This window comes from Anolis sagrei, chromosome 1 (assembly GCF_037176765.1).
Source record: "Anolis sagrei isolate rAnoSag1 chromosome 1, rAnoSag1.mat, whole genome shotgun sequence".
NCBI classification, from domain to species: Eukaryota; Metazoa; Chordata; class Lepidosauria; order Squamata; family Dactyloidae; genus Anolis; species Anolis sagrei.
The window spans coordinates 190,679,607-190,751,695 of record NC_090021.1 but is presented as its reverse complement, the minus strand read 5'-3'; the positions used below and the strand labels follow the sequence as shown (position 1 = coordinate 190,751,695).

General features: G+C 39.6%; 1 long non-coding RNA gene across 1 annotated transcript; it reads right to left on the bottom strand.

Moving 5' to 3' along the window:
* Positions 1-41,915: 41,915 nt before the first annotated feature.
* LOC137097612 (uncharacterized) lies at positions 41,916-69,708 on the bottom strand. Its single transcript, XR_010910305.1, has 3 exons — positions 69,649-69,708; positions 63,215-63,319; positions 41,916-42,536 (listed from the first exon to the last, which is right to left on the bottom strand). It is a non-coding gene; the product is annotated as an uncharacterized lncRNA (long non-coding RNA).
* Between the last annotated feature and the right edge of the window lie 2,381 nt (positions 69,709-72,089).

Below are 72,089 nucleotides of genomic sequence, written 5' to 3'. Positions count from 1 at the left end.
ATACATTTTCTTTGTTACCCACCTCTCCAACAGAGTGGAAACATATAAACATAAAATACAATAGATAAGAGCACATCATTATAAAAAACCAAACACAGAGTACAAAATCAACATATAGCAGTAACAGAATGCAAATGCAAAACTCATGATTTAGAATTGACTAGATAGGCCAGCCAGAAGACATAGGTCTTTAATTCTGCTTTAAATTCTAACAGCTCATTTAGCTGTCAGATCTCTTCCAGCAGGTCCTTCCACACTCATGGGTTGGCCAATGAAAAGGACACCAGTTGGGATCTGGCTGGCTGCAGTGAGCATCCCCCATATAGATGCACTACTCCAAATCACTACACAAAGTTTATGGGAACTGGTTCACAACAATGCAGGTGTTGTTGTGTTGTGACAGCTGTTAGAAAACACAGACAGTGACCATTCCCTATACCGCTGGCCACTGGTCATCTTAGGTTGGTAGGAAATATATAAACTTGGATGGGATGGGAGGAGTGGTCATCAAGAGTATTTGAGGACAGAAAAAAATCAAGGTGGTTTCTCCTTGTTGTGGTTTTTGGATACTAGACAAGACACATTCTTATTTTTCTCTCAAGTTTTCTTAATATGTTTTCTATCCCAACAAAGAGCATGGCATAAACTGGAATGTCTATTACTCTCAGAGTTGACAGTAATTCACATTCACTACTCCACTTCCCTTCCTCTCTTGATTGATAGAGCAGCTTCATAGGGTGCATCCATAGTGCAGAATCAATGCAGGTTGACACCATTTTACTGCCATGATTCACTGCTATGGAATCATGGGAGTTGTAGTTTTACAAAGTCTTTAGGTTTGTCTGCTAAATGATGTTATGCCTCACCAAACAACAACTCCCATGATTCCATGGCATTGAGCCATGGTGGTTAAGAGTGGTTAACTGCATTAATTCAACAGGGTCAATGCACCCTCGAGTAGCTATTACTTAGAATTAGGAATCCTTTTCTTCTGAAAGTCCATTGACCCCAAGGAAAAGTCAATTGTGAGATATACCACACAGAGAGCCACAAACAGTGATGGATTGGGTTTGTAACTTTGTGATTCTCAAACTTGCATCCTGCAAATGTTTTGGGACATCAACTTTGAGAAGCCTCAACTGCCTTGGCCAATGATCAGGGATTCTGGAAACTGAAATCCAAAAACATGGCAGGGCCTACAAACCCCATTATCTTTAGCTTTAGAACGATCTGTGACAACTTTTCTTAGTTTTATCAAAGGGGAAATCCTAAATGAACAAAGGTGACAGAATTTAGTATTTCCTCATATTTTGCCACTGCCTTGTTCAAAACTTTGTTCTTTGCATAATTTAATATATACTGAAATTAAGAAAGAATTTCCATGTTGAACCAATCTGTGGATGCACTGCAGGGAACCTTCTTTGTGCAATGAGACTGAAAACAATAATGGGATAGGTGAGGGAACACAAAGAAAAGTGAATGTTTTCTCAATAATAGACTGGCTGTTTTATGTATTCACGTTCACAGAAAAATAAATTGATTTTTTATTTTTGTTTTTTACACCCCTTGGCAAAGCCAAATGAGGAAAAAATGCTAAGGTCGTTAAAACGAAAGCAATAGCAAATATTGCAAAAAGTGCCACTAATTGACAGCATTATAAAATTATTTTATCAACCCACAAAAAGGCTTTATAAGAGGAATATTTTTGGGATCATAAAAGTCAAATCTGTATATAGGAACCTTGTGATTTTCAAACATGATTAGTTTTGCTTGTACCGCATGGGTAAATTGTATTACGGTGCTTGGAAACATTTTTTTAAACTGTCCAGAAAAGAGTTTTCTTAAAACAATACAAAATATTAGCAGAGGGCCCTTCCACACAGCCATATAATCCAGAATATTAAGGCAGAAAATCCCACAATATCTGCTTTGAATTGGGTTATCTGAGTCCACACTGCCATATATTCCAATTCAAAGCAGAAAATGTGGGATTTTATTCAGCTGTGTCCCGTAGCCAGGCCTAAATCTGACTGAAATTGCTCTAGATCAGTGGTTCTCAACCTGTGGGTCCCCAGATGTTTTGGCTTTCAGCTCCCAGAAATCCTAACAGCTGGTAAACTGGCTGGGATTTCTGGGAGTTGTAGGCCAAAACACCTGAGGACCCATAGGTTGAGATCCACTGATGTAGATGCCTCATTGGCTGGTTTGTTATCATCTGCACTGATCACCAATTGCATCTGAAGGGTCTCTTTCCCTTGGTGTGGAAAATAAATGGAGGAAATGTATAAATGCCACAGATTGTTCCTTCTCTTGGCATTGAGACTGTGACGCATTAGTCAAAGATTCACTGTCATTTTACTGCTTTTATTATGTGGAAGACTTGGCAGCACAACTCACCTTAGGGATTTGCTTATTTCCTCTCTGTGTTATTGTACTGTTCTGGCATCCAGTAAATTCAGTACGCCTATTTCTTTGATGTCCCTTCCAGCCCCCAAATGTGGAAACAATGACTGAAATTCTACATCCAAGCGTCCTATGCACAGCAATGCTTTATAGAAGCAAAAAGGCAAATCCTCAGAGAAAAAGCACTGGCCAAGAATCCTTCGTAAGCAGGACTTACATCTTCAGATTCATAACCCTGCAGGGAACTTTTAAAAATCATACGAGGGCTAAGAGAAAAGAAGATAGCAGTTACCATAGAAGACTGTCCAGCCATTTCTAAATATAGAGAAGAACAAATCACTCCTTTGCTATTTCAATCCCATTTCTGGGCAGCTGTTCTGAGCTCTTTCCCTCTCAATTTTTCAAGGTGCATAAAAAGAACGGGGGTCGGTTTCAGCAAAGCAACAGCCCATATCTTTGTTCTCGGGTTCCATGGAAATCTTCCAAAATAATTCCAACCTGCTTGCCTTTCTTTGCAGAATTAATTATATGGTAGATTGCACCGAAAGGAAATTGCTACTGCTGTTTGCTAAAACAATGGATTTTAGGAAACATCTTCCTCAGTTATTAGTAGTTAAGTGAGATTTACTAGATTCTTATAGATCTAGAGCAGTGGTTCTCAACCTTCCTAATGCCGCGACCCCTTAATACAGTGCCTCATGTTGTGGTGACCCCCAACCATAAAATTATTTTTGTTGCTACTTCAAAACTGTAATTTTGCTACTGATATGAATCGTAATGTAAATATCTGATATGCAGGGTGTATTTTCATTCACTGGATGAAATTTGGCACAAATACCTCACACATCCGAATTTGAATACTGGTGGGCTTGGGAGGGGGATTGATTTTGTTATTTGTGAATTGTAGTTTGAGGGATTTATAGTTCACCTAGAGTCAAAGAGCATTCTGAACTCCACCAACAATGGAATTGAACCAAACTTGGCATAGAGAACTCCCATGAACAGAAAATACTGGAAGGGTTTGATGAGCATTGACCTTTAATTTTGGGATTGTAGTTCACCTACATCCAGAGAGTGCTATGGACTCAAACAATGATGGATCTGGACCAAACTTGGCACAAATACTTAATATGCCGAAATATGAACACTGGTGGAATTTGGGGGGAAATAGACTTTGACATCTGGGAGTTGTAGTTGCTGGGATTTATAGTTCAACCACAAAGAGCATTCTGAATCCCACCAACAATAGAATTGGGCCAAACCTCCTACACAGAACCCCCATGAGCAACAGAAAATACTGTGTTTTCTGATTATCTTGAAAACCCCAGGTTGAGAAACACTGATCTAGAGACTGGATCCCCAAGAAGATCTGGAGAGGATCTATTTTCAACCATATGAGACTTTTATGTATTTTTATGTAGTTACATTTGCTTGCATGATGTATAGTGAAGTGTTTTTTCAGAGACACAGTATTGTGTCTCTCTGAAAATCCACTTCATTATACATCATGCAAGCAAATGTAACTACATGAAAATACATAAAAGTCCCATATGATTGAAAAAAGACCCTCTCCAGATCTTCTTGGACAATCCGTTACCCATGTCAGTGGCTACAAGTTGTGATGGCAGCATACTAGCTCTGTATTCAGGGTATTTGCGGTCATAAATACTATACCAGACTCCATAAGGTTTTGGTCAGATCCAACTTGAGTCTTTGTATGATTTACTAGAGTATATACCCAGCGTTGCCTGGGTTAGGCAGTTTTTAATGGAACCCCAAGTACCTTTCCAGTGCTGTATCCCTGCAACCACTATTTTACATGAAAGGCATACTGCCCCTGAATACATAGCTGGTATTCCACCATTGTTTACACACACACACACACACACAGGTATATATATATTTGTATATATATGAATGGTCACATTAGACAATGCATACCCATATAAAGGCATCTTTTATAAAAACCGTACAGTTGATTAACTGCAACTCTTATCAGCTCCAGATCTGGCTGGGGTTCAACTGGTCCAGATCCATCAAGGCACGTAGAAGCCTTTGTGGATCACACAAACAAATAATCATACATACTTTGACTTTTATATAGATGCATAGATGTGTGGGGAAACCTCATAATTTTGTATCTAAGGGCTTTTTTAAAAGCTGAGTTGGTTTGTCCTATTTAATAAAAAGGATAAAGACACTGGTTTGTGCAATTAATATGTCTATTCATATTTATATAGATTCACTTTGAGAAATAACACATTTTGGTGCCTCGGGCCCCTTCCACACAACTGAATATTATTTCCTTCATTTCTACCCCGCCCTTCTCCCACAAGGGGACTCAAGACACCCAGAAAAAAAAGATATTTTTTGTGATAGAAGCATTATGAACTTTGAACCATCATGAACTGGAATGTATCCTGTTTTCCTTCTCAGTGAATTCTCCAGGTGCACAATGGGAATGGACAATTTTAAGGCTCTCTTTTCCAATTGTCCTTTGCTTTTAAAGGCACCTCAATCTAGAAAGCCCTTTAAATAATGGCTGTTACTTGCTGTCAAAGTAGTTCCTAGATCCTCAGCCATCAATTTCCTTATTCAGGTCCTGTAAACTCAGAGCTGTGGCTTCCTTGATTGGATCAATCCACTAGTAATGTGATTTCAATCTTTTCCTGTTTTACCAAGCATTAGGCTTGTTGTCTTGTGACATGTTCAAATTGAATAATGGACTATTGTCTAAGGCCCCTTCTATACTGCCATATAATCCAGATTATCAAATCAGATACCTTATATTATCTTCTTTGAACTGTATCATATGAGTCCACACTGCTGTATAATCCAGTTCAAAGCAGATACTGTGGGATTTTATATGGCAGCACAGAAGGGGCCTTAGAAGAAAGTCATTCTGCTGGATATTACCCATTGAAATATAGGTGACTTGCCATTGGAGTTCATTTCCAAGGAAGTGGCGAGAATGAAATAGGTTCTGTCTCTCAGTCTTATTTTCCCTTCAAGTAAGGTTACGACAATACTAATGGATTTATCTCATCAATGTTGTGAATGACTTTATTGGAAGGGTCTAAACTGTACAAGGTTTCTTTCAAATTAGGAATGCTCCTGGCATCGCTGCTGTGGTTTTAGCAGCTGAGGAATGTTCTTCTCACCACTTTTTGGTGGGAATGGTTTGTGGAGGACGTTCTCATTCTTTTCAAGACCAATGTGAGGAAGAAGGGGAACAAACATGGGCAACACTAATTCCAACCGAAGCACTTTGCAATGAGGATCTTCCAAGACAGGTATTAGCAAATCAGCTTTGTGAACATCTGGGTTTGCCATTCCCAAAACCATCCTTTTAGCAAACCTGGTACCAGCATTTGGATGCAGCAGTGCCACCCAGTGGCTGTCTAGATAATTTAGTACATTCTGCATATTATCTAAACCTAGAATAGTGCCAGGAAAGGAATGTTTCAGAATAATTTAATGTTTTGAAACTGTAATCCCATGCACACTTATTAGGAACTAAGCCATGGTAAAATCACATATATGTCATTGCATAGAACTGAGGGCCTTTCTACACAGTCCTAAATTCCAGAATACCAAGGCAGAAAATCCCACTATATCTGCTTTTATCTGGATTATCTGTGTCCACACTGCCATATATTCCAGTTCAAAGTGGAAAATGTGGGATTGTGTTCAGCTGTGTGGAAGGGGCCTGTGTTGCTTAAATGTCAAATTTTCATTTACACACCTATATGTTTATTCATCGCAAGTCTGTAATATTCTTCATTCACTGCTCCTTGGCCTTCCTTGAGAACAATGCTTGGATTGCCTCTGGGTGAATGTTATTAGGCATGCAACCTTCAGATATGATCAGAATCACCATGCCTTTTGTTAAAAATGAGAAAAGTCAACAATGCAGCTGGGTGTATGTCTCTCCAGTAGTAACTAAAGACCACTGATGTCAGAGGGAATTATTCCCAGATAAATAGAGGGATAGATGTGTGGGGGATAATCCTTATGATTGGTCACTACACACAATGAAACCGCGCTTGTTGGAAGGTGACAACTACCTGTATGGATCATTAATCTATCCCTTGTAAGCCGCCCCGAGTCCCCTCAGGGAGATGGTTGGCGGGTTATAAAAATAAAGTTATCATTATATTATTATCATGCTCCTGTTCTGCTCTTTGTTGCTTTTGCTGAAAATTTAGATTTTTCACTCAGCAGAAAGAAGAACCACTGAAAATGAACTGCATTTGCGCTGGGCAGGGGGAACATTTACCTTGCGTTACGGTAATAATGCATCATCTTAGGCCCCTTTTACACTGCCATATAATCCAGATTATCAAAGTAGATAATCCACATTAACTGCTTTGAACTGGAATATACGAGTCTACACTGCCATATAATCCAGTTCTAATCAGATTATCTGGATTTTATATGGCAGTGTAGAAGGGGCCATACTAAATGGCTCTGGCTCACTTTACCTGTCCGAACGTGTCTCTCCCTATGAACCATCAAGGACTTTAAGATCATCTGGGGAGACCCTGCTCTCGGTCCCGCCACAATTTCAATCGCGTTTGGTGGGGACAAGAGACATGGCCTTCTCCGTGGTGGCCCCTTGTCTGTGGAACTTCCCCCCTAAAGAGGTTAGATCTGCCCCCTCTCTCCTGACTTTTTACAAGACTTGGCTATGGCAGCAAGCATTTGCAGAATAGACTATTTTTATTGGCGTAGATGAGATTTTATGGATCGCATTTTTTGACTGATTTGGAGGACGTTTTAAACCTGGTGAACTGATTTTAAATGTATATTTATTATCATTTTATGTAATTGTATATTTTATTGATGTTTTTATATTGTTGGAAGCTGCCCTGAATTCCTCCTTGGTGGTCAAGAATAGGACAAGATACAAATGTTCTAAATAAATAATAAATAAATATGGAGCAATTAAAATCCATAACTCTAAGCAATGAATCCATATGTGCAAGACAAAATATCAGCCATTAATTATATTAGTTTAAAAATCTAATCCCTCAAAAATGGGCCACTCTGCCAGTTTTGCTTTCACTGGCATTCAGTGGTTCCAAGTTCTTTTCATGCCAATTATCTAGGAATTCACAAATTTGGAGGAAGCTGCGACCCAAAAGGGAATCCAAGATGGTTCTTACTCTTCCCTAGGAAGAGAGCTCTGTTCCAGCTTGTAATTGCCCCCCGTTGCTCTAACAGCTACAGCCAAAACATGAAGAGCAGAGAAGGGAAGGCTGCAGGACAGCAGTGCCATGCCATTAATTTTGTATTACTAGACATTACTGGCAAAGGGGAAAAGGAAACTCTGGTTGCCTTTTTTGGCAGAAGTTTCTTCCCAGAAGATCTAGATCCAACCTTGTGGTTTAGAGGAAAGATTCCTGGCAGGACCAGTTGAAACATGGCTGCGTAAGACAATCGAGTACTCAACGTGCCATCAACAGACATTACTTGATTTATAACGACTTTTCTTTGTTGTGCCTCTATGAAAGATATTAAAGCTTTCTTAACAAAATTAGGAATGAATTCTTGAATTATACATTCATCAAAGGCCCCATTTACATTGCCATATAATGCGGTATGGGGATGGAGGGAATGGGTGTGGTAGGATGTTGTGACTCTATAGTTTTTGTTAGTTAGTGTATTATTTGTTATTTGCTTTTTTATTTGTTACTTGTATACAATAAAAAAATAATGCAATTTGAACTGCATTATATGGGTAGTGTAGACTCATATAATGCAGATTTTCTTTTTGTCATGTCAGGAGTGACTTGAGAAACTGCAAGTCGCTTCTGGTGTGAGAGAATTGGCCGTCTGCAAGGACATTGCCCAGGGGATGCCCGGATGTTTTGATGTTTTACCATCCTTGTGGGAGGCTTCTCTCATGTCCCCGCATGAGGAGCTGGAGCTGATAGAGGGAGCTTATCCGCACTCTCCGTGGATTCGAACCTGCGACCTGTCGGTCTTCAGTCCTGCCAGCACAGGGGTTTAACCTGCTTTGCCACTGGGGGCTCCACCTCTGTAATAATAACAGCTACATCATATATAATAATAATAATAACAACAACAACAACAAGAACAACAACTAGATGCCTATAATATCTGTAGGTCTGTAATAATAATATCCATACATCTGTAATAATAATACCTGTATGTCAATAATATCTATACATCTATAATTATAATAATACCTATATGCCATTAATAATAACATCTGTGTCTATAATAATAATATCTATACATCTATAATAATAATAATACCACCTATATAATATCTTTGAACTACACTGAACATGAGTCTACACTGCCATATAATCCAGTTTAATCTGCATTATGATAGCAGTGCAGATGAATCCTGAGAGATCTTAAAGTGTACTGCAAACTGTTTTAAGGAGACATATATGGCATACATTGTTATTGGCTCATAACTATGACCTCTCTAGTGAAGCTTCCTACTAGTTACAGCTGTTTCCAGGGTAAGGTGAAATGATTCTTCTGGATTACAATAATTTTCCTGCAAGGTCGAACATGATGTTAATTTAACAGCTCCGGAAACTTTGGCAAAATATGGATGATTCTTACTTAACCCAGTAAAGTTGTACTGGGATCCCATTTGGTTGCATCTTTATTAGAATTGTTTTGCTATTTCAGGCTACTGTTTGTCGCTCAATGATTGTTTTAAATTCTTTTACGCTGATGTTTATTTCTTTATGTTGGTGAATTGTAATGTTTCATATTTTGGTACCTATGTAAGCTGCCCTGAGTCCCTTTGGGGAGATGGAGGCGGGGTACAAAAATAAAGTTGTTGTTATTATTATTATTATTATTATTATTATTATTACCTTTTAAATACATTTTAAATAGAGTTGAATGATGGATGAAATTCACTGTTAATGCTGAGTAGGAATTCATAGGTTATGTTGGCAGGACCCTAAGATCTTCTGGAGAGTCCCTGCTCTCTATCCCGCCGGCTTCACAAGTGCGGCTGGCGGGAACGAGAGACAGGGCCTTCTCTGTGGTGGCCCCTCGGCTTTGGAACACCCTCCCTATAGAGGTACGATCAGCCTCCTCGCTGATGGTGTTTCGGAAGAGACTGAAGACATGGATGTTTAAACAAGCATTCGGTTAATCCGTTGCAACGAATTTTGATGACTAAAGGACTGGTAATCATGGACGACGAATTTTGGATTGTGATTTTAGTTACGAGATGCATGGGATTATTATTGGTGGCCCAATAATTTGTATTGTATATGTGTTTCATGTTTTAAATTGAATACTGTTTTTAATTGTTTTTAACTTTTTAGTTGTTGTAAACCGCAATGAGTCGCCGACTTAGGCTGAAATATTAGCGGTATACAAGCGCATAAATAAATAATAAATAAATAAATAAATAAATATATCATAAAATATTTCCTATCAAGGGAATTGCGGTGCTGTCCTAGGCTCTGGCAGTCCTTTTGCTCGAACAGCTTCTTTATCAATTCCCATGGACAAAGCCAATCTGTAGCTGCATTCTTTTCTGTGCACGGATCTAGTCTACCCTTTGATTAAATGAACATCTGGGGAATAATTCCACATATACAAAGGTTTCCGGAACAAGGTAATAATAAACTGGGTTGCAAGAATGTTCCCCTTTTATATATTTTTAACTGTATCTTTAAAAAATGTGAACTGTCTTAAGTTTCAACTTTGGGAGAAAATGGAATAAAATTTATAACAACAACAACAACGATAACCTACTGATCATAGAATCATAAAGTTGGAAGAGACTTCATGGGCCATACAATCCAACTCCCTGCCAAGAAGCAGGAAAATTGTATTCAAAGCACTCCTGACAGATGGCCTTCCAGCCTCTGTTTAAAAGCCTCCAAAGAAGGAGCCTCCACCACACAAGAAGGAGCCTACACCACACAAAGATCAAAGATGTGTTTTCTAAAATGCATGTTTCTAAGGCCCATCCTATACTGCCATATAAAATCCAGGTGATCTGCTTTGAACTGGATTATATGGCAGTGTGGACTCATATAATCCAGTTCAAAGCAGATAATGTGGATTATCTGCTTTGATAATCTGAATTATATGACAGTGCAGAAGGGGCCTCAGACCTACCTTTGTCAACAGTGAGTTGCTTTGCCATCAGTAGACTCTAGCCCCTTCCACACTGCCCCTATGTCCCAGATTATCTACTTATCCCAAATTGTCTGGCAGTATAGACTCATATAATCTAGTTTAAAGAAGATAATCTGGGATCAGATCCTGGGATATATGGTAGTGTAGAGTGGGGCTCAATTGCTCTCTGCAGGACTGAGGCCCTGTCTCTGCAGGGAATGAAGGCTACCCAGCAGAGCTGCCTTGCACCCTGAAGTAATGTATTGCTCCTCCTGGTGAGATGAGCGTACATTCAGGGAATTGTAATCCTCAGGCATTTCTAGGGAGTTGTCCTCCTTAATCTGACTCCTGGATTTGCTCTGGGGTTTAGTCCTAATTTTAAGCATACTCAACCTATTTTGGGGATTGCGTTCAGCACCATAGATAGCTACTTTATATAGATAGCAAAGACCTGATTGTTCTGCTGTACTTTTGACTAGACAATCCCCCAGATAGCTTGGCCCCAACTAGGACCCAAAATCTTGTCCTCGCACTTTACTATTGTTCTATGCTTAAAGTTAAAATGCTCTATCTCATACTGCCCTTGATATCTACTACTGCTTTATGACCTATGCACTTTATCCATCAGTCCTATCCTCACAATTTGTTTTTGCACCAGTCCACCCATCCATGCCCAGAAATTGATCATATCACAGAGCTCACTGGTTATTGGATTGATGTTTGCTTTTATATTTTGTTATCATTGTTATTGTTTTATTCTGTTTTACGTTGTTGTTTATATATTCTAATATGCTATAATTTAAAGGTGTTGTTGGGCTCATACCCATGTAAGCTGCCCCGAATCCCTTCGGGGAGATGGAGGAGGGATACAACAATAAAGTTATTATTTTTACTGACAGAAAAACACAGTATCTAACAGAAAATGATTTTGTATCACAAAATCACAAGTCAAACACTTCCTCAATGCGACTGTCACCTGGTATGGTGACATCAATAATCCAAACTTTTTTCTTTTCAACAATCGTGATGTCTGGTGTATTGTGTTCCAAAACTTTGTCAGTCTGTATTCGAAAGCCCCACAGTGTTCATTTTCCACTACCTTTGCAGGTTTATGATCCCACCAGTTCTTTACTACTGGCAGGTGGTACTTGTGACATAAGTTCCAGTGAATCATTTGGGCCACAGAGTTGTGCCTCTGTTTGTAGTCCGTCTGCACAATTTTCTTGCAGCAGCTGAGGATATGATCAAAGGTTTCATCAGTTTCCTTGCACATTCTGCATTTTGGGTCATCAGCTGATTTTTCAGTCCTGGCCTTAATGCCATTTGTTCCGATGGCTTGCTCCTGGGCTGCAAGAATCAGGCCTTCTGTTTCCTTCTTCAGGATTCCATTCGTGAACCATAACCAGGTCTTCTCCTTATCAACTTTTCTTTCAATTTTGTCAAGAAACTGCCCATGCAATGCTTTGTTGTGCCAGCATCATCATCGTTGTCGTCGTCGTCACCATCATCATCATCACCATCATCATTACTTTAAGGGTCAGATTAAAACTTGAAGTTGATTCACCAGCCACTGGACATGAAAGTAACCAGCTGTGATCACTTCCAGATTTTGCAATACAGGACGTATTACAGAAGTGTCAATATCACTCTGTTTGCTCCACACATCCAATCCCATTAAAGCACATCCAATCCCATTCTTTGAACCGAAAGAGATATCATCTATTGTCTTTTTCTAATCAGAATGACAGGAGACTGTCATTCACAAATGCCCTTCCTACTTGAAGTCCTCTCCTTCAGTTTAGTCTAATCAGCTACTCATCCTTGTCAGACCACAAAAAGCCGGGAAGAATCAGGAATCAATACTCATGTTTTCTTCCTTGGGTTTCACTTGTCTGTTCATGCAACCTGTGATGATTTCTTGACCATGGCAAATAAGCAACCTGTAGTGGTCCGTGTATATGTTTCCTCATAACATTCGCATAGCCACGTCTTTTATTATATTGTCCAATCAAATAATCCATTAAAGTTATTGGGATATTTTATACTTACAGATGATGTTTGTACGAGATCAAGAGCAATAAACCTGCCTGGCCAAATCCAGAGTTAAGAAGAATTTGTTTTACAAGCTTCCTGTCATTTCCTTTTTAAATATGATCAGTTGGCTGGTTTTGTGTTTCTCTTAAACCAGACTTTTCAGGGAGAGAAAGAAAAACCACACAATGTCAGGATAGCTGATTTATGGCCCATTGATGGTCTGAGTTTTCACAAAAATATTTAGCGATAGGACAGTGTATTAGAGACATTCTTAAATAACATCAGCCAATAAAAGTTCAGCCTATAAAGGGTCCCGTCTCCTAGTAGTTTTCTACTCTGAGAATTACTACCAGCATAATCATAGCTCCCTGCACACTAATATTTCCTCTGATACAGTATGATCAATGTTGTGGAAAAACATTTATTATATTTCTTCTAGCTACTTAAAGGCATTACTGAATTATGGGCGTCGCAAAACGAATCCACTCTGCATTTTTTCTTTATGTGACATCTTTACAGTCTTCATTTTCTGCTTTGCAGCCACTGAGCTATCGTGATCACGCAAGAGGCACCCCTTTACAGCTGACACCGGGGTTAGAGGAGCGCCTTTCTCTCCGGCTGCACCCAGAAGGCACTTCCTGGGAAAGCGGCATTTACGTCCCTCTTGGGCTGACTTTCTACAAAAAATGCCAAAAGGAATTAAAATCGGAGTTCTTCAAGTCGTTCCACCACAAAGATACTCAATATCTGATGAAGAACTTAAAACATGTTGAGGAATCGTTAAGAGATTAAACACTTCCTAGGAAATAAACAGAGTGGCCATTTCAATAATAGTTTTGACATTTCATAAAGGTTTTCCCTTTATAGAGCAAATCATGAGGACAATGGATTTTGCCTGCTGCCTGTCTTCCAACACTCAGAAAAATCCAGCCACTATGATCTTTCGGTACAATAATTGGAGACTTCAGGGAACTGAAGTGCATATAAAAAAGAGGAATTTTGCCCAGCTCCTGGATACTCAAAAGCATATAGTGCAAGTTTTATTGGTGAATCTACTTCTCAGGAAAATATTCAAAGGGTTGTAAAGAAAAAACTCACATGATGGATTCTAATATATCCCTTTTTAAGGAGATGTAATTAGAAAATGAGATAAATTGTCAACAATTATTTTTAAATAATCTTGTTTTCTGAAGACCCAAGAGAATATGGCATCTAATAATAATAATAATCATAATAATAATAACTTTATTTATACCCCGCTACCATCTCCCCAAGGGACTCGGTGCGGCTTACAAGAGGCCGAGCCCACAATACATCAATAATAAAAGCAATAACAAAAAACAATACAAAACAAAATAAACCTCAAACAAAAAATAAGCAATAAACATTGACAGTAACACAACAAATGTTAAAAACCTATGGCTGGGCCAAATGTAATAATTAAAATTTAAAATAATAATGCTGGGCATGAACAGGTAAGATATAACTGGGATAGAGTCTCCAGAGAGGGATGGGGCATGCAGGCAATCCTAAATAAGTAATGAAGTGCATTAAGAGGACATATTGCTGAGAGTTTCCTTATTCTGGGAAGGCACACTGGAACAACCACGTTTTCAGGCTCCTTCCGAAGACTGCCAGAGTTGGGGCATGTCTGGTGTCCTTAGGAAGTGAATTCCAGAGTCGAGGGGCCACCACCAAGAAGGCCCTCTCCCTCGTCCCCAACAATCGTTGTTGCGATGGAGGTGGGAGCACGAGCAGGGCCTCTCCAGATGATTGAAGATGTAGTGTGAGTTCGTATCTTGATCCTATGAACCGCAAGGCCAGCTGATAGGTGTTTGGAACCATACCAACTAAGTCTGTGTCAAAGTTATTTCAAGACATAGCACCTCACCCTGCCTATAGTAAAGATGAGAAAGATAATTGATGATTTATTCTTATCTCCCAGGGAACACACTTTCTTTTTGTTTACAGCTGTGTAAATTCCAGATTGTCTACTTTAAAGTGGATTATCTTGCAGAGTAGACTCAGGGTCCATCCAGACAGTACCTTTATCCCAGGAGCTTCTGCAGCAAACGGGAGGGTGGCCATAAACGTGGAAGCAATCACTACTAAAGGCAAAAGACACGAGATATCCAGGTGAGGAAAAATCATGGTTTCAAGCCAAATATATGGATCTTCACATGTCTGTATGTCCCTGAAATCGGAACTTACAGGATTTTTTTAATGGGGTTGTTCCCAGGTTTTAGGTGTTTGTTCCTGATTGGTCAAGGTGACACTGAAGTAGAAGGCAAAGACTTTGTTTGTGTGCCAAAAACTTCATGAAACTGTGGAGGGCACATTTTCTCCATATATCCACATCTAGAGGTTTTGTTTTTGTTTTTGTTTTTGTTTTTTTTAAAAAAGGAAACTGCCAAAGTTTCCAGTGGAAGTCCCATGACAGCCATCCTGGGAGCCTCTAAATCTTTCAACCAAACATCAAGTCTGGACAATGGAGGCAAAAATTACGGGACCAACAGGTCTGTATGTGGACCTCTTCTGAAGCCCCGGGATGTTTTTGCCCCTATTTAAAACCCATGATTAAGTACTGTCTGGAAGTACCCTCAGATAATACAGTTCAAAGCAGTGTAGAAGGGCCCTTAGTATCATCAGAATGGCTTATAACTGCTCTAGATTCATTTATTACATTTTAAATGTGCACATTTACACAGTTCTGGGGTCTCAATATGTTAAAGGTACAAAATCGAATTGGATCTTGGAAGCTATGCAGGGTCAACCCTGGTTAGCTTTTGAATGGGAGACCACCAAGGAATACTAGGTGCTGAAGGTGAAGTTTCAGAAGATCCAGAATGAATGTGCTGATCCACTGACATTGTAGGCAGACTATGGTTGCTCCCATGTCTTTAATAGTTGCATTCAAGCAGAAGTTCATCTGGAGCCTGAACAAGAATGCAGATAGCACATGACTGCTATTTTTTGTATATTCAAAGTACAACTGAAAGGAGGAACAGGGGGAGACCTGAGTTACCAGAGGTGAAAGTGTTCTCATTTCCCAAATGCCATACTTCATCATATCTTCCAATTCCATTAAAAGACCAATGGCTATGTAGAAACAAGATATGTCACATTTTAAATAAATGACATTTAAAATCCAAGTAGATATCCTTCTGTTCCGTTTCTTTTAAAAGGCTATAATAGGAACTGGCTGTTGGCCAGATATCAGGTCATAGATAAGTTGTTATCTCATTTATGTGTAGCTTTTGCAGGCAACAGTAATATATGCATGTGAGGCTGGCAAGATTTGGAAACAAGATGGGCTTTGTTAATAGCTTAATTGACATTAATGTGGTTGTCCTTCCCCTTATGATGGTTTGTAAAATTATCTGAACATGCCCGCTGAAACTGTATTAACCAAGGAGATGACACAGTATTCTGTGCCAGACCTAGGCAATGACATTGCCATAGACACTTAGCCATAAAATGATCCCAGTAAATCATTATAAATGTATTCTAATACGGATGTTATGAGCTATCACAAATTAACCTTAATCCCCTAAAGAAAGAACAGGAGTTTGCTGCAATCTGTCTAACCCTTTCCTGCTCCTTGGTAAGCAAGAAGTTTTGACTCTCCACTAATAAATTAACATTTATTCCACTGAATAGATTAGTGTCCTCATTGAACAAGTAAACAGGTATATTCCAAAACCTTCACAGGAGGCTTCTTAAGGCTGTCCCAACTTAAACAAATTGCTTAATCTTGAATTTTACTTTCATTTTTGCTCATTTATTTCCCACTAAATGTGATGGATTCACCTGATGTGGAAGTGTAATGCATTTCTGTTCTGGACCACTAGTTAAACACAATGTATTGTGACCCATTATATTGGAGACAATCAATTTATTCCTGGGATATTTGGTGAGAGGTTTCTCTCTCTCTCTTCTAAATACATACATTCACACACACACACACACAACATACTACTGTTATCCAGAAGGCATTTTCTTGAGTCACCCTCGTACTGCGGAATGACCTGCCAGAAGTGCTTTGTCATCTTGAGATATTATCTGACTTTAAAGCAGTGATTCCCAACCTGTGGTCCATGGATCACCAGTGGTCCGCAAGAACTAAAATATGGTCCATGGCCTCAGCATTACTACACCATTGCAACGAGAGCAACTAGTCTCACAAAACCCTTTTATAGTGCCGAGGCTTATTAAATATGGTTTCCTGTGGGTGAGCAAATGGCAACAACTTGATAACATATGTTCTGTATCAGAAACGAGAGATGATGTGGTCTATTCAATACAATTTTCTGGATCAGCACCCCAAATAACCAAACCAAATCTAAAGTTGACCAAAAACTGATTCATAAACCCTTTTGCCACTAATGTTGGAGAGTGGTCCCTGGTCAAAAAAAAAGTTGGGAACCACTGTTTTAAAGTAAAGACCAGTCTCTTCCAACAGGTCTATATAGATTATTTTTAAAAGTACGTATAGATTGATGCTCACAGGTGTTTTTAATAGGTTTCATGCATATTCTATGTTTAACCACATATAAGCTTTTTATATGTGCTCTGTCACTGGTTCTTCCCCACCTTTGTTCGCAAGGAAAGGTAGATAAGAAGCTTATACAGCCAGGAGATCCTGATGATTTGCCCATGAAGGATAAAAGAGATTGAGGAATGTTTACAGAAATAAAACAGATGTGTGAAATTTCAGAAATGTCTGGGGGAGGTTCAGCCCCACATTTTGTGAGTGAGACAGTCAAAAGGCATAGACAAATTTATCATTCCACATGTTATGGGCGGACACTCTGCTGGTTCACATCTGTAAGAAAAGATCAAATGTCATCTGCCCAAACAAACTGATAAGAAGTAGATTCATCATGTTAACTAGGTAGGATGGAAGGCACTTTGGCAGGTATCAACACCCAATTGCCTTTATGTGAAGTTCAGTAACATCATAGGATTAGTGGAATTTATAGCCTAAAAGAATTTCCATCTGTCCATCTAGTGTCTTGCACAAATCAGTAGACAAAGCCATTTACGGACACTAAATCAAGTTTTCCAAAGCAAGGAGAGAGATTTATCACTGTGACCAATTGAAAAATGTGATAGGGGAAGTCTTCATTAGACTCTGTAGGCCAAATAGTAATGCTACCAATAGAGCCAACCTCTTCATTTTCAGTATTTTAAAGTGCAGTTTCCTCACATTTCAAATTCCAATTAATATCCCTTATCCATAATTCTAAAATCTGAAATACCCCAAATTCTGAAAATATCCACATGGGTGGATGAGATAGTGATCTTTGCTGCCACGCCTTCCCACCTCATCCTGTTTTCTGTTTGTTTTTCCCCCAATGGTTCAATATATACAATCTGTATGTCGTGCACAAAATTATTTATTGTATAAAATCACCTCCAGGCTATGCGTATAAGGTGTATATGAAACATGAAGGAACGTCATGTTTATACTTGGGTCCCATCTCTAAGATACCTCAGTATATGCAAATACTGTATAGACATTTCAAAACCTGAAAAAAATTAAAAGTACTTCTAGTCCCAAACATTTGGGATAAGAGATACGCATCTTCTATGACATTTCTGTTGAATCATATTTGCCAGTTAATAAATTTGCTTGTCAATTCACAAGGCAATGAAGAACTACACTAAAGACATCTTTCAGACATGATGCTGATTTCCATACATCGAACATACATATATGTTGGTAGTTTCAGGTTGCTATATTATATCCCAGCAAAAGTGGGAGAATCGCCTTTCCATTCTCTTTCACATGTGTTCACTCCTCAGATTGGCTGAATTGCATTTCATGAATTTTGTATATGGAAAAATATCTTTATTACTGCATTGACATAGCCAAGAAAACAGTTTTTCTGGGTTTGATGATCAAGTAGCTCTATCAGTGATGAGTTCCATCAAGTAACATTTGAAGACATGTTGCAATCTTGATTGAAAGCCAAGGCAGTTAATATGATGGGTCAGAACTTGAAAGATTCAGATTCTAGTCCCCACTCAGGCCAAAAAACCATTGAGTGTATAAATGACAACTACAGAAAATAAAATTTAAGAGCCATGATTTATTTTCTTCAATTATCATAAAATTGCCTATTTCAAACAACCTTTTGAAACCTTTTGATGAACAATTGCATATGCAAATAAATATTAATATGTAGTCCTTTTTGGGCTTCAGTCTTCCCTCCGTATTTGATGGTTAAGTATTTGCGGATTGACTATTCACACCTTACTGTATTTGCCCATGCCTTGCCTGCTGCTCTATATGTGACAGAAAAATATGATCTCTCTAGTAATGCCTAGAAAACTGGTCTCTCAGAGTTTAAAAACAGAAGTGTTTGTGGTTTTTATTTATAGACGCAGATTGTGCACTTTCACAAGGACCCTGCACCCCTAACCCTCACAAATGTGGAGAGACTGCTGTATGGGTTGAAATATGGGAACATAGAATCACAGAAGCATAGATTTAATAAAACTGTTTTCTTCTGCTCCGAATGACATGTCCCAAACCAATGGATTTAAATTACAGGAAAGGAGATTTGAACTTAACATTGGGAATGACTTTCAGATGGCAAGAACTGTCTAAGGAAGAACAGTGTACCGTGGAAGGTGGCAGACATTCTTCTACTTGGACTGTTTAATGTGAATACTTTTGGAAAACCTACATAACCTTTTGAGAAAACAGGAATTGAGTCAATGTTCTCCTTAGTGGTATCCACTGGCATTCATGCAAGGCAATTAGGTTTCTCAGCTGTTAAACTGATATACCTAGATATCTCTTTGATCTGTTAGGGAGAAAGATATGCCAGTGCACAAAAAACAGAAGAGTTTCAAAAGTGTTCTTTTTAGTTGCCCCAAAAAATCTACTCTCCCTTAAAATATATTTGCCTTTAAATCATGCTCTAAGGAGACAAAAATAAGTAGTCTTCATTAAAATAACATAGTTGGCTTACTCACAAACTTCATGTATTCAGCATACAGGATGGTGATGAATTTTGACTGTTTTTGATGACTTGGCTTATGTAATGTGATGATGTATTTAACTGCATTTTATATTTTTATATTTTAATGTATAATGATGATGCACTGTGCTGTTTTTTATATTACTGTATATGAACATATATTGTGAACCGGCCTGAGTCCCTTCTCGGAGGTCAAGAAGACCGGTATATAAAACTTCTAAATAAATAAATAAATACAGGTATATTTCTTATCACTCCAGTTACAGATAGGATTTGAAGTAGTTTCTTTGTGCAGATAACACAGGGCATCTTTCTTATAATCAACAGTCCAAAGTCTAAAGCAACCGTTTGGGAGTCTAATAGTCTCTGTCCTGTAAAGCATACTGTTTCTATTGACTTCTAAAAGCATTAGAGCAGAAGCTAGTAGAGAAACCTAATAGTCTCTGTCCTGTAAAGCATACTGTTTCTATTGACTTCTAAAAGCATACTGTCTCTAAAATGGATTTTGAGTCCCGAATAGTCAGATCTGATCACGTGGTCTGCAGCCCCTCCCACAACACAGAGTTGAGGAAAACTGCATACCAATAATAATATACAACACAGTAAGCAATCTGAATTATATACATAACAAATAACTATTTGTGAATCCAACGTTGCTTCATCTGAAGCTAGACTTCGTACTTGGCACTATATATCTACTTTGTTGCCCAAACAGCTAAGAACAGATTTTTCCTTAGTTTTGGTTTCTCTACTAGCTTCTGCTCTAATCAGGCTAAGCACCTTAGTTTTTTATTTGTTTGTCTCTGCTGGCTAAAAGCTCTTTATCTGTTCAAGGCTTCATTAAAATCTGCACCTGGAGATAACTGACCCTGGGACTGGAGCTCAGAGCTTCTCCCAGGCTCAAGACCTCGAGATTCCCTTTGCAGCAACACAGGCCTGTCTAAGCCATCAACTGAACTGCATTCGGGCCCCACATCCCTAAAACTAGGCTCAGGAAACAGACCATCATTTCCATTCCCTTCAGGAACATCTTCATGAACAGCATTCCCATTCCCATCAGAGTAATCAACTTGAACATGAACAACATTGTCATTCCCATCATCCAAAGCAACTTGATAATTAGCACAATCACAGGCTGAACAGGCTGACATACAATAAGTCCCATGAAAACTTTCTGCAAGCCTTCCTTTGTTCTGATCTTTATGACATTAAACAGAGCTTGAACTTACAGTAGGGTGAAGAGAGATAATAAGAAATCTGCTTGCTGTACATTTAGATATTTGCATGAACACATATGAAGTCCAGTGTATCTCAGAGTGTCAATGAAAAAAGAAGTAAATTTTCCACAATTTTTTGCCTCACTTATTTGTCCCGCGTTTTGATGCTGTCTGGAAGCATCCTTGTTGGTTTGTGTATTGGTTTGAGTGTTGAACTAGGACTTCTAGAGACCAGGGTTCAAATCCTTGCTCAGTCATGGAAACCTATTGAGTGCCCTTGGACACGTTGTACTCGCTCAGCTTCAGAGAAAGGAATTGGTAAATCTTTGAAAAAAGCTTGTCAAGAAAACCCTGTAGTAGGTCTTCTTAAGGTCTTCTTAAGTCTCAAATGACTTGAAGGTGCATAACAACAAGTACAACAACAACACATAATACCTCAATGGACATTGTTCAGAATAAACCACAAGTGGTAAGCCTTTTAGAAGGAGTCCCCAGTGGTGCAATGGGTTAAATCCTTTTGTCGGCAGGACTGAAGACTGACAGGTCACAGGTTCGAATCTAGGGAAAGCATGGATGAGCTCCTTCTGTCAGCTCCAGCTCCCCATGCGGGCACATGAGAGAAGCCTCCCACAAGGATGGTAAAACATCAAAAACATCCAGGCTTCCCCTGGGCAACGTCCTTGCAGACAGCCAATTCTTTCACACCATAAGCAACTTGCAGTTTCTCAAGTCGCTCCTGACACACACACACACACAAAACCTGAAGGACATGGCTGACTCCAGTTTGGTATTCATTTGGATGAGATTGTGCAGAGGAAGGGGTGAGTGTGTATAGATGCATATGTTTTAAATTAAAATCTGGAGATGTAGAAACTAACTAAGGGTGAACGTGACTGGATTCTATATGCTTCCAGCGTTACAAAAAGGCTTACACTGCTTGGTTGGATAAACATTCACCACCTGTCTCTCAATGGTCAGAGGGAGTAGATTTCACTGGTTTAGGTATGCATGAATGCTTATTTTATGGGTGTCAACTCAAGAAAATTCATTTTTAGAAATACAGCCCATTTAAATAAATGTCTATGCCTATGTTCATATCATTTGTACTTTTTTCTTTTTTTACTTCTTTTCTTTGTAATAATAGTTTAAAAAACAAATTACATTTAAAATAATAATAGAAAATGGCCAGTAGTCATGCTAGCTGGTGGATTCTAGGACCTGTAGTCCAAAAAGAAAGTATATTTCCCATGCACTGGATCCAAGCCAGCATGAAAGCAATTCTTATTCAGGAAAGGAATGCTTCCTACTAAGTAGGCAAACAGAAAGGCACTAAAACGAAAAGCAAAAGGGACAAGCTTGCATATTCCAAACTTGCCATTCATAACCATCAATCACAACGGCTGCCTCCAGTGGACTAACATCTGTCCGACATCAGCAGAGCTGCCGCACCCCTCCAATTACATTCCCACATGATGGCACATTTATTTCACTTAGATGATGAACATGCGGCTTTTCTATTTTCCTGTGTCTCCACCTCCAGTCCTTTGTACAGATTCCCATTTTAAATTGCCCACAGACCTGGCACACATTTGCATATTTTTGAAAACAGCAGGGACATTTTCCCCCAGTGTTTTCCCATGGAATGGCTTTTTGTATTTGCAACTTTCTCCATCTGCAAACTGAGTTTTATCCCTGGGGGAGGAGCAGCATGAATTATCTTGCATCCACAGAGCTGACTAACAAGCGCAGAATTATGATGACTTTTCACTTTTCATACTTGCATGTGTATATTGCCAAAATGAAGTCCAAAGTAAAGAAAAACTAAAAACCAACCAGTCACCATATGAGGCCTCTGACACTATCAAAAGAAAAGTGGTGTCAGCAGAGAAAAGATATTTAAGAAAACTGCAACACAGTCCTCCAGAGCAGATTGGTGGGGGAGCACGAGGGTTGACTCCACTAAATGTTATATTGGTATCATCCCACTTGAATTGTCATCAGCTACATTCTAAGATATCATGGGATTTGAAATTTCATGAGGTAGTCTGAAAAGAGAAGGACCAACCTACAATGTTGAAAGGCACTCGAGATTCTTGGGGATTGTGGCTCAGGGCGTGAACTGTAGCTCTTGAGCATTGAAGTCAACGGACCTCACCAAAATACAACCCCCCACGCAGGCCCGTAGCCAGGATTTCGTTTCGGGGGGGGCTGAATTTTTTCGGGGGGGGGGGGGGCTCGGGGGGGCTGAGTCTGAGTGAAAGAGGGTCTAGCCTAGCAAACCTTTTGTATCATTACCCCAATACCCCCATGCATATGGGATATATTGAGTATGGTGATCAGATCATGATATGAATAACAGTTTAAATAATGCACCAGTAAGGCCTTTTCGCGAACCACCATGATAATTTGGGGGGGGGGGGGCTGAAGCCCCTCAAGCCCGCCCCTCTCCAGCTACGATTCCATAGGAGGAAACCCAAAAGCTTTGTAGTATGAAACTAACGTTAAAAATTAAAATCTATTAATTTTCACCAAGTTGGATTCAGTTCGCCTCTCACCATCGGGAATCTCTCCAAACACAGTTTCACGCAAATTGTTCCTGCTCATGGGAAGGTGAGGCAGCCATTCTGGGGGGCGGGGACCTGTTCTCTGTGCACCCATCATCATCTTCTCCACAGTTCTGGAGATTTCCCTAACCTTCCAAAAAAGGGACAGTATCACACTTGGAATTTACATATATGGTAATATAGTTACTGTGTACACACTGAATTCCACCCCTCATCTCCACTCATTCCACACAGCTGTATAAAATGAACATTGAACTCGATTATATGGTAGTGTGGACTCAGATAACCCAGTTCAAAGCAGTTATTGTGGATTATCTGCCTTGATATTCTGGGTTATATGACTTATTGATAATCAGTCCTTACTGATAATCAGCCACTACAATCAGGAAGAAGGTGATGGCTGTTTCCACCACTTGCCATGAGAGATTTCCAGTGTAGCTGTCAGAAGCAGGATCCCTGTTGCAATCCCTTCTCACACTGGAATGAGATGTGGGGCCATTAGCCACTTGCTTCCTCCTGATCACGGTGACTGCTTACCAGTCAGTGATTATTGGGGGACTTTCATAGTCACTATGTAACCACTAAACTATGAATATGAAACAGTCACAAGTGTGTAATTCTAGGTTATGCATTCATAACTGCCCAACAGGATTTCATCCGACCTTTACAAGGAACACTGGGGAATGCAAAGGAAGAGGAATTCAATGAAAGTTAATTATTTTTCCTTATTCATACACAGAAAATGTATGATATTTGTGGTAAGTCCAAGCCGTCAAATTCAACACTGCTGCCTTATGTACATGTGCAGGATTTCAATCTTGACCAAAAACCTAGACTTGTGTATCACAAACTAAGTCCTGTTAAAAGTGTGCTACAAAAGCAAAACTTCTCTTTAAAATATTCTTCAGAGCCATTTGCTCTAAAGAAAAGTGAAAAATGAAATATGGGATAGGCAAGGTATTAACAATTGGCCTATGGTGAGAAAAGCATTCCTTCCATACATTAACGGAACTACTGAGCACATAGGGAAGCTGATGAGGAAACACAACCTACAAAATATCTACAGACTCACTGAGAAAATCCAACAAATGCTACATTCCGCAAAGGACAAGAGGGATCCTCTCACCTCTGCAGGAGTCTACCATATACCATGCAGCTGTGGACAAGTCTACATAGGGACCACCAAACGCAGCATTGCCCAAACACGAATCAAGGAACATGAAAGGCACTGCAGAGTACTTCAGCCAGAGAAGTCAGCCATAGCAGAGAACCTGATGAACCAACCTGGACACAGCATATTATTTGAGAACACAGAAATGCTGGACCACTCTCACAACTGCCATGTCTGACTACACAGAGAAGCCACTGAAATCCACAAACATGTGGAACATTTCATCAGAAAGGAGGAAACCATGAAAATGAACAAAATCTGGCTACCAGTATTTTTAAAAATCTCTAAAATCAGAACAGTAAAGAAAGAACATCACTCAATAATAGGGATATCCCAAACAAGAAACAATCAGGGCAAGCTAATCACCTCCCAATAAAGGATTCCCCCAAGCAGGAAGCAGCCAAGCCTTGAAGCTGCAAGGCTTTTCAATGCTAATCAAGGTGATCAATTGCAGCATTCACATTTGCCTCCAACAGACCAGAGTTCTTTCTCCCACCCTGGACATTCCACAGATATATAAACCCCACTTGCCTAGTTTCCAACAAACCTCACAACCTCTGAGGATGCCTGCCATAGATGTAGGCAAAACATCAGGAGAGAATGCTTCTGGAACCTGGCCATACAGCCCAGAAAACTCACGTCAACCCAGTGATTCAAAGCCTTCAACAACAAATTGACCATTTGCAGATCAAATGACTTAAAGGCATATTTGCTGAGATTTCCTAATACAGTTCAAAGAATGGGAGAGACAACCACAAGATGAGTGCATAGAATGCCCCTTCCCCAAATATTACACTGAAGACCTATATATGCATTGTAGACAATGAGGCGCAGCAGTGCAACTCAAGCCTGTGCAAACACCTAATCATCTTTTGCAGAATTTGGCATTCTTTTTACAGGTTTCTGGTATCTAATGTTGAGCTACTGTAAAGTCTGTTCAAACCATGTGTATAAAATATGTTTGCTGCTGCAAAACCATAGCAATAGCCATAATGCTGTTGGTATAATTTTTGAAGTCCAGGGAGTGTACAGACCTTGCTTTTAACAAGCCCCTAACAATGTCAGGTGGAATATTTAAATTAATGAGCTGTTCACTTATTGAAATGACTTCAGCACTTTGGCTACTTTCATCGATTTCTATTTGCCTTGGCAACTTGAGACAAGTATGTGTGCATGTGTGTGTGTGAATGAGAGAGATAGAGACTAAGCAGGCTATTTTCCTGCAAACATAGATGATCAGGGTAATAAAAAATGATACATTATTCCAGAAAAATTTAACATAATAGAAGAAATATATTTGTTTGATACTTCATGCCCCAGACAATGTAACCTCAAAGTTGCTTTCACTCTTGACATTATTGAGTATCAAGCAGTGCTTTAATACAGTGGTAAATATAAAGTTGACATTTTTAATAGAATCAATGTTGATTTGCATTCATTTATTCTTTGTGCCGGATATATACGTCAGCTAATGTGCTGAGCACACAATAACCTATAATCAAGGTGAGGGTCTAGGGGAGAGAAGTGTCACTATAACAAGCGGGGCGGATGGGATACTTCCTCAGGTTTCCCTCCCAAAGAGAGTCCTTGTAATAGACCTTCAAATCTTTGATAGTCTCTCCTCTAGTTCTTCCTTAGGAGATGACAGTTTTTGTTTCGGGGGGGGGGGGGGTGGAGGAAAGTTCCTGTGTTGCTGATGTTCTGGCACCCCCTAAAGCAGAATTGCAATTTTAGCTACCTCCCCTTTATGAGCAAAAACAGCAGAGGAAACAGGCAAGGACATCTAATTACCTTTCAAGAAGAGTTTGCTCCAGGCACAGTCAGCCCATTGTATGCTAATCAAGGTAGTCAGTTGAAATATTCACACCTAGCCCAACTGACAAAAGTCCTTTGTCTCACCTGGTCATTCCACAGATATATAAACCCTTTTCCCAGTTCCAACAGACCTCACTACCTCTGAGGATGCTTGCCATAGATGCAGGCGAAACGTCAGGAGAAACGCCTCTAGAACATGGCCATATAGCCCGAAAAAACCCACAAGAACTTAGTGATTCCAGCCATGAAAGCCTTCGACAATACAAGTTCAATCTGTCTAAAAGTATACCTGGACCCTTCCATGCTCTGGAGGAGAGACTATCAAAAATTTGAAGGTCTACTACAGACTACGTTTTCATTTCAGAGCAGACCCAAGAATAAACAGAACTATTTTATTCCTACCAAAAATATGGGTTTTTATCTCATGATAGATTGCAGCCAGGTAACTTCTAATCTTCCTAGTATTCTACACTGGAGGGAGAGCATATGACATTTATTCTAGAACACTATCATATGAATGTATATCCACAGTCTCATTTACCATGCTCAAAAAATGTCCCCAACCCATATGTTTATGGGCCTCTCTTAGTCCTCCAGTGAGACCCTATGGTATAAGACAGTATTCTTTCACGCAAGACACTTGTCTGGACTTTGATGTCTGCAAAAGAGGATTGCCTTTGACTCCTACCAGGGACATATTGTGCAGAAACAGGAGAGGATCTTCTCTTCTAAGAGAACTCCCTGATCTCCTCCTGACATGAGGCACATTTTCTTTTTCAGGAGGCACTTCAGCAACTAGCTTTTGCCAATTCCCTCCAATTGTCCTCATTTATCAGACTAGTTCAAGATTGGGAAAGGCGTACAGCAGGGTTGTATACTCTCACCCAACCTATTCAACTTGCATATTATGCAACGTCCAGGGCTTGATGAATGCAAGGCTGGGGTTAAAATTGCTGGAAGAAACATTAACAACCTTAGATATGCAGATGACACCACTTTGATAACCGAAAGCAAGGAGGAGCTGAGGAGCCTTCTAATCAAGATGAAACAAGAAAGTGCAAAAGCTGGATTGCAGTTAAACATAAAAAATCCCAAGATTATGGCAACTGGACTGATTGATAACTGGCAAATAGAGGGGGGAAATGTGGAGGCTGTGACAGACTTTGTATTTCTAGGTGCAAAGATTACTGCAGACGCAGACTGCAGCCAGGAAATCAGAAGGCGCTTACTTCTTGGGAGGAGAGCAATTACTAATCTCGATAAAATAGTAAAGAGTAGAGACATCACACTGGCAACAAAGATCCGCATAGTTAAAGCAATGGTATTCCCTGTAGTAACCTATGGATGTGAGAGCTGGACCATAAGGAAGGGTGAGCAAAGGAAAGTAGACACTTTTGAACTGTGGTGTTGGAGGAAAATTCTGAGAGTGCCTTGGACTGCAAGAAGATCCAACCAGTCCATCCTCCAGGAAATAAAGCCCGACTGCTCATTGGAGGGAAGGATATTAGAAGCTGTTGGGTTTTTTGGGAGTTGAAGGCCAAAAACATCTGGAGGCCCCAGGTTGAGAACCACTGAGAGGAAAAGAGGTTTTAAGTACTGTATGTCTCAAGCTTTTCATAGACTAAAAAGTCCCTTGTGGCCTTACTTCTACACATTTGCCTGTAGTAAAGATGCATTCTTAAAACTGGGCTTTTGTCTCAAGTGCAATCTTCATTTTCTTTGTTCCATAGAAGCTCCATCCAATACTCAGGCCCCTTCTACACAGTTATATAAAATCCACATTTCTGCTTTGAACTGGATTATATGGTAGTGTAGATAAAGATAATCCAGTTCAAATCAGATAATGTGGATTTTTTTTGCTTTGATAACTTGGATTATCTGCCAGTGTAGAAGGGGTATCAGAGTCTAATATTATTTGACTGTACAACTACGCCTGGCTAGCAGAGGGAGCGATTGTGGTCTGGTGCAAATCTTCTTGAACTGTAGGCAGTGACCCCATATGGGGTTGTGTAAATGAATGTGGGGGTCACAGAAAACTTGGCACCTAATGACTATCCTTTTAGTTTCAGAAATACTTCCCTTCAATTTTTTATTTTAAAAAATAATTTGGGTTCATAAAACATACTCAACTGAAATTTATTTATTATTTATTTACTTCATTTCTACCCCGCCTTTCTCGACCCGAGAGGGGACTCAAGGCAGCTTACAGATTCGGCAAAAATTCAATCCCGCACAGGTAAACAGTAAAACACATGTCATAAAAATATAAACAATGTATGCATATAAATAATTAATATTCATAAAAATCTATCAAGCAAATTAAAACCACATATAAAATGCTGAGCCATGATCTACATCATGGTATGCACTATGCAGCCTACATATCCGCAGTTGTAGCTTAGCCTCAGCTAGAGGCTGATGATGGGTTCACTGACGATTCAGAAGGAGTTATGGAATTTCCTGGAGTTCAAAGTGAAGCAGATTCAGGCCAGGTTCAAAGTGTTGAAGATTCAGACCAGAGAAATGAAACTGGCTCAGGCAGTGCTGAGCTCCAAGGTAAATCACAGGAGCCAGAAACAACATCATTAGATAAAGGGTGGAGCAAAGAAGAATTAAGTGAAACGGGAAACTCTCAAGGTATTTCGGAGATAAGTAAAAGTCTTTGTTTACAGTTCAGAGCTGAGAATCGGCTCTGTAGGTCCAAGAGAGTACATGGGAAAGAGATAGAGAAAATTCATGGAAAACGACATGACTTCATGATTTTTTATTAACGGCCAGTTGTTTACCTTATATTTAGTTCAAGCAACATTGGTATTCAAGGGAGAATCTAGGCCTGAATTATTGTGTCAAGTCAAATCCTGGTTTTGGGTTCATCTTGGAAGTTTTCTATATTCTTGTTTTATTATTTTTGCTCAAGTTTTTCTAAGTATACCTGTTATTTATGGATTTCTGCTGTACTTGTGAGTTTTGACTAATCCTGGACTGTGTTACCTTTGGATTTTTTTTTATGAGACATTTGGATTCCTGTGTGGCTATCACCTATTGCTAAATCTTTTTTGGATTATCCATCTCCTTTTTTATTTCCTGCTTTTTTCATATATTTAATGTGTTTGTTTGCTTATACTCTGGACTCTTGTGTGATGCTGTGGTCATAGGTGGCTCCAGGCCTGGGGTCAACATCTGCACACTGCTCAGCAAATAGCAAAAACAATGTTAGCTTTTTGGAAATCCCTTCTGAATATTTTCAAGTTATACAAGGGTTTGAATGAAAAGTAATGCCTCCACCTTCGTTATTTGGGTTTGGATGGAAATATTCTAATAATTCAAACATAGAAATAATCCTTAGAATGTGCTCTTTAACTACCACTATTCGCTTTTCCACATAATCACCAGACAATTGGATACATTTCTGTAAACAATGAACAAATTTTCTGAAGCTGTCATGGAAGAAGTCGACATTCTGTTTCCGCGACCAGCATCTCACAGTTCTCTCAACATCTTAATCAGAAGCATAGTGATGTCCCCACAGATCTTCTTTCATTATTGGGAACAGATGGAAGTCAGACGGTGCTAAATCTGGACTATATGGAGAATTTCGTAAGGTGGTGAGATCCAGTCGCTGAAGTTTCAAATCTGTGCGCTTTCATTTCAGGCATCCTGGGTACCCATTGTGCACAGACCTTCCAATAGCCAAGCAAAGCAATAATGTGACACACATTCTTGTGAAATGCGGATTATGCTTGAATTTTCTCTCTGTGATACGACAATCATCCTGAATCAATCTGTCAACCTTTTGCTTGTGAAACTCAGTGGTTGCTGTCACAGGATGTCCAACTCTGTTTGTCATGCAAGTCAGATGTTCCCACCTCAACATCTTTAAACTTACTCGTCCAATGCCGCACAGTACTCACATCAACACAATCACCATAAACAGCTTGCATTCTCTGATGAATCTCCTTTGGGGTGACACCTTCCGCTGTCAAGAACTCAATGACTGCACGTTGCTTAAGTCGCATTGACTGACCGTCTGTGCAGGGTTCCATACTTTGCACTTTAACAACACAACCGTTCAATGCTAAGGCTTCCCGCCAAAATGGAACTGTAGAGGAGAGTCTACTGAACAAGCCAGTACCTGCCGCATACCAGTTCTGCCATCTGTTGAGGAATTACGAAGGTGGAGGCAGTACTTTTCATTCAGCCGTCGTAGTTGGGTGAATCCATGGATGCAAGACCCTTGGTTATAAAGTGCTGACAGTACTCTTTGAAAACAAGATAGCAACTAAAGAAAATTTTGGTTTGATTCTGCATGGTTTCCTTAACATGGGGGCTGCTCCCTCAGATAGCTATGATTTCCTATTGCCATCATCTCTCACCCAGGCTGACTGGGCCTGAGGAGAACTGTAGTTTAACAACTTCTGGAGGGCCATTAATTCTTTATCCCCGCCCCATGCTCCTATCTGGCCCCTCTAAACCTATGATTCCAGTACAGAGTTTGTTAAGCACACATTCAAAGGCTTTGAAGGAAACCACAACAACATTTTTTCAATTGGTCCTCCTTGTTTTTATGCTACCCATTCTACAGTCTTAAGGCAACAGTGGAGCATCACTCCCAGCGTATCATAAACAAGGAGGGCTAAGCATAATAGTTACGAGAGCACTAAGGCAGATGGCATTAAAAGAAAGGCACTTGGCATTTTCTAGTTTGCACCATCAAACTTAACAGCCGACAGATCATAGAGCAAAGGCAGCTGACATTACAAAGCAGAGAATCCAAGTTCGAAGGAGGAGTTTCTACTACAAAGCTACTACTGCAGCATTTTTAAAAAATCGTGTCGCCCCCCCCCCCCCCCTTGTCCTATACTAACAGATTAGGAAATATATACATTGATTGCCTGTCAGTAAGGAATTGTTTTGCCCCACACAATGAAGCGGTTTGCAGATTTGCTGATGTTTCCCCAAAAGCACTGGGGGAATGAATCATTACCAAGGCAATTTACTTTTGGTTAGTGCATGAATGCCTTCCCATGATGCTTTGATGTTTTGTTTGTCCTCTTATAAAAATTATTTATGACCTGAGTGTGATCTTCTAAATCAGAATACTTATTCCGAAATCAAAGCCTCGGCATGCTAATGCAACTCAAACCCCTTAACTAATTTTTCAAAGCCGTACTGAATATTCAAAAGCTAAAAAACCGAAGGAACGGCTTTAACATTAATTAATATTTGAAGCAGTAAAATAAAAGCAACTGTGAAGCTAATTTTGCAGGACAATTAATCATGAGCTGTGCTAATTACACATGGGACTTTGCAAATGATTTTTTTTCCACAGGTAGCAGGGTAAAAATGATAATCCGTTACCCATCAAAATCATTGGCTTCTCACCAATGTCCTCAGCAAGAGCAATTAGTGGAACCAACGGAGCTCCAGTAATTGCATGTCAGGAGAGGCGAATGTTGGAATTTTAATTGCTCCAAATAAAGACCATTTACACCTGGTTGTCTAAAACAACACAGCAAGCCGAGACGCCAGGTAACCACATCCAGGTGCCCGCGTAAATGGAGCTTCATGGGAGCAGCATCGCGGAAGCTACACCTGCCGATTGGAGAAGGAAACACTAAAACATGCACCTCCATGCCAAACTGCAATGTCATCACTTGAGGAAAAGAACAGCAAGCCATAGAACCATAGTCAGATAAATATATCACCAGCCTGAAGAAAATGTGCATATTCTTTATATTTGCAAGTTATTCATTGCTGGCATCTTTCTTTTTCTTCCTTTGAAGAACTTTTAACTATCTTTAAGGTGCCAAGGGCATCAAATGTACTGGATTTTAGCATCCCCAATAAAATGCTTTTTAACAAGACATCTTGAGAGGGTGTAAAACGAAAATAAAAATTACCATATTCACGTCAAGAAGCTCGGAAGTTTGTAATGCTATAAAAATGGATGCCTTGCAATTTGCTTGTGGCTTTCCTTGAAAAAAAAAAAACAATTAAAAAGCAGCCCCGGTAATTAGAAACTCAAGTGCTATTTTGTACTTAATCTCCCACCCTTTTCATGCTACCTTCACTTTGGGGTATAATATAGGAACACATGGATGCACATAACTGCAAATGATCAATAATATTTAACTGTGTGTCTAAAGCCTAAATGATGATGGATATATTTAAGTATTACTTTTAGTGAAATTACTACTCAACTGCTCATGTACCTTCAAACATGTGTAATTATATGTATACATCGGGGGGGGGGGGGGGCAATTTGGCCACAATCTTTTTAAGAACTTGCTGAAGAGTAAGCCCTACTGAACATAGTAAGGACTAAGTTTTGAGTAAGTATACATAGCAGTGTGCTGCAAATAACTTTCTTAGGACGCATCATCTGCTCTTTGTAAGCCACTCCGAGTTGTTGTAAGTTGCCCCAAGTCCCTTTGAAGAGTGAGGACAGAGAATAAATAAAGTTTATTTATTAATAATATTATTAAAAGCCCCCAGTGGTGCAATGAGTTAAACCCAGACTGAAGACTGACAGACTGGAGGTTTGAATCCGAGGAGAGAATGAATGAGCTCCCTCTGTCAGCTCCAGCTCCTCATGCGGGGACATGAGGAAGGTAAAATATCAAAACATCCAGGTAGCCCCTGGGTAACATCCTTGCAGACAGCCAATTCTCTCACACCAGATGCAACTTGTAGTTTCTCAAGTCACTCCTGACACACAAAAAATAATATTACTAATGCACTTTGACTCCACTTTAACTGCCATTGTTCCATGCTATGGAATCATAGAGTTGTAGTTTGGTAAGGCACCAGCACTCTAGCAGAGAAGGCTAAAGTCCTTGTAAAACTATAGCTCCCATAATTCCATAGCTTTGAACCATGGCAGTTAAAGTGGCATAATATTACATTCATTCTACATTGTAGATGAATCCTAAGTCATACGGGTTTCTATTGCCCATTGGCCTCTCCTTATGATTCAAACTGTATTGTATAGGGATTCAAACTGTATTGTATAGGGCTAGTAAGAGGAAGCTAAACTGTGCTTCCTCTTACTAGCTTTCTTTGTTGGGCTGATAGGCACCGCTTTGATTCCTCTCTATCTATTCTGTGCATGTTCCAAATCCATATGCACACCGTTTATTGCAGCAGAGCAACTTAAAGCGGATAGGATGGGGAATAAAGCAGGCCTTTTGAAGAGTTTGCTTCTGTTCCTGAATTACACTGCAGATCACAGGTGTTTAAAATCAGCCTCCCTGAGATGATTCCGGTAATAAACACTCGGATGGCAGTTTAAGCATTTCCCATAGAACCAAATCCTTCCAGCCCTATCATTTGCATATATTGCTCACAAATGGCAGCTTATGGATGCAGCATTTCTAAATGGCTGCTTACGGTCGGATTCATTTGCCTCTCCCATCTCGACCCCCTTCTCCTCCTCCTCCTCCTCCTTCTCTAAGCAGAAATCTTTTGAAGATATGATGAGTTCCAAGAGGAAAGCAAGCTATAAATTCACACATAAGTCTGGGGTTTTTTCTCCTCCCCTTTTAAAATGACTGTGGAGGCTCATTCCCTGAGCCATCTTGTTTAGCTTAAATGTCACTTTGGAGAACACACTAGGAACAAGGCAGGCAGTGCTTGTTTTCTCTGTTAATGCAGCTGGAATATGTTGTCTGCTCTCTAAAATAAGATTTTGGTATTTCTTTTCTGTTCTTTTTCTTGCCACAAAGCTCATTATTAGAGAAAGGATGGCACAGTCACCTCATCTAATGATGCTCTTGAAGGATGGCTATGTGTCTGTCTGTGTATGTGTACATTTAAGACTTATGGTGACATCATGAATCTGTAAGGCCTGAGCAGAGCTGTTGATAACAGGGTGACTTGGAAGTCTCTCATTCACAGGGTTGACTTAAGTGGAAGTTGATTTAACAGCATTTAATAATAACTAATTTTATATGATTTCCTTAGTAAGAGAGGTGGTTCTGCTAGTTCTTTTCTCTGAAATAGAGCCTATATATATAGTGAAATGGCAGGGAGAAGGTTTGAGGAAAAGAGACAAAGAGAATTCCGGAGGTCTCAAAAGCACAGATTTTATTTCCAGCTGGGGCTCTGGAGTGGAGCTATGTCCAAAAGCATCCAGAGCAAATGATAAAGACGTTGACTATGGCTTTTATACCCTCCAATTGCAGGCAAACAAAGAACATGTTTCTACATCCATTGACATCATTCTCTATGTCACTTTAGCATCACAGAAATATCAAATTCTATCTTCCAACATACAAAAGGCATGTCTGTGTATTTCTTTCTTGAAGAACAGCATACAGCTTACAGCTAACATTCATCAATCAAGGAGCCTACTTTGACCTGTCATGAGGCTCCTTACTTAGAAGTTAGACGCTGGGCTCGGTACCAGTCTCTGTCTCTGGAATGTTCAGATAACATGTCCCCCTCTTCTGAAATGTTCAGCTCCCCTCTTGCTGTGCCTGGACAGCAGCTTGGATTTCCGATACAGAGAGAGCCTGATTTTTCTATACATTTCAGTGCTTGTAAAGTACATTCAATTTATACATAAATCAATATCTATATTTCCAATATCTCCTCATTAATAGTACCATACATACACTCCCCAAAAGAAAGAGATCATCATTAAATAACAATCTTTGATTAATATTTGCATACTCTGATTTATATATAGAAATTTATATATGACTAGCCATCCTGCCACGTGTTGCTGAGGCCCAGTCTCATGATCTGGAAAATAAAGTAATGAGAAATTGTTGGTTTCTAATATATGTAATTCCTTCATGCTTGTGGGTAAACAGTATTTCTTCTTGTTTCTTTGTCAGTGTTGATGTAGAGATTGTCTGGTTTGCCTACTCTGGAACATGCAAAATATCATTGTCCTTCTTTAGGGGTCCCTTTCAAATCTATGATACTGTATCTGTATCTATGATACTGTATCCCCTGCTTTTTGAGTGTTGCTCTTTATTAATTGTCACAGATCCTTCTTCACGTGGTCCCAAGTCAGGTTCCTTCTACATTGCCATATAATCAAGTAATCCACATTATCTGCTTTGAACTGGATTATATGAGTCTGCACTGCCAGATAATCCAGTTCAAAGAAGATAATCTGGGTTTTATTTGGCAGTGGAGAAGGGGCCTCACAAGCAGCTAAAGCCTGTTATCTCAGGTCCTCTCAACACCAACAAGAAATGTTATAGTGGTGTAGAGCCACTACCACCTCTTTGTTGGTTAACTTGTTCCTGCTATTTGAGAGACAAATCCAAAGCTCTCCTTGTAGATCACGTATATCGTTTTGCATGTTTAATTGTTTTAAGACTCTTAACTGCTGTATATTGAATCTCTCCCCCCAAACAAGATAGAATAAAGTCACAAAGCCATGGGTACTGAACATGGCATATGCTTTGCAGATGGATCAGATGCAATGTACACCATCCAGCTGTGTATATTTGGCAAACAGGTGTTTTATTTTGGATTAGCTGACTAGCCACAATTTTAATGAGTTTTCAGTGTGAAGTGGAAGGGGGAGCTGGCAAGCCCCTTACCCACACTCATATAACTAATTTGTTCGTTGCTTGCTTGCCAAAAGTGGGAGAGGGGAGAGGGAAGAAAGCCCGTAATGCACATAAATTTCTGGTTTGAGACAGTCTCACTTAAAGAATAGGGAGAAAATATAAGCAGCTGAATAATAGGTTCAGAACCTGGGCCTTTTGGGAAATGACTTTATGTTTACAAATAAATAAATCTTGTTGTTCAACAGAACACATTTGCAGATTGATTTAGAAATGACAACACAGGAATAGTAACTAAAAAAGATTAAATGAATCAAACAGAGATAGAATGGTTTGTTGCAGGTTTTTTCGGGCTGTATGGCCATGGTCTAGAGGCATTCTCTCCTGACGTTTCGCCTGCACTTTGGCAAGCATCCTCAGAGGTAGTGAGGTAGAGATAGAATGGTGTAGTGGATCGGGAGCAGAAAGATCCAGTTATTAGCTCTCACTGCACCAGAAAACTCACAGTAGAATGAATGCAGTTTGACACCACTTTAGCTGTCACGGCTCAATGTTATGGAATCCTAGAAATGTAGATTGGTGAGACACCAATCCTCTTTGAAAGTCAAGGAAGCCACATCCTTGTGTTTGCATGCCCTGAGCAGGGCTACTGCTGACCAGGGCTCTTGGCCATCTCTCATTTGGAGGGTCACCATAAATCGAAGCCAACTTGGTGTTATGAAGCAACAGCAACAACAAATCATACTGATGAAAAGTTAATCTCCACTTGTCCTTGCATTCATTACAGTGAAGTTAAAATTATTATCTCTTAATGAGTTTATATTGATATTGGCGAGTGTCTCATATGTAGCATCACAGGGATATTGCATAACCCTGCATGAAGGACAAACGAGAGGGATGTGTTAATTATTTTAATTGGATTTTAAAAACTTAGGTAAAGGCAGCCGGCATTGCCATAATTTAACGTATTTCTAAGGTCAACACTTATTGTTTGAATTGAAAACCAATCTGAATAGTATGCAAAGGAATCTGTTTTGAAGAACTTATAAAGAGGTTCGGGGATTTCCACTTTTCAACTGAAACGGGTTCAATTACTAAACCAGAGCTAAGGCTATAGCTATTTTCTGTCCAAATGTATCTCTCTCTATGAACCATTGTGAAGTTTAAGATCTTCTAGGGAGGCCCTGCTCTCAGTCCCACCTCCTTCACAGGTGCAACTGGTAGGGACGAGAGACAAGCCCTTCTCAGTGGTGGCCCCTCAGCTGTGATTTTAGATCAGCCCCCTCCCTCCTGGCCTTCAGAAAGAAAGTGAAAACGTGGCTTTGGGATCAAGCCTTCAGGGAATACTCATAGTGCAATAGATGGATACGGAATATATGCAATGACTACTGGAATGGCCCCAGATTATGATTGTGGATGGCATGGTTTTAAGAGTGCATTTAATGTTTTTAATTTTTTTCATGTGTATTTTTATTTTTATTGTATGTTTTTATGGCATTGAATAGTTGCCTGTGTGTAAAACTGCCTTGAGTCCCTTTCAGAGTTGAGAAGGGCGGGGTATAAATATGGTAAATAAATAAATCACATCTTCATGTCCTTCATAAATACTCTCCTCAACCCATCAAAGACAGTTCAAGGGTAGAAATTACCTGAAGCGAAAAACAACTGTATAGAACTGGGTTATCAGAGTCCACACTACCATGTAGGATTTTATTCAGCTGTGTGGAAGGGACCTGGATCTACGAGGGTTATCTGGAAAGTAAGGTTACAAGGCATGTACTTCTTATGGGGACTTTTCTCAGGGGAAGTTGGTATTACTGCCATGTAGTGGAAAGCCAGCGGAAGCGAATGAGCAGTGCCAGTCATCAGTAGCTCATTGACTGGCATTGTGGTGAAGATTAGAGATGAACGTCCTCATTCCATTTCCCTCCAAGTGAGAAATTTGCGGTGTAATACATTACCTAAATGCAAAGGGCATGAACAATGCTATGATTCATCACGAAATTGCTTCAATTTATGGAGAGGACATAATGTCAAGACAGCATGTGACAGAATGTGTATGGGATATATTGTTAGACCATGATGAAACTTTGCAGAGCCATCCAAAACAAACATCATGGGATGCTGATGGCAGGAGTTTGTCTCCATGACAATGTGCATCCACACACCGCTCATTCAACACAAGAGTTTTAGACTCCATTTGGTTGAGATGTTTTAAGTTGCACACAGTGACTATCATCTGTTCACTAAATAGAAGAAACACCTTGGTGGAAAACACTTTTCCAATGACGACAAGATGAAAATCAAAATTATGAACTGGCTGAAAAAGGCGGAGTGAAAGACACATCCCATTGATGACAAAATGTATTGAACTGAATGGTGATTATGTGGAAAAAATAACGTAATACCTACACAACAATCCGTGTAAATTAAAATATATTCATTATTTGTATTTTTTTAAAAATCTTGAAATCTTACTTTCAGGATAACTCTCGTACACTGCTCTATATTGTAGGATCTGATCCCAGATTATCTAACAGTGTAGATTCATATATTCCAGTTCAAAGCAGATAATCTGAGATCAGATCCTGGGATATAGGGCAGTGTGGATCCAGCCTGGGTTAAAACCCACATGATTTGATGTACCTTGATTTGTTTTCCCCTAAAGAAGATGCACTGAATTGAATGTTTATGTTGGTTGTATTTCTTTAATGGAGATTTCTTTTGAGAATGTAAAATTTTTATTCTCATGATCATTTCATTTTGGTAAAGACATAAAACAACAAGTGAAATAAGACAAAATGAAAGCAACAAACCCATCTGGGTTAACACACTCCATATATTTAACTAATTTATGACGGGAAAAAAATGAATTGCCCTAAATCCAGAAAAGCACACTGAGGTCCTAAAAATGTAGGAAGGATGAAACAAGACAGAAAGTAACTTCAGCAGGTTTAGGATATAAAAGCATCCACAGTGTAAATGGGAAGTACGGAATCAAGCCCTGCGCCCCTGTGTCCTGCCTTTTAAACTGATCATGGCTGGTGACCATCTGTGGTTGACTACCTAAGATTTTTCTCAGCCTGAGGAAACAGGCAAAGTACCTGCTATGGACACTCATTTAACTCGATTGCACGCAGAATGTTTACAATGATGGTTATATCTCCACTGGATACCATTTCTGAGTTAGCAGCATGGATTACATTTCATGTAAAGGCATAGTGATAATCAGGGTACGGAGTACTTGATTGTTTTGGTGGTAATATTCATTTCAAATGGCCTGTGAAATAACTGTTCTATAAGAGAATATTGCATGGAGCTATACTGAATATTCTCCATCTTTGGCCTTAGAATCATAGAATTAAAGAGTTGGAAGAGACCTCATGGGCCATCCAGTCCAACCCCCTGCCAAGAAGCAGGAATATTGCATTCAAATCACCCCTGACAAATGGCCTTATCTACACTGCCATACAACGTGGTTTGAAACTGCAATATATAGCAGTGTATATGGGGCCTTCCTTTCAAGGTTAAAAGGAGCATCTTTTTAAAGTCTTATTTCTGTTTGTAATTTCTAAATAGTAATATTTTCCCAAATAGTATGGTAAGGAAAGGGGAAAGAGTAGGGTACTCGTATTAGTATTAGTAAATTACTTCATCTTGGCCTCTACTATCCTTCCCTCCAATGAGCAGTCAGGCTTTATTTCCTGAAGTATGGACTGGTTGGATCTTCTCGCAGTCCAAGGCACTCTCAGCACTTTCCTCCAACACCTGGGGGAGGGGGATAAGAACAACATTTTTAAGCATGTCTTAAGCTTCTAGTTTCAAATGCAGCAGCTTTATACTCTATGCGTCCATTTCCTAATGCATTCATTCACCCTTTTTCTGTTGTCCCTGATAAATCTTTTCAACAGATGCAAACGGCACCAAAATGATAGCAGTTTGAGGGGGGGAGGGTTGATTTGCCTGAATTTTGCCCCCATTTCAGATTCATTCCAAGTGGACAGAAGAGCTACTGAATGCATCTCATGTTATGCAATGGTTAGATAGATTATGAAAGCTGCCCCTTGCATATCCCACCCCCTCCCTCCAAAAAAATATAAGTATGCTGTTTCATTTCAGGCCCTGCATTATTCCTCTCTCTGGTTGCCATAGCAACATCCTCCCGAAGTATTTGTAAGGTCACCAAAGGAAGAGCTAACCCTCTTACTCCTGGAATAACTAATGCCGCTCTGTTCCTGGCTTGATGTAAATAGTCTCAGGTGACAGCCAACTGTACATATAGTCAATTACAACTGCTCAAAGGAAATGATTTGTTGTAACAGCCACTGTTCAACCTCGGTGACATCAATGTTTCTATGGAAACAGTTGCCTATTGCACAGCATAGAATTGAGTATTGATCAGAGCCGGGCCGACACTATTTCAGGAGGCTCGCAACTTTTCCGTGTTGTGGCAATTTACGATAGGAACTCATAACATCACTGTATATTTCAAGCCCCAAGGAACCAATTTAGCCGACACTTACAGTAGAATATTAGCAAAGGTCAATAATGAAAGTCTGATTATGGACTTAGAAGAATTATTCCATCCTTGTGCTATCTGCCCTTTCAATAGGCAAGCAGCTATTATTATTAGATGATGATGATAATAATAATAATAATAATAATAATAATAATAATAGTGTTATATTCATCTTTCATTTTAGACTTTGTTTTTTCATGGTCACCGTATCTGTCAATAAAATTATTCAGCTTTATTAGCCAAGCTCTGACCTCTCACAAGTAAATAACTATTGATCAAGAAGTGAATCTGTTGGGCTGGAGTTTCCATTACCGGTCTCATTCACCCAGCAGATAAAAGGTGATAGTTACATAGCGATGGGCAGCACCTACATCAAGAATGATACAAGGTGATTCCTTATACCAATGTTAGCCACCAAGTTGTAAACTAAATGAATTAACAGATTGAGGTGAGGCTACTTTTTGTTCTCAGGCAGGAATGAAGATACATATTTTAGGAGTGAAGGGCTCTCACATTTCTCCAAAGGGAGGAAAGTTAGCCCCATTTATTTAAAAATCCACACTGGAATTGTCTACAAGGGTTCCCATTATACATGTTACCTTCAAGTTGCCTGCCAACCTTTGACAACATGAATTTCACAGGGTTTTCTTGTGTAAGGAATAGTCAGAGGTGGTTCTCCTGATTTCTTTCTCTGAAATATAACCAACAGACTTGGTATTCTTTCATCCAAGTAATTCCATCCACGTAGTAATCTTGCTTAGCTTCCAGGATCACATGGGATCTGGTACCTTTAGAATATTTAGGTGCAAAACTGACTTTCTGCCACCCTAAACTGGAAATGACACAAGTAAATAACAACAGAAGAAGAAGAAGAAGAAGAAGAAGAAGAAGAAGAAGAAGAAGATTGCACAGATGGACTACAAACAGAGGCACAACTCTGTGGCCCAAATGATTCATTGGAACTTATGTCACAAGGACCATCTGCCAGTAGTAAAGAACTGGTGGGATCATAAACCTGCAAAGGTAGTGGAAAATTAACATGCAAAAATACTGCGGGACTTTCAAATCCAGACTGACCAAATTTTGGAACACAATACGCCAGATATCGCGATTGTGGAAAAGAAAAAAGTTTGGATTATTGATGTTGCCATACCAGGTGACAGCCAAATTGAGGGAAAAATAACAGGAAAAACTCAGCCGCTATCAAGACCTCAAAATTGAACTGCAAAGGCTCTGGCATAAACCAGTACAGGTGGTCCCAGTGGTCATCAGCACACTGGGTGCCATGCCAAAAGACCTCAGCCGGCATTTGGAAACAATAAACATTGACAAAATTGTAATCTATCAACTGCAAAAGGCCACCTTACTTAGATCTGTGCGCATCATTCGAAAATACATTACACAGTCCTAGACGCTTGGGAAGTGTTCGACTTGTGATTTTGTGATATAAAATCCAGCATATACTTCTCATTTCCTGTGTCATACTTTACTTTTGTGTCAATAAAATAATAATAATAATAATAATGCACTTTATTGATATTCTATTTTATCTCCCCAAAGGGATTCACAGTGGATTACAGTACATATAAGGCAAACATTCAGTGCCTTTCTACATGAACAATGTCAAACAATACAAGATAAGGCAAAGTGAATTGAGGGTACAGTTGTCATGTATTTAAAACCACAAACAAAGTTTAAAACTTGACATTATACTAAGTGTCCTTTGACCAGAAGCTGGCCACTTGAAGTGCCTCTGGTATCACTGTGAGAAGGTCCTCCATTGTGCATGTGGCAGGGCTCAGGCTGCATTGTAAGTTGTCTGTGGTTTGCCCTTCTCCACACTTGCATGTCTTGGACACTACTTTGTCGCCTCATTTCTGAAGATTGGTTCTGCACCTCGTGGTGAAGCAACTCGCAGCAGAAACCGTATTATGTAAATATAAAATATAAATATAATTGTTGCTTTCCTGATTGTTGCTAGGGGCTTCACCTGGCTGGCCAGAGGTTGTTCTAACTCCTCCATTCCTTTTCTCCTAGTGCCCCTATTTATGGCACCTTGCTTTTGAAGGTTTAAAAAAAGTAACAACATTTTGAAGTTGCTTAGCTGTCACATACAGGCCTCTCAAATTGCAAGGGAAAGGCCTGCTTTTTCCTCTTCTGCCTGTATGTAAAGAATTAAATGGAAAAAATGTTGTAATCTGACCTTGGAATGTTACTCTTTAAAAGTAATTTGTTGTGTAAGCATTCCTCGCCCCCATTTAATTTATCACCAATAACATCAAGCTTCTCAGTTTACGAAGCTGCTGTGTTGATAGTTACATTTTATTATTATGGGGGATGGGTTGTATGATTGACAAGAGAATGATATGATACAGCTTTTGAAAATTCCACTCAAAATATCTCTGAAATGTCCTTTACAAGTAACCTTTAAGTGCTACCCATTATATCAAAATGCAGTTAACATTATTCTTACGTTGCCTTCAAAACAAAAGTTCATCATGGCCTCATTACTCCCCCCCCCCCCCCAAAAAAAAAAAAATCCTAGGGAATGACTTCACTTCCAAGTTCAGATAATAATTATAGACAAAAATGCCATCAAAACAATTAGAAGTACTCTGTTGGATACATTTTTTTCATTTGGCATCAATGATACCCAGACTATCCAGATATTTATGAAAAACTGGTTTCAGACATAGAGAAGCATGAGTCAGATGGAGCCCCCGGTGGTGCACTGGGTTAAAGCCTTGTGCTGGCAGGACTGATGACAGGCAGGTCGGAGGTCCGAATCCGGAGAGAGAGTGGGTTGAGCTCCCTCTGTCAGCTCCAGCTCCCTCTGTGGGGACACGAAAGAAGCCCCCCACAAAGTTGGTAAAACAGCAAAACATCCAGGCATTCCCTGGGCAACGTCCTTGCAGATGGCCAGTTCTCTCACACCAGAAACGACTTGCAGTTTCTCAAGTTGCTCCTGATATGAAAAAAGAGTCAGATAAAGCAGTGGGAATTTGGGATGGCTGAAAACAAGAGACCACAATTGCCTCCTCTTATTTGACATAAGTTATGAAACAGGTATAAAAAACACACACACAAATACAAAGCTCATTTAGGTCATGACTTTTTCCTTTGATCTAGGAAGGAACTATTACAAGGAGTGTTTTCTCCCACAATGTCTTGCTTGCTTTCTTGCATTTGTTAAATAGATGAGTATTCTGGAACATAGAGAGTCCTGGGTAAATGGGGGATGGAAGTGGGTTCATTTCCTGAAGTCCAGACTTACTCTTTTTCTGGGGCTAATGAAAGAGATGAAGTGTGCAGGCAACCTTTAGGAGATGCTTTGCTGCTTGAAATATACAGCCTGAGAAATCTTAACTCTACAACAGAAGCTCCCCTCCATCACCATCCCCACTTGCGCCTTCTCTTTGCCTCCCTCAAATGCTGCTGCTTTTGCTCTGGCCCAGTGAGCAAAAGCTTCACCCAAGAAAAAAAATGGCCTGTGACCACTCAGCTACTGGTGAAAAGATCACCAGAGTACATGGTAAGGATGGCCGTGTTCTGGTAAGGAACAAGACTCTGGCAAGGTCAGCCTGTGATTGTAGAAAGAAGCAGTTATGAGGGTACTGAGGAAGCTGCATGTCCATGTCCTCTAACAGCCCTGATTTGGCAGAGACAACCAAAATTAATCCCCCTTTATCCCACTTTTACAACTGCTTTCAAGGAGCCCCCAGTGGCGCAATGAGTTAAACCCTCGTGCCGGCAGAACTGCTGACCGACAGGTCACTGGTTCAAATCCAGGGAGAGCAGGTTGAGTTGTCAGCTCCAGCTCTTCATGCGAGGAAGCCTCCCACAAGGATAGTAAAACATCAAAACATCTGGACGTCCCCTGGACAACGTCCTTGCAGAGGGCCAATTCTCTCACACCAGAGGCGACTGGGAGTTTCTCAAGTCACTCCTGGCACACAAAAAAAACCTGCTTTCAAAATATCACAGTTTTTTCTCACATTCCCCTTTTGCCCTTTCTTCTCAACTTATTTTGTTGCACATTGAGTTCAAATTGCATAAGTAGTTTGCAGTCAGCTCAGCAGTGGAGTTTTGCCCTTCCCAGTTAAAGCAAATGCAAACTGCTACAGCCTTTCCTTGCTTGCACGTTCTTCCTCATTGATAACCTTTACTATTTTGAGCAGACTGTAATGTTGCTTGATCAACATACAAGTCCTAATTTTCATCTGTGAAATATTAGAGGGTATGGATGTATGGGGGTCTAAATATCCTGAAGGCACAAGATCCTGTCTGACATTGGAAAATGAGACAAGAAGAGCTCCAGTTACTACTTGAATGATACACCACCAAGGAATACTAGGGTGTAGGCTATATTTCAAATGAAGTATTCTTTGTCTATGGAAACACAATGAAATTCATTAGGTCACCATAAGTTGGCAGGAGACTTAAGGGCATGCACACACTTGAATATGTGGACAATGATAAGGGTTGGATTGGGTCTCAGTCTAACATATCTACACCCTGTTAAAGGCCTAGATTCATATATAAGAGCATGAATACAATTTCATATAGCAAGAAGCGAAGCCCCCAGTGGCGCAGTAGGTTAAACCACGGAGCTACTGAACTTGTTGACCAAAAGGTTGCAGGTTCAAAGCCAGGGAGCGGCGTGAGCTCCCACTGTTAGCCCCAGCTTCTGCCAACCTAGCAGTTCAAAAACATGCAAATGTGAGTAGATGAATAGGTATCGCTCTGGCGGGAAGGTAATGGCTAGGCCTGGGTAACAACGGAAAAATTTGTTTCTAAAATCGATTTGTATTTGGGGTTTTTTTTTTGTTTCTATATTTAAAATAATTACAAAATTTTCCTTTTAAAAAGTTCGATATTTACGAAATTTCGTAAATGGTAAAAAATTAACGAATCGATTTCCGAAACAATAACGAATCGATTCGTTAATGGCGGACGCGACCGCGAAATACGCTAAAAAACCTCCAAAAACTTCTGAAGCTTCCCTCTCCCTCTGTTGTTGACTGTTGGTGTGATATTATAATTTTTTTTCACTAATTAAACCATAAAACTGGCCCAGACATGCGGAAATAATAACGAAACGACCTCAGAACAATAACGAAACGAATACAATATCGAAATACGAAGCATTTACAAAACGTTTTTGAAAATTCGTTTTTTTTAATAATTGCTCCAGAATGGTCGTTATTGTTTTGTAATTGAAAAAATTAACGAATTATTAACGAATTACGAATTAACGAAACGAAACCGCCCAGCCCTAGTAATGGCACTCCATGCAGTCATGCTGGCCACATGCCCTTGGAGGTGTCTATGGACAATGCCAGCTCTTTGGCTTAGAAATAGAGATGAGCACTAACCCCCAGAGTCGGACACGACAGGACTTAATGTCAGGGGAAAACCTTTATCTTTACCTATAGCAAGAAGCTTCCAACTGACAACTCAAATAATTCCTCTAACAAACCCCCCCCCCCTTTTTTAGTATTGCACACACTCATTTGCCTCTACTCACTTTTCTCCTAACAGCACTTGGTGGCTTCTTCTTGGAGCAACAATATGGAACATGAAAACTGCAACTGCGGACTTCTTTAATGTCTAGTGCTGAAACCAAGCCAGGTCCCACCACTGGGAGAGTGAGCTTGCACTTGCACTGAGGGGCACTTGAAAATTGGCTCTCTGCCGATGACTTCAGCAGATGTCAAAACAAAATGCTGCTACAGTCATTCCGAGATTCCTGACCACATGGAGAATGGGTCATAGATTCATTCATATGGAAACTACCCTTATCTTTTGACATTCACAGTACAAAGCAATTTAAGGCAACAGCTGCTTTAAGTCTCCTGCACAAAAAGAATGTAGTACTGTTGGCATGAAGTACCTCTCTGGAGATCTTTTTATAATTCCAGTGGCCAGATAACTGCCGCTATTTGCATTTGCCCATAAATTATACATGCTTCCACACTGTCTGGAGCAATTCAAAAGCACAGCCTTTCTGATATATAAAGTTCTCAGAACCTGGATCCAGTCATCATATGTCAGCATGATGGCTATCAACTGATGGGTTTCCTAAGTGTTTTTTTAAAGGTGTGTTTTCACCACGATACTGAAAACATCATTTTGTAGTATCATTGTAACACAGCCTGAGCTTGTCGAATTGCATCGATCTTGCATTTTGTCACATTCTATGCCTCAGCCTACTCTTGAGGGGTTTCCGAAGGCATAGAAGTGTCCAAACTGCTTGTAATATTAAGGGGTTGTGATACTATTTAGTTTAATTCTGAGTGCTACAAGCAGTGCCAATAACCTCAATAGAATGGCAGGAACTTTACCTTTCGAACTGGAGAATAATTTAAAAAATAGAATACACAAAATGGAGAAAAATAATGTGTTGCTAAATTAGAAACTTTTAAACTAGAGGCAGGCCTGGCCAACCTGTGGCACTGCAGATATTTTGCACTTCAGCTTCCACAATTTCTAACAGTTGGTAAGCTGGCTGGGATTTCTGAGAGTTAGAGGCTCAAATACCAAGAGGGCCACAGGTTGGCCAGGCCTGGTAGAGTGCTTCTGGTCAAAAATGGAATTGTGATAGAATTCTGCACTAGATTATCCCTTAATAGTGCTGCACCAGTGAGGAATTCCCCCCCCCCCCAAAAAAAAAAATGCCCCCAAAACTATCAATTTCCACAAGTAGCAAGAACCCATTTTTGGTTTTATGTCTGCTCTTTCTACAGCTATTCTGGATTGTACTTTCTTTGATGTTGGATCTCTTTGGTATTTTATTGTATGATGCCTGTACAATCTTGTACCCACCCTTCGCATATATACCATTCCCTTTTTCCTATCCCCCTTTACCCTTATCACTCCCTCCTTTCTGTCAGCTCTTCTATGAGCAATATATTCTAAATAAAAAAAAACATATTGGAAAAAAACAACTAAGAACCAGATCCACCTCATCACACTTACAGTCTACCTCCCCACCACCACGACCACCATTTTACAGAGATTCACCATAAATTTACTGGGAGTCACAGCTGCCATCAGACAAATTCCAGTCTCGTCCCCCATCACAGAACTACAGAGCAATCATGACATTGGACAGTGACAGTCTCCATTCTGTTTTAGAGCTTGCCATGGTGAAAAGGGGCATTATGATGGGCAGTCCTTAGCAGCAAGCTGCCCTTAGAAGAAAGCTGTCATCCCTCTTTACAGAAGAGCATAATACCTTTCCAATTTTTTAATTATTAATGACAGATATAGCATAATAGAGGCATTGTAGAACAGAGAACATGCAGTTTTCCTTTGCTGGTTTGTTCCGATTATAATATTGTACTTAGTATGGAGCCATCATCCCTGTTTATAGAAATGCATGATTGATTACTCCTTCCTATGGAGCCCCCGGTGGCGTAGTGGGTTAAATCGCTGAGCTGCTAAACTTGTTGACCGAAAGGTCGCAGGTTTGAATTCGGGGAGCGGTGTGAGCTCCCAGCTTCTGCCAACCTAGCAGTTCAAAAACATGCAAATGTGAGTAGATCAATAGGTACCGCTCTGACGGGAAGGTAAAGGCATTCCTTTCAGTCATGACAGCCACATGGCCTTGGAGGTGTCTAAGCCAGCTATTTGGTGTAGAAATGGAGATTAGTACCAACACCCAGAGTCGGACACGACTGGACTTAATGTCAGGGGAAAACCTTTACCTTTACCTATGGAAAGAAGTGGTTCAAAACCCTGTTTCAAGGGTCCAATGGATTTTGATGCAGAACTACTGGATTTGTTGGGTTTCATCCCTGGACTGCACAAGTCTCTTGTGTCATCAAGTTTCCAGTCCTCAATGAGTAACTAGGCTAGAGACAGGGCTAAGCTGAAGGATTCCTTTCCCCACATTCCTATGCATGTTTTCCCTAAAGGGCTCTGTCTTTCCTCTTCATTGCTAGCCACTGTCTCCTTCCCCTTTTGATGACATAGCAATGGAATTCTGTGAGGGAACTTCCTTTCAAATTTAAATTGGCTGGGTTGACCATGTGGTCTCCACCATTTTAGAGTCTTCGGCTTTTCTTTCTATCTATGAGGATGCATATTTTGCCTCTCTCTAGGCAAAATGTGGCTGTGTGGACTTATTTACCTTTTACCTTCTTTAGAAGATGAGGCATGGTAAGCTAGTTAGCTCCAATACCTTTTGTTGTTGTTGCAAGAATGTATTTATTTTACTTCAATAAATATTTTTGAATCTAAAGTTCTGACTCTGCAATCCTTAGCCACCCTGAAGAATAGAAGCCAATCCCAGCTCGCCACAAATAAGTTTTTGCTTGTTATGAAGTTTATTTCTAGTACTCTGCTATATTTATGGAGAAATCACCCCAACTGAGGGTTATTTTTGAGCCTAAAAGTTCAGATTTCCCAAGAGGATTCCATGGAAAGCAATGGTTTAAAACAGAACCTCTGTTTCAGGAGTCCAGTGGGTTTAGATGTGGAACAATTGGATTCCATGGAAAGCAATGGTTTAAAACAACACCCCTGTCTCAAAACTCCAATGGGTTTAGATGCAAAACTATTCCATCCCATGGAAAGGGATTCTGACAGATTTGCATGAAGAAAAAAAGCTGAGGGTAGAGACTTATTGCCTATGTTTGATGAGGAAGCTAGCAGGCACCTACGGGGAAACACTAAGTCTGATGAGAAAAGAACCAAAAAAAATGAGCGTGGGAGGACTGGAAGGTATGATCAGCTCCCGATTCCTCTCTTAACTTCACAATTCCTCTCAATACTGCTGTCTGATAAGGACCCTTATCAGAGACATCACGATGATGAGAATTTAACCTGCTCCCTCATCGTTGTCTCTTCTATTTCTTGGACAGAGAAAGTTGGCTTTCCACCAACACCTTTACCAATTACCGTCCATTTATTATATTTTATGGAAATCAGTGGGAACAAAGCCATCCCTTTATAAATAATAGTTCCATCTGTTCATCTGCTTATGAGACACAATTGAGATTCCATTTCTTTGTGTGAAATTGGAATGTGATGCTAGAGTACGATCTAAATTTGGGAACCACTTTTTAGATAAATAAATAATGTGTCCAAAAGAAAGGTGAAAAGTCTAGAAGCCAATCCTAATGGTGAACCTAGTATGTTTAGTTTGGAGAAAATAAAACTGAGAGGGAATATCATAGCTATAATCAAATATTTGAAAAGATATAAAGTAGAAGATAGAGCAAGCGTGTTTTACTTTGTTCCAGAGACATGAACATGAACCAATGGATTCAGATTACAAGACAAGAGATGCCACTTAAACATTAGGAAGAATTTTACTATGAGATCCTAGAATAGCTTGCCTTGGGAAGTAGTGGACTCTCCTTTTTTTTTTTTTAATTCTTTAAACAGGCTTCATTCAGGAGTGCATTAGTTAACTGATAGTCATGATACAACAATATATGAGACTGTAATACAGAAACCTAATTGTTGGGTTTTGTCCCTGACTGCACAAGTCTCCAGCTCTCAATGAATAGTTAGCCTGGATAGACTGAGGGATTCCTCCCCAATTTCCTCTAACTAGTTTATTTTAAGAAGGGGTTAAGAAGGGGGTTGTCCTACTCATCTTTGCATGCCACTATCTCCTCCCCCTTTGAATACCTAGGAATGTGATATCTTCAGGGAAACGTAACTTCCTTTTTTAAAGGTATTTTTATTACCCTGGGCTGGCCATGTGGCCTGTCTCCATTTTCCGGTCTCTTCTCTTTTTGTCTTCTCTAGAGTGAGGGAGCATCTTGCCATGATCTTCTAAGGCAAGATGTAGTAGATATAGTTACTTTTATTATTTTTCCTTTTTCCTTTTCCTTAGAAGATAGCTCAGTGAAGCTACTTAGCTCCAAGAACCTTTCCTATCTAGAATGGATTTCTTTTATCTTGAATAAACATATTATTTTTGATCCTATGAGTTGTGGATCTACAATCTTGTTCCATCCTGTTGAATGGAAGCCAATCCTTGCTCACTACATGTAAGTTTCTTCTGCTTATGAACTGTGCGTCCTGCACTCTACTATATTGTTGGTGGAATCACCCTCAGAAAGGGTTATTTTGAGCCTAACAGCTCTTAATTCCCAACACTAATGCACTAGGCAGAAGCATGACCATCTCACCAACCCACTCCATCTCACACACACCATCTAATGGAGAAAGAAATAAAACTTAGTAGTCTTCATATAGTATCTAAAAGTAGTTTTACTCACAAATACTTGTGCATAATCGACACAAGTTCATCTTCTTGGCAAAGAAAAGAAAAGTACTACATAGTATCAGGAGGGTTGGATCATGTCCGTCACATCTTCTTCATGGAAACCAAGCAAGGAGACAGAGAGGTGTGAAAGCAGATAAGACTGCAGAGAACAAAGAAAAAGGCTATGTGATGTAGGGAGAGAGGGAATGTGAACAAGCTCACAAATGAATAGGTGGCTACCATAAACCCGGTGCATCTAAACTCCAAAAGAGTAGCATGCAGTATAAATCCCACTGAGTATGCAAAGGTTGCAAGCATTAATAATAGGAAAATCCCATGATCTATAAACTCTTTGGACTGACAAAGAGTTTACAGATATTTGTATACTTGAACATTTTATGCCAATGACTTCTTGATTTACAGAGCTTCCCAATAAACATGCCATGGTGGCAAGAGATCCTTGGGATGAGCTGGAGTGGCAAACACAGGTGAAGGCTCCTTAAGCCATCTTTCTTGAAGATGTGACACTTATTAATGACAAGAAATTCAATAGCTTTCCCTTTGCATGATCCAAGTGAATTCCCCCCTAATCCAAGGGTGAAGTTATTATTATTCTCATTGTTAAAAATGTATGTTTCATCCCATGGGATGGGGGCATTACAGAAAGCCATAAGTCATACCCACCCCCACCTTTCTACAGTAAGAAAATTTAAACCAGACCTGGCTTCCTCCCAGCCAGTGACTAGTCGGAAAGATCGGGCTCTTAAATGGCCTTCCTCTTTCACAGGCACTTTAACATTTCATCTCAAAGTTGACATTGCACAACACTCATCACTATCAGTGTCAAATGCTACAGTATATCAACCTCTGAAGCAATACAAGCAGCACACTCTAGCTAAATTGAACACCCCGAGTGTCAGTCATGTTATATCCCCCCAGAACCCAGGCTTGCTCTTCAGCATTAAACAACAAGAAAATTATTTCTGAGCCTATGTTAGAAAGACATTGACTTCCACAGCTGACAGTATGGAGCCAGTTGAAGCAAAGACAGGGTATGCTTTTCCCTTGGGTAACCATGCAAGGATGATTGCTATCTTCCAAGATTGTTCATAATCATCCTTATAAAGCAATCCACTCCCACAGTTCAAAGGGGCAGAACTGCAGAACTGGGATTTCATCTGTGGAGAATAGAAAGAGGATCAGCTGCTCTTTCCAGTAATGGCTGTTGGCTTCCATGACTCTACATTTTGAGTAGCCTTAAAGGAGCTATCCAAAGTGCTGAATACAGTTTGGAGCAAAGAGTTCAGCACCTTAGACAGTCCTTTAAGGCCCAAACTGAAATCTGCCCATATGTAATAGCTCTGAATTGCAGTTTAAACTTGAGAGCAGACACTAGTATTTTAATAATAATAATAATGATAATACTAATAATACTTTATTTATAACCAACCCTCTCTCCCCAAATGGACTCAGGGCGGTTTACAAGACTAACAAAATGGCAAATATTCAATGCCAAAACCAAATAGACAATCAAAACAAAACATAGAGGGAAATAAACTCAATATAACTTCAAACAAGAAATAACTCAGTGAACATAAAGCACGAAAAATCATGCCAATTAATATACAATACATTAACACCACAATATAATATAATATAACATTTATTTATTTATTTAGAGCATAAATAAATATTGGGGCAGAGGGATAGAAAACAAAAGAAGAAATCAGCACTTTTCAGCCAATACCCACTGCTTTTGAAGCACCTGTTGTAAATAGATAAATATCTATTTTGGGCTATCCTAAAATAAATAGCCCAAAATAGATGTTTATCTACATATTCTTTTAGAAAGCAGATGAAACCTAACATTTTGTGAGAGAGGTCATATATAACAATTGGTTTGTTTTCCTGTTGACTATTCAGAAGAATAATGGATTGACTTCATTATTTAAAAAGAATTGTGAGAGTTCATCTAACTTCTTCCTTTTAAAAGTATGTTCCTGAGATTCAAAATATTGGATTTTTTTTTTAAAAAATCTTAAAAATATTTTTAGACCTGACTCCTAATTATTTTTATTTTTCCCCAGATTTCTTGTGAATCTATATTATCCCATAAATGTAGCCTTCTATATCAAAATGTATGCTGGTTGGTCTGTTTCATAGCTGATTACAGAGAATTAAACCTATTAGGATTTTCATTTCTTGCTCATCCACTTTGTATACTTTTGGTATCCGTTTAAAGTGGAGGACAAGTGATTTTAACATTTATGCTTAGCTAAACATATTTTTATTAAGAAATACTTAGTATAGTTGGGGTCTAGTACATTTCTTTCAGAGATTGACTAGTATTCAGTAGTACAATTACAGGTTCATAACATAGAATTATGGATCTGTAACTGATTGATATTCAGTAAGACCACTATTTTACTGTTAACCTAAATATATGCCATCTTAGTCCACTTTAAGAGCCAGCAGCCAGATCAGGCAAAGGGAGTCAATTCAACTTCCAAATGGGGCACAAGGAGTCCTTGTTGCAGCCTTGCTCAGTGGTGGGATGAGAATGGAAATAGCTTCTTTCTTGTGTCCCAATCGCCATCTGAACAGATCACCTTCAACTGATTTGGCAACTGTCTCATAAGGTGAGCCAGGTAGGTGACAGAAAGCTTGAAAGTTTCTAAGACCCCTTCTACACTGCCATATAAAATCCAGAATATCTGCTTTAAACTGAATTATATGACAGTGCAGATTCATATAATCCAGTTCAAAGCAGATAATGTGAATTATCTGCTTTGATAATCTGGACCATATGGCAGTATAGAAAAGGCCTTAGTAAAGCAGATGTAAAGAAGTAGTTGATCATGGGTATCTGGGGTTGCCTTTAATCTCTGGTTGACAGAATAGACTAATGGTTGATATCAAAGCACCTATTATTAAGGAACAAGATTTAGTCATAATTCATGAAAATAAGACACTTTGAGTCTCCTTGTGGAGAGAAAAGGCAGGGCATAAATAAACATTATTATGTTTTGTTGAAGGCTTTCATGGCCGGAATCACTGGGTTGCTGTAATTTTTTTCAGGCTGTGTGGCCATGTTCCAGAAGCATTCTCTCCTGACATTTCACCTGCATCTATGGTAAGCATTGGATGCATAGGCGAAACGTCAGGAGAGAATACTTCTGGAACATGGCCACACAGCCCGAAAAACTTATAGCAACCTAAACATCATCATCATCATTACACAATAGGAGGATTTAAAGATCGAACTGCAAAGACTCTGGCACAAGCCAGTAAAGGTGGCCCAAGTGGTGATTGGCACACTGGGTACAGTGCCTAAAGATCTTGGCCTGTACTTAAAAACAATTGGAGCAGATAAAATGACCATCTGTCAAGTGCAAAAGACCACCTTACTTGGATTTGCATGCATTATTCACCGATACATCACACAGTCCTAGACACTTGAGAAATGTCCGACGTGTGATACTGTTTGCATAGTGATACTGTTTGCTGTGTACTAATCTTGTTGTGTATCAAATAATAATAATAATTTGTTATCTCAAATTCTTTAAAATTATCAACTCTAAAATTAAAATGGTTGCTTTGATTGTTAAATACCACCAATATTAAAGGTTTTTAGTAATGCTTTGCACTCTGCATTATATTGATTCATTGCTGGGGAATAATTCAGGGCAATCTAGTCATTTTTAGTAATTTTAAAAGATTTCTTTTTAATGTTTTAATAATTAATGGTTCAATTAATGTAACAAATTAAAACCTGAAAAGTTCTCTCACCAGTTCTGTGATAATGAATTCTTCTTCAGTGAGGCAACCTTTATGTATTAGTAACGCTAACACCTCCAAGCTCTTCAGAAGAAATGGGCCAGATGTGGTCTTGGGGAATCATAAAGAAGAATCTTAAAGCCACAATCAAACAGTGTGATAGGGACATAAATCCAAAGTATTATTTAAAGAGGTTCTTCATCTTTGCATTCTTTGTGCCTTCTGCTGTGCTTTTGATTAGACAATCCCCCAAATAATCTTGGCCCCAACTACTGTTCTGTACTCAAAGTTATAATGGTCCATTTTACATTGCCCTCTATACCTAATGTTGCCATTTGACTTACACACTTTATCCATCAGCCTTATCCTTACAACTGATTTGCACCAGCCTGCCCACCTGTGCCCAGAAATTGACTATTATTGCAGGATCATTGGTTAATGGTTGCTCTTATATTCTGTTATAATGTTGTTGTTTTATCCTGTTCTATGCTGTTGTTTATGTATTTTAGTATGTTATATTTTAACTATGTTTGATTGGGCTCAACCTCATGTAAGCCATTCTGAGTCCCTCCATGAAGATGAGGGCAGGGTATAAAAATAAAGTTATTATTATTATTATTATTATTATTATTATTATTATAAAATCATAGAATCATAGAGTTGGAAGAGACCCCATGGGCCATCCAGTCCAACCCCCTGCCAAGAAGCAGGAAAATCACATTCAAAGCACCCCTGACAGATGGCCATCCAGCCTCTGTTTAAAAGCCTCCAAAGAAGGAGCCTTCACTACACTCCAGGGCAGAAAGTTCCACTGCTGAACAGCTCTCACAGTCAGGAAGTTCTTCCTAATGTTCAGATTGAATCTCCTTTCTTGTTGTTTGAAGCCATTGTTCCACGTCCTAGTCTCCAGGGCAGCAGAAAACAAGCTTGCTCCCTCCTCCCTATGACTTCCTCTCACACACTTATACATGGCTATCATTTCTCCTCTCAGCCTTCTCTTCTTCAGGCTCAACATGCCCAGCTCCTTAAGCCGCTCCTCATAGGGCTTGTTCTCCAGACTCTTGATCATTTTAGTTGCCCTCCTCTGGACACATTCTAGCTTGTCAACATTTCCTTTCAATTGTGGTGCCCAGAATTGGACACAGTATTCCAGGTGTGGTCTAACCAAGGCAGAATAGACCTTCCTGGATCTAGACACTATAGATCTATTTATGCAGGCCAAAAACCTGTTAGCTTTTTTTTCTGCCACATCACATTGTTGGCTCATGTTTAACTTGTTGTCCAAAAGGATTTTATTATTATTATTATTATTATTATTATTGACACAAAAACACAGTATGACACAGCAAATGAGAGATATATGCTGGATTTCGTATCACAGAATCACAAGTCGAACACTTCCCAAGTGTTTAGGATTGTGTGATATATTTTCGAATTATGTGCGCAGATCCACGTAAGGTGGCAGATCGTGATTTTGTCAATGTTTATTGTTTCCAAATGCCAGCTCAGATCTTTGGGCACGTCACCCAGTGTGGTGATTACCACTTGGACCACCTGTACTGGTTTATACCAGAGCCATTATTATTATTATTATTATTATTATTATTATTATTATTTATTCCAGAGTTCTGTCATCACCATGCAGTTTTCAACATACAAATGAAAGTTTAAAACAAGACTTTGTTTTCTATTTCATTAAGAACCACTTTAGCAATTGTTGACAGCAGTACATTACAACATTCAACATGTTCTGCAGTTAGGCTCTTAGGAATGAATGTATTATCACATGTGCCGTGTACCAAAACTAAATGTAAATACAGTAAACCGTTGTCCTTGAACTTAGAGACACACTGAGCCTAGATCACCCACAAAGTAATCATTCAGTATTTCTACCATGGTGTGGTGAACAATCTTCCCGTGATTGATAACCCAGTGTCATCTTCTATATATTTACTTTTAAAAGGTTGCTATAATTCAGAACACAGGGCCACATTACGGGAACACGGGAGTGGAAGAGTTTGCTATAAATGTTTGAAAGCTCAGGAATAAATGAGTGACTAAATCGTATTAATCCAGAGAAGAATGGCTCACATGGAAGCAGTACCGTAGTTGTTCCATGTCAATATTTTGTGTTTCTTCCTAACAGGTCCATTTCTAGTGAATCATAGGATGCACACTTTGGGCAGCCAGTCTGTATACCAAATCAGTTGCAATATATCTCCAAATGTGACTGATTTAAACCCACAGGCAACAGCCTGACTTGTGGAGTGGCTGGAATTTATGGATCTAATGCATTATATTGAGCAAATAGAAGCATTCTTGCTCAGTAATAAATGTGTAGTCATATTGATAAGTCAAAACATTCCCTTAAATAATGCTGAATGCAAATTGAATGCATTTATAACTTCCTTAAATTTTCTTCTGCAAACTTTGCGTTACCTGATACAATAACCTGGACACTCAAATATTTTGACAAAAATGTTTTTGGAGGGACAGAGTAAATCATCTTTTTGAAACATGTATGAGAAAATGCCTTGGCAACCCTGTTCTGGCCGTCTTAAGTAATTTATTTATCTGCAACCGTAGACGTTCTCCTCGCCTTTATTAGAGAATGAGGATGTTTTTATTTGCCTAATGCATTAGACACATAAATTTCTCCCACTCAGCAAATCAAGTTATTGCTTACCTACCAGATACATTAGAAATGGGTTTAAATCACTCATTTTTCCCCAAGATATACAACAAGCTGGTTTCTATCCAGGTTTGTAATATATTCACCATTGAAAATAGCAAGCAGATGTTCTTCAAAATGCATTGTGTATTGAAGCAATGCCCAATGCATTGTTTGTTTGTAGGACCATTTGTCTTTCCTCTGCCAACAATGCGCTCGCATCAAGGGTACATGCTCTAATATGTATTGTCCACAATTACTATCATTGAAATGAATGACTGTCAAGCCATTCCAGTGCCATGGGGACATAGATTCTGCTGAAACACATTAGTTTGCCACTTTATTTAAAGTGGAGATGTGCACTACACAAATCGAAAGAGAGAGTTCACCCAGCGTTGCAAATGCCAGTGGACTGTGAGAGGATTCAGCGACTGGTGCGAAGAAAGGCACAGTCTTGATGGTACTTTTCATTTTTTAACATTCATAATTTGAAGCACTAGCTGGTTTGTTATGTGGTTAAAAGGGAAGCATTGGATCACTAATAAAGTATTTTTAATCCAATAAAATACAAATGAGTCATTTTAACATAACTTTTAAAAAAGTAAATATTGTATTTTGTATACATATTTATTTATTTACTTAGGGTAAAGGTAAAAGTTTTCCCCTGACATTAAGTCCAGTCGTGTCCAACTCTGGGGTGTGGTGCTTATCTCCATTTCTAAGCCAAAGAGCCAGCATTGTCCATAGACGCCTCCAAGGTCATGTGGCCAGCATGACTGCATTGAATGCTGTTACCTTCCCGTCAAAGCAGTATTATTATTTATTTATTTAATTATTTAATTATTTGCACTTGTTAACCGCCACTCTCAGCCCGAGGGCGACTCGTGGCGGTGTACAGAACATAGAAAAGACAACAGTTTACAAAAGGTCAAGACCATAACACAACATCTTACTAATACAACGACTAATTAAACTAAAAATCCGCTTCGTCTTGTTGGGGTCATAATCAATCTCATAGTCATAGTCCATTCCGGTGGTCATTCCAAAAACATAGCACTTAGTTGAAGGCCTTTTCGAAGAGCCAGGTTTTCAGGCCCTTGCGGAAGGCCATGAGGGAAGGCGCCTGTCTGATTTCAGCAGGGAGGGAGTTCCATAGCCGGGGGGCCACCACCGAGAAGGCCCGCTCTCTTGTCCCCGCAATGTGATCTAATCACATTGCATGTTTTCGAACTGCTGGGTTGGCAGAAGCTGGGGCTGACAGCGGAAGCTCATACCGCTCCCCGGATTTGAACCTGCAACCTTTCGGTCAATAAGCTCAGCAGCTCAGCGGTTTAACCTACTGTACCACCAGGAGTACTTTATTTACCTATTTACAGTATTTATATACCTCTTTTCTCACCCCTGGGGGCACTCAAAGTGGTTTACAAAAATAATGGCAAAATTCAGTGCCTTACCAAATCATATATCAAACAATGTTTGACTAATCATAAAATATAATAGGACAAATTCTCCATAACATAAAAGGACATTTAAACATAAAGTATAAAAATTAAAAACACATAATAAAAACATTAAAATCATATGATCGAAACTCATAGACAGGGCCACTCCAGATGTCAATGACACATATTCAATATTTACTTCTTGTACTGTGTTACTTTACTAGTCAAAAGCTTGGTTCCATAACCTTGTCTTTGTTCTCTTTCTAAAGACCAGGAGGGAAAGGTGCTGATCTGATCTTACTGGGGAGAGAGTTCCAGAGTAGAGGAGCCACCACTGAGAAGGCCTTGTCTCTTGTCCCCACCAACTGCATGTGTAAAGTAGGTGGGACTGAGAGCAGGGTCTCTCAGAAGATCTTATCCACTGTGAGGTTACAAAACACATTCTCTTCAAAGATCTAGAAATGGTCAGCATGTGCCAGTGATAGTGATCTAGTGATATGACCAAAATACTTGTTCTGTCAAGAGCACATGTTGGCCTTGAGACTTTTCTTTGGGAAGGAGCATAGCTTGGTTGGTAGAGCCCAGATTTTCCATCCAGCAAATTCCAGGTGCAGTTCTGATCACAAAGATATGAGGTAACAAACTGCTGCCAAATAAACTGGGAGGATAAATCCCTATCATACTTAATTTACATGTAATCTACAAAATATGCTTTTGAATTCTAAAATATAAAAGAAACAATAGAGATGCTTATGGTTTTCAGTTTTTGCGAATTCTGATCAGAACAGACTTGATCTACATAGTGGCAAGGCTTAGGGCAACAACACACACACACTCCCCCACTGCCCCTCACCAGGAGGGGCAGTTGACTCCCCCACTGCCCCTCACCAGGAGGGCACACATGCCTCCACCCACCTTCTGTTTTGCTATTTCTGACTTCTCTGGTTGAATTATTGTTGTTTCTGTTGTTTAAAAATGAAGGAATCTTTTATGAAGTTAAAAAAATCCAGGCACACATATAAAATATTCCATCTTCTTCCAAACAAACTGAATTAAGCATTTACATATTTAGATGCCAGGTTCACTCCTCATCTACTCATACCTTTAGTATGAAGCGATCTCTAGTGAGTTAATAGTATGGTGTCAGCAGGCATAATCAGGGAGGAATAAAACATGGTGGCTGTACTACCAATAATTGATTGTACGTAGATGTGTAGTTGTATGAACCAATAGCCTTTGCACCATTCCTGTTCCAAAACCATACGCAAAGGGTCAGTTATTTTGGCTGACAGACAAGATTACCATCTGGCTCTTCCATATGTGTAGAATTCAAATTCTTGAAAAACATTTCGAGTTACAACTCAAATTGCACATTTCAGTGCTGTGAGTTGGGACAAATGGAGGGCGAAACAGAGAAACATGCCAAGGGGAAGGTGCGTCAAGCCAACCCCAACTGGGACTGCCTCCCACCTGGAAACCGATGCCCTCACTGCGGGAGAACATGCAGGTCAAGAATAGGGCTCCACAGTCACCTGCATACCCACCACCAGGACACTAAACTTGGAGGACAATCTTACTTGGTCAAGGAGGAATTGCCTCAGTAAGTAAATAAGTAAGTATTTTCCTTGGATCAGCAAGGATGCCATCTTTCAAGTCCTGTCTGAGGAGAATTCCCTAGAATGCCAGTGAATCTTTCTTGAGTTCACGTTTCTGCTCTTTAGTCTCTCCGTTAATGTACCTCTTAATATCTGCCAAAGGCAATGATGTTCCGGCTCAGACATTTCACTCCTGCAACAGCATTTCTGACAAGAATAGCATCATGGGAAACCTCTACGGCAGATACCAAGATTGATTCTTTCATATATGTTTAGGTCAACATTAGTAGAGAATGATGTAACAAGCGTAAGGGATGTCAAGTTCCACCTAGTGATATTCTCCTGATAAATTTAATATTAAGATCGAAGAACCAAGTAATAGAAGTGAACAGGTAACAAGTTGACTTACTTTGCTAACAAAGGTTAACACTACCTTTCTAACATTGGATCAAAACCACTCCATAACAAGTAATATTTTCTAGTTGCTCAAAAAAATAACCTTTTAAGAGGTTTGAATGCATCTTGACATTGATTTTTCAAGTGAGGTGCCATAAATCCAAAGGACTTTTAAAAAAGCAATGAAAAGTAATGAAAAAGGAAGATGCAAGGCAGCAAATAGCAGAAATAGTTACTTGTTTAACACTGTGATGCTAGCAAATTACTTTTAAATTACAGTATAAAATTATGGGAAAGAATTCATTATTTTTAAAGTAACTTTTGAAGTTCTATGAAGTTCTGTTGGTATGGTCTGTCTCTCTCACATGATAATTCATTAGCCATTGCCTGCACATCCACTCAGGATTACTTCACTGGAAATTAGGTGTAATTGATATTGTTTTAAATATGTTTTAAATGAGAGAAATGTGTCCTGATTATTTATTTTGTATATTTAAATTTCTCATCTGCTATTTTGAGTTGTTTTATAAGTATATTTTGATGTTTTCTATTTGATTGCTTATTATTTGAAGTGCTTTATTATGTATGTTTTTAGGCATGTTTGCTGATTTTTTTTGTTGTACACCGTCCTGAGTCCCTTTTGGGAGATAAAGCAGCATAGAAAAAAATGTTGTTGTTGTTGTTGTTGTTGTTGTTGTTGTTTTGTTCCTCTTCTTCTTCTTCTTCTTCTTATTATTATTATTATTATTATTATTATTATTATTATGTAAGAGCTACAGTTCTTGGTGATGCTCATGATGTTTGCTCCTCAGGCCCACTCTATGATGTCAGAAGCATCTTTATATCTTTTCTTCTGTAACCCTCAATAGAGAACATTGCTTGCCTGCAGCTGTAGACTTAACTTTTTTATGACCAATGTGAATTTTAATTTTTACATCTTTGTCTTTCACCAGCTGTTAAAATCTGTCAGCATATTCTTTGTATAATTATTATGCAATGCTGTTGTTTACTTTCTTGATTGATAATCCTCATAATGTTCAGTCAAACATCTGTTTTCATAGCCTCTTGTGGAGATGGAATTTATTTTGCTACATAGAAGGCTGAAATATACTCCATAATTTTAGAGATAGACACAATGAGAACATAGTTTTGTACCTGGACGCATGTGCATATAGAGCAGTAGCTGTATGTTGAGTTTGTGAGTTGCCCTTCTGGTTTCCAAGAGTTTGGAAACCAGAACTCTTTCTCTATATTGTTCCAAGAGTTTGGGTCACCTAGAATATTTATAATTGTTTCTGTTCTACCTGTGATTGTATTTTAGTGTTTCTCATCTACAAGTTATCTTAATGTCCACAGCTCCAAAATTCGTGGGGCTACGTGGCATGGAAATCTTAGAACTTGGGCCCAGCCTAGGAGAATCAGGGTCGTCTGTGAATTCTCTTAGGACAATTTTGCCAGCTTTTTAAAAGTTAGGCAAAAATAGGCATTATCTATAGCAGGTTCTTTACCACCCTTGGTGCCCTGACAAATGCCCAGGCTTTTGACGTTTTCACAAGGCTACTGGCATCGCTCTGCTTCATTGGGGGACATGGGGAATCTAGCACCCCACACCTCGCATCGCCCGAATCCATGTGATGGTGATCAGATGGGGGGAAGCATGAGCACATGTGGTGAACACAGCTTCCCCCAATGGATTCTGCGGCAACACGGGACCCCTCCTGTGTTGCCCTGGCAGCAGCAAGTGCCGGTTCCCCCCTAGTTCACCCACGGAGCAATGTTGGTGTCATCTGATGGGAGGCAGCCAACTCCGTGAGTGATCTGGGTGAAAATCAGTTCACGCTGCCAATTTTAGCCCTTTGTGATGAAGTTGTAAGTCACATTCTGGAGTCAACTGGTTTTAAATTGTTGTCTGCTTTAAAAAGAACCATTATACTCCATGGTACTATTGTTCTTTTTCCAATACTCCAATCACTTATTCCCTTCATTACCCAAACCAATTGGATTGATCTAGAGATTTTGGGTTTTTTTTCTCTTTTTCAGTCTTTCTATAATTGTCCTTTAGTCCTTTTGAGAAAATGTTTTCCTTCAGTGAGTGTCTATGTTTGTAGGGATAGCTACCTCCATAGAAAAAGCAAGGATCTTCTTTGCTGACTGGTCATTTTATTCGGTTGAATTCATGGCATATTGAACTTTTCTCCGAGGGCTTGCTTTGGACTTTCAGTACTGGCGACTTGCCCTTCAGCTGTTTCCATGGAGCATGCAGGATCTGGCAGCTAAATATCAGAATAGCTGAGCCTTTGCATTTGCACTCAGGTTGAACTGCAAAGCCATATGATCCGTGGCTTGATGTCTTCATCAAGTGTTTCCAAATGCACAATTCATTGGTAACTGCCTTTGCCTTGGGATGGTTTTCATCCTTTGTTCCTCTAGCATGCTCATTTATTTCCTTTACATTATAAATATTAGAGTCTGATGCAGTGTTTAAAGAATCTGTATTTAGAGGTTGTGTGGATTTCATTTTCAAGCGTGTTAGAGGGATTATTAACTTTGCCTCCTGCATCTTGCTAAATAACAAAGAGGGGGTCCCTTCTTTGCATTATTAGTAAGAGCAGAGTCACAGAAATATCATTGTAGTATTTGAATTTCTTTTGTCTTCAACAACATCTGCATGCATAGGAATACTGATCTTAAGCAGCGATTTTAGAATTGGAGAAGTAACACATTCTTTCATACCGGCTGAAAAACGGGTGGCAGTTTCCTTCTTCAGCAGCGTCTTTGTCTTTCTTCTCTGATGGCCCCCAAGGCACTGACTAAGAATCATTCAGACATTTTGTTATCCTAAGACAAAACAAAACCACTGTTAATTTATAGTTTTCTAAAATAAATACATGAAAATTATTTGGTTTTACGTATCCCTTTTGTTTATCACAGGAGGAATTATTGCAATTACCATGAGGTATTCCTTAACAAATTAGAATAAACAAAGAGAATTGATCACCATTCTGAAAACAATAAAGATGACATGATGGACATGACTGAGAAGTTTAGAGGATATCACCCCTACTATTGCTTATAAAACATGGGCATTTGTCTAATAACGCTGACACATGGCATGCCTCATGTTTTCGGTGAGTAGGAGTTGTTATTGTTGTGTGCAGGTGAACCAGCACTTTGTACTGATTTGTGCATTGGACTACAACTCTGAAGAACAGAATTCAAATAACCATTCAGCCATGAAAACCCACTGGGTGATATTGGGCAAGTTACACATTCTTAGCCTCAGAAAATACCTAATAGGTTCATCTTAGGATCACCCTAAATCGGAAACTATTTGATAGCACACATAATCAACAAAGGCGAATCTCTAGTGGGGTTTTATTTATTTATTTATTTCAAATATTTGTACCACACCCTTTTCAAACCCCCCCCCCCCGCCCCGCCCCGCGGGGAGGGGGTCAGTGTGGCTTCCAATCGGCAGCAATTTGATGCCTCAGTATATACATAATCAAAACTAACAGTCAATAGTTATAAATAGTTAAAAACATTAAAATAACACGATTAAAATCTAAGAATTACCACTCTGGTGGCCATTATTAGCCGAAAACTGTGGTTGGATTAGCAGGGTTTGTTATGAGTAGGTTTCCCTTTGCCTTCCTCTGACATTGGGAGAGTATGACTTACCCAAAGTCACTCCATGGCTGAGCAGGGATTCAAAACTTGGTCTCCAGTCATAGTTGAATGCTGAAACCACTATACAATGCTGGTTCTCCTTCAGTGAGTAATATAAGACCTCAACTTTTCATGTTGTTTGGATAGAAACACTGAAGACATGGACATCAGAAACTAAACTGGAGACCCTTCCACAAAGCCATATAACCCAGAATAACAAGGCGGAAAATCCCACAATATCTGCTTTGAACTGGGTTATCTAAGTCCACACTGTCATATATTTGGATAATCTAATTGGACTACACTTTCTAAACTGAACCTTGGTCTCACTAACCTGAGCAGTGGTGGAGATGTTTTAATTGTTTTATACCATACTAGCTGTACCCGCCACAGGTTGCTGTGGCCAACTTTCCCTCCCTCTTTCTCTTCTTTCTTTCTCTCCTGCCTTTCCTCCCTCTTTCCTTCCTTCCTTCCCTTTTTTCTTTCTCTCCTTCCTTCTTTCTCTTCTACTTCCCTTCCATCACCCCCACCTTTCCCTTCCTCTTTCTCCCCTTTCTTCCTTCTCTACCTATTCTTGGACCGCAACTCCCAGCAGACCTCCTGATCCATCTATCTACCTACCTATCTATCTCTATTAAGTTAAAAACAAGTTTAAACATTATTATCAACCGTATAGCCCTTTCCAGTCCAATTCAGTATCAAGGACCTAATTCAGAGCATGCCCATAGTCAATTCTCACACATTACAAGTGCTGTCATGCCTGCTGTCTGAAAGCCTGGTCCCAAAACCATGATTTAAGCTTCTTCCTAAAAGAAAGGAGGTATGGAGCTGATTTAATTCCACTGGGGAGCAAGTTCCACAGGCGGGGGGCCACCACCGAGGAGGCCTTGTCTCTCGTCTCCGCCAAACGCGTTTGCGAAGCTGGTGGGACCGAGAGTAGGGCCTCCTCGGACGATCTTAACCTGTGAGGTGGGACGTAGAGGGAGATACGTCGGACAGGTAAGCTGGGTCGGAACCGTATAGGGATTTATAGGCCAAAGCCAGCACTTTGAATTGTGCTCAAAAGCGTACCGGCAGTCAGTGGAGCTGACACAACGGGGGGGGGGGGGGCTATGCTCCTTGTGTGTTGCTCCAGTGAGTAATCTTGCTGCTGCCTGTTGGACTAGTTGGAGTTTCCGAACAGTCTTCAAAAGCAACCCCACGGAGAGTGTGTTTCAGTAATCTATTCAGGATGTAACAAGAACTTGGACTACCGTAACCAGATCAGACTTCCCAAGGTAAGGGCGCAGCTGGTTCACTAGTTTTAACTGTGCAAAAGCTCCCCTGGCCACCATCTAAATTTAAGGCCCTTTCACACTACACAACCATAACCTTAAACCTTATTTTTATTGAGGCTCAGCTCCTCCCATAAGGATTCGCTTAAAGAGTATATCTTCCTATTTTCCAAGCAGGGAATATAAATAACTCTCCAAGAAGTTGTGTTTTTTTGTTCAGATCTTTTTAAAAACATTACATTCCAGCATTACATTTTTGTCTGTGTTGTTCCGTGCTAAGGAACTGGGCCCAGTTTTCTTTTCCCCTTAGGGATATACGTTCATGGAGAAACTGAAGTATGAAGCAGAAATAATATTGAGAGAGCATTCAGATCTGATTTATTGCATTAGCACTCCAATAGTAAATATCCGACTCTTCCAATACAACCGGGCACATCCAGCCTGCAACCTTCAGCTTTTCCTCTATAGCATTAGGGAAAGGGAAGATGGGAAAGGGGGGAAGAAAGCGAGATGTGGAGGGTCGAGATAGGAAGGCTCAATTATGAATCCGAATGAGCAAAGGAACTCATACTTCTCCTTCCAGCTCCCATTAACAAGCCGGAGGGTGGGGAGCATGTGTGGGTTTTTAAAATGCCATCTGCTGACAGCACAGTATAAACAAGCAGATGCTGCGGGGACCGCAGAGCCTGGAGAAGAGAAAATGGCGTGACAGTTGTAAGGTGAACATGTCTGGAAAGAGATAACATGCACTTCCACTGGGAAGAGAGTAAAGGGGGAAGAGGAGGCTGGAATGGCTGCTCTGATTTCTAATCCTTATAAATAGCTATTGAGCCACTGATGCTTAGTAAATACCTGCATTTTTTAAAAAAAGAAGTTTCCTCCAAAACAGTAAGGAGATCAATTAGAGCAGACTCCGAGTTCAGCATCTTTCCTTGTAGCATCAGTTGTTTTAGCTTCAGCACCAGGCAGTCCCTGCACTATCTTTAATCTCTCTCCCTGCCTTCCTCTCTTCCCCTCTCCTCTCATTAAAAAAACCTCACTCCTCTGAAATATGCAACCCTGGCTAGCCAGCCTCCCTTCCTAATGGCCCCAAATTGATTCTTAATTACTTGCCATTTTGGACATCATCCAATTAAAAGAGCCGGAGTGTGTCGAGGGTCCCTAATGTGTGTGTTGCCCCGGCGGCGAGGCAGCAGCCCCACACCATGTTAGTCGAAATGGGGAAGAGAGGGGAGATAACACTGATTCAAGGGAGACGCAGATCATCTTTTCATTGGTTTTATATATATACACACACACCACTCAATTCTATGGGCAGCTTCCTCCTGCCCATAGAATTGAGTGGTGTGTGTATGTATATATATAAAACCAATGAATTCTTCATATGTATTATCCTGTATGTACATATCTGTGTGTGTGTATATATAGAGAGGGGGAGGGGGGAACCATCTATCACCCACTCTGTGTGTGTGTGTGTGTGTGGGTGTAAAATTGAATCACAGAAAAATATAGAGAGAGGGAACCATAGGGGATAGTTAAATGTGTATACATGTGTGTGCAAATGCATGTGTACACCTACATACCCCGTGTGTATATGTGTACACACATAGTATCCCTGAAAATATGTATCAATACTTAGTTATCCACTCTCAATATAACTATTCTCTCTCATACACACACACACACACTAGCCATCCCCTGCCATACATTGCTGTGGTTCAGTCTGTGTATATATGTTTTGTGTGTATATACGTGTGTGTATCTGTGGTTATGTGCATGCATTGTGATGATTTTTTAAATTTTTTGGCTTTTAAAGTCTCTTCCACTGTGTTTTCCAGTGTTTTTATGAGTGATGGTCACTTATTGGCCTGATAGGTGTATTGTGTCAAAATTTGGTGATAATTTGTCCAGTGGTTTTTGAATTATGTTAATCCCACAAAAACATTGCATTTTTATTTATACAGACATATCTCTATATAGATATAGATATATATGATTGGACCATCATGTGTATCTATGAACCACTAATAAATATATAGAGGAGGAATCAAATGTGTATATGCACTTGTGTATATATTATACACATATGCATACATACCACCAATGTGTGTGTGTGGGGGGGTGTGTGTGCATATATATATATATATATACACACACACACACACACACACACACACATACACACACACACACACACACACGGTGTCCAAGATATATATACATCCTTAACAGCTTACAATGCTTTCTATGTGTGTGTTTATATATATTTGCAACCCCTCCTGTGAAAAAGGTATGCAGTCTTAACAGCATATAATCCTCTCCCCAGTCTATCAACCCTTAGCAGGATTTAAGATTCCAATAGTGAAGATGAGTCACAATATTCCAAGAGAAGCTCAAAGTGAGGTTTGCATCGACTCTGCGCTTCGGCCATGCAAACTGTGCATGGCTGTGCAAGGAAGACACTTTGAATTCCTGCCACAAAACTGTAATTTCAGATAGAATTTGTTGCTCTGATACAATCGTGATTACAATATTTATTCTTTGATATAAATGTTTTTACCTAGCCTCCAAATAACCTCATTGGTAGCGTTCACAGCCAAAGGATATATACATTTGAGGGAATGCTCTACATGATGTAGTCCTTTTGTTTGTGCTCTGGGAAACTACAGATTTCATTTGCATGTCGCTTTCTCTTCCCCAGCATCTTGCACAGGGAATAATGCAAAGGCATTATCTTTTTATATTTAAAAGCAATGGAGATGCGATTTCACACATCTGGTTGTTTTCCTGGCACATAAGAAGGGGAGCAAAACCTGCATCTTCATCCTCAAAATGAGAGGGAGAAAGGCATGGATCATATGACCTGCGATTTTGCAGCAGGAGTGGGGGCTTTATATTCAGCCTCAATAATTCATTGCTTTTGCAGGTTGAGGAAATTGATCTCAGCCTAGGATATCCCCTAGAGCTCCCTCCAAGGAGATGGAAGTCACACTTTCAAAAAGGAAGGAAGAGAAATCTGCAGATTATCATCATAGGATCAAAACCCTTTGTCTCTTGTAAACATCTTCCCTCCCTACAAAGAGGGAAGAGGGGGATTGTATTCTGCATTTATTCAGGTAATGAATTGCCGTAATTAATGCACACATTGATTCCTTTCCAACTTTCCCCTTAAGGTCATTTCCATATTTAATTTATTGAAAATGCATACGATTTCTTTTTTGTGCTAGTGCTCAGCCCAATGAAATGTAGGGAGATAGATAGACAAGAATGCATGGGAATAGAGTCAGTATCTAAGAATGAATACGAAGCAGAGGAGTAAGCAGGCTGAAGCAGACAAAGGATTAATTTCATATTATATGAAAAGGTTGTCTTGCCAGAGTGTGTGAGAGACTTCATATTTTTGTAGCTGGAGGCAGGGAGGCAACCTAATTTAGCTCAATCAGCTCAACATTTCACCGATCTGAAAAATATATTGATTTATACAAACATTGGGATTGGTTCCTGATATCAGAACCACATCTGGGAAATTTGATAAGCATTCGAATGGTAATTGTACCTGATTTTTGCCATTGTCAGGATGAAAATACAGCCTGAGTTTAAGCATTTCAAGTCTCATTAATTGTTATTGGAGCCATGAAGTATACACTTAAATGCCTTCCATTGTCTTTGGGCTGGTAAATTGTATGTTACACATTTCTTTAAGAAGCAAATTTCTTGGTTCTCAACAGAGCAAATAAATAATACGCCTAAATTCTTATGACTGAGAAACACCTTTCTGTTCTAAAAAATCCAATTTGCAACAGAGGCAAATGAACATAGAGATCTTTGACAAGAAAGAGTGGCTTCTGATATACAAGGAAATACAAGACTCCTGGGACTCCATTAAAAGGTGAAGATGTAGTTAAAAATACACACAAATACACACACCATTTCTGATGCATTATATTGTGATTGGTAACATTACCATACATATTTTGAATATATATTTAATATCAACTTCAGCATACATGTTTAGAGGGAAGAAGGCAAGTGAGAGAAAGGAAGGACAGAATATATGCTAGCAGGTTTGTTATATGAGAACCATGTACATAAACAGCATGTAAAATAGCAGGGATGTTGCTGAGGAACTGAAGCAAATATTTAGCTGGAATAGATAGGTGATATGAATGTGAAAACCACCTCTCTGCCACCCACGAATCCCCCCTACCCCATATTTATACTCACACAAGGATGCAAAAAGGAAGGATTATTTGGAAGATCGTGCCAGCAAAAGGAATACCTGATTAACCTTTCACTGACTCCTGGGATCACGTGGTACAAAGCTTGCCTTCCTACTAGAGTGATGGCTTTAGAAGAAGATGTTAAATTTAACCTCTGGTGCAATGATAAATTGACAATAAAAAATTCAATGGCTTGGTAATTACCAATCACTTTGGACATCGGCAACATTTTTCAGTTCTGTCAGCACTTATTGGCACAAAAGCTCGGGCTGAAATTCTCCCAGTCTCCCTTCTTTTTAACTTTGTTTTCATGATGCAGATTAAATCTGCCACCCAATTACGGATTCATTTTCCTAATTTTTCATGTCTGCACCATGCCCCAGCTGCACAAGCCTGATAATTGTGGAGTCCAGCCCTGATGATTAACATCAGAAGAATTAATTATGCCTGCCATTAAAATTCCAGGTTGCACGTGGTGATCAAGAAAAATTAAGCTTCTCCCAGCCTCTAAATCATCTCACCTTTCACGAGAGTGATAGTGCCTTGACAGCTAAACTGCAGAGTGTGTTCGAGTAGAGGTCTTAACTAGACACCCGGTGCAAAAAGGGCTATCCAATGACTTGCTAGTGGTTCCCGAAATGCAGCTTGACGTGCTTTGCAAAACATGTAGAGTAGTTAGCATACCCTGTCAGTATGGTGCTCTAGTGGACTGATGCAAAGGAAAGACGGACCAGGTGGAGGAAGAAGAGGGAGCCTTATATGACATATAAAGCTCCCTCTTCTTCCTCCATTTGCAGCTGCATCTCTATTTTTGGTCAGCTCCTCTGATGGTGAGACCCTGGGCTCATCCACACTATGAAATTACAGCACTATTACAATATGACCCCCTATCTGTAGGACCAATGAAATGGTTTCATTTATCCATTTCTGACAAAATATGGTCTCTCTAGGCATTTTCTAGGTCCTTCAGCACAACTCTGTGGTATTCTTAGGAAATTATTGGTTTTACATATCTACACATATCTAGCCATGGTTTTACATATCTACACAAAATCCAGGAATGTGTCTCCTGCATAAACAGAGGCTATACTATATCCCACTTTAATTGCCACAACTGCTTCCTAATTTATTTATTTCATTTATATGCTGCCTTTCTCCCAGGTTAGGCAGACAACCCCACCCAGCTTCCTGCTCCAACCTAAATCTGCTTTTAAAGTCCTGATACTTACAGTTTGCGAGCACCAGAAGAACTCCCTGGTTGAAAGTTCTAAATGCTTCTCACTCAATTGTGAGTCCTGGGTTTCCATAAGATAAAACCATGGCAGTTACATTGAAACATTAGTGCTATAATCCTGCAGTATGAACAGACTCCCTGTAACTGGAGATTTTTCAAACCCACTCCAGTAGACTCGTCCAGAGGAATTATACTGATTCGTGCTTTTCTTCGTTTTCCCACTTCACTCTAAAAAAAAGTGAATCTGAGACCCGAATTAGAAACAGTGCTAATCACCATGACCAGATCTCATAATGTCTTTTTTTGAAATGGAATAGTAGCTAAGAGCAGGTGAGGGGAGCAGAATTGGATCAGGGCTGCAAGACTAAAGAAAATAAATTCACCTTTTCCTGTTTTGACCCCATTCTATTTCCCCAACAAAAATTGCTCCCTCACCATGAAGGTACTAGTAATAGTCTCTCTACCAGGACCTTCTATAAGACCTGTCTTGCCCATTACTCCATTTTAACATCCTAGAAGAGAGGGATTTGACCCAGAAAGTGGCATTGGAAAAAAGGTTGATGCTGTTGCCTTGATATAGTCATCACAATGTAATAGAAAGAGGTATGAAGTAACTAAGGCAGTGGTTCTCAACCTGTGGGTCCCCAGGTGTTTTGGCCTACAACTCCCAGAAATCCCAGCCAGTTTACCAGCTGTTAGGATTTCTGGGAGTTGAAGACCAAAACATTTCAGGACCCACAGATTGAGAACCACTGAACTAAGATTAAGCTTAAGTGAAGGGAAACACTAGGATGATTTGTATACCGGCTTTCTAACATTTGGAAAGACTAGGAGACAGAGAAGACCAATAAAACCTGCCTTTTAATACAAGAAACCATTGGGGTGACCTTCTCTGCATGTCTTCAAAAAGAGGTTGGACAGCTACCTGCTAGAGGCACTTTAGCTGGAGATTCTGCATTAAGCAAGGAGTCAGACTACTTGTGCCTTCAGGCCCTTTCCAACACAATGATTCTGTGTTCCATTTAGAGGAAGTCCTCGAGTTACAAACATCAGACTTACAAAGGACTCGTAGTTAAGAACAGGGCTGAGAACACAGGAAGTGAGAGAAACCTACCGTTAGGAAGGGAAATGTACTCATGCAAGGGTTATCATGGGCAAAAGGTGTCTCCACTGAAGCTTTATTTCCAACCCTTGATTCCAAAACAAGTCAA